A 60,948-nucleotide genomic window follows, 5' to 3' on the forward strand; every position below is an offset into this window, starting at 1 on the left:
CATTTTCTTGTACAAGTGCGCAGTTACCTTCATCCCAACGAATGCATCCACGTGACACCATCTTAGCGAATGTTATGTTTGGGGAATGTTGATCCCCATCAATAATGGGTTGTGGCCTGTTGATGCAGCCCAACTTGGGTTCAAGTTGTTTGATAGTTCAAAATTTAGTAAAACTGAAAATAACCGAACTAAACCACAAAGTTTACGGTTTGGTTTGTTCATAAACCGACGGTATACGGTTTGGTTTTGGTTCAGTCATTTTGAAAACCGAGGAGTTATGTTCAGTTGGCGGTTTTGGCAAAAACCGAACCAAACGGAACTGTGTACAACCCTAGACGGGCAGGAGAGCGAGGGTTAGCCAGGGAAGTGAAACCCTAGAGAGAGACGGAGAGAGGTATGAGAGGAAAGAAATTTTAAAACAAAAAAAAAAATGACCCTTCATCTATTTATAAGCGTCTCAGTCCCAGATGAAACCGTCAACAGTTTGGCTTAAGTCAAGCCAAAAATCTCTGCATCTCATCTCAATGGTCTCTCGGTAGTTCTAACAGTCGATAGTTTTCTGAGATGGCCTGAAACCATCGACGGTTTGGTACTAAACCAAACCATCTCCTTTCTTTTATTGCTTTTCCTTCCCTTTTATTTATTTTCTTTTCTTTTTCTTGGTTTGGGTTCCTACAAATTTGGTTTGGTATAGGACCAAACCGTCGACGATTTGAGGAGTCTTAGGAAAACCGTCAACGATTTTGAGTTACCCAGATCCAATAAGGGTAAAACAGTAAGAAAAGGTTTGGTTTTTCTGTCGATGGTTTCAGGAAAACTGTTGACGATTTTCCCTGGGTCAGCAGCCTATAAAAGGCACTTAAGGTTATTTTTTTTTAGAAATTTTCATCTCTTCACTCTCTCTCTCTCTCTCTCTCTCTCTCTCTCTCTCTCTCTCTCTCTCTCTCTCTCTCTCTCTCTCTCTCTCTCTCTCTCTTAGGGCTGTGAAACCCTCACTCTCTCTCTCTTCAAATTTTACCCCAAAACTGAGCCAGATTGATAAATAAACACCATTTTGGAGTCCTGACTGCAATTCTTAGTTGATTAACCGGGGTGGATTCATAGTTTAGGGATCCTAGACATCACTCCAGGAATCAGGTGAGGGAAATAGATTATGTCAGGTATTTTCATAAATTTAACCGATTAAATTATAATATGTGGTTACAGAAATTATTTATATGTTTTCTAAATATTTTGGTATATGGAAATGGGGATTCTGAATTATAATTGTTATAAGCATATTTTTGGGAAAATGGGTATATTAAATTGATTAAACCCTAGAAGATTATGATCCATTTAATTTTTCAACGAAATGTATATATTTTCCAGACAGTTATTAAAATATAAATTATCACTCAAATTGTGTGGCATGAGTCTATACTAATTTTAGAAAGCGTTGCAAAAATTATGGAATTATGATATGAGTACAGATGGTTGTGTGCTGAATACAGATGGCTGTGTGCCGATTATATATGGTTGTGTGTCGAGATATGATATGATATGATATGATTTTACATAGAATAAATTGTGAATACGACAGATTTTATACAGTATTATGAAAATGAGATTATGATACAGTTATATTATATGAAATGTATTATATGGTAGAAGAACCCTAATGGACTGGTTCAAATTAAGAGTACGGTATCGTAGCTATGATGATAGTCAGTGCAACCACACTACTCAGGAGAGTATTGGTACGGAATTCGATTTTGCCTACGAAGAGATGTTGACCGCCCCTGGGTCCAGACCAGATTGTGATAGGCAAATCGTACTACAGACACGTTAAGTTTGACTTAACCTGGTGGTGGACCAGCCATGGCTAAGTCTCGCCTTTGGGCGCACAACCCGATCATGTGGGGTTATTACATGATGATATATGAACGTTCCATTTAGAGGAAAATTCCTTATGTATATAATATATATATATATATATATATATATATATATATATATATACAAGTGTGAGTTCATATTTACATGATTTACCAGTTAAAGTTAAGTATTTAATGGATGTTTTCTTGCTACACTAAAACTCATGTTGTCAGATATTGATAATAATTTATTCCTTCTTACTGAGAGGTGTCTCACCCCAATAACTTAAATATTTCAGGAAATTCAGGTAGTCGAGTGTAGTGAGCTTCGAGATAGAGAAGGCATAGGTATTGCAGTTCAAGGTAAGTGTTTTGTGATAGGGATATGTTTTGTATATCTCGGGATGTATTAGGGATTTTCGGGGAAATGTGTATGTATTTAGGGTAACATTAGAACTCTGGTACTATATATGAGAGGTATGTATATTATGCTACCGCTAAATTGTTAGTATGTGTTTCTGGACAAGTGTATCCTCCAAACCCCACTTTGGGTTCAAGTCGATATTGATATTGTGGTATTAGAGCATCTTCATATTTATAGTAGTAGAATTTTCAAGTCGCTGCAAAAATAATATGATATTATTATAGATTATTCTTTTTATTCATTCTATAATTTAATTATATTTTATTAATACTTAATAGGTTGTAATGCATAATAAAATAGTATATGATTCATTTTTAATTAATAATTATGTTAACTATTATTTTAATTAATACATACATATTTTTATTAAGAAAAATATATATAATATTATTTGTTTTGTTAACAATAATCTTGTTCTTAGTTTATATTTATATTATATGATTATCATATTAATTTATTTAAAATAATATTATTAATTATATTAGCATTTTTAATTTTAAATACTAATTTAAATTAATAGATATTTCTCCTTCTTCATGCTAGAATTGAACTACATTTCATTTATAATTAATATATTATAATACATAATAAAATAATATATGATTATCTTCTAATGTATTTTATAAATTATAAAATTGCCACTAATTTTTTTTATATTTATAAAATTGATCCATGAACAATGCTACTTATAAGTAGTCAACAAATATCTTAAATTGGTTTCCAAAATTCACTTACATATTTCTCAAAAAAAAAGTGGTTTTGGAAAATCATTTTTTGTAATAAGTGTTTACTTTGGTATAAGTCAAACATTACTTTATATATATATATATATATATATATATATATATATATATATATATATATAAGTGCTTATTTTAAGTGATAAGTGATATGAGTACTTTTTTAAGTGCTCCCAAACTGTGATATGGTGCAATATCATATAAAGATTTTGAATATTTGAATGTGCCACAATTTTTTAAATAATTAAGAAAATTTAACAAAATGAACCTTCAATTTTACTAAAAAATTTTCTATTTCTTGTTTTTGTTCAATGAAAGAATAGACTATCACAACACATTTATTTGTGTTATTAAATTTTTATTTGTATTATTAATTTTTAACTGTTTTTAAAAGTAAAAAATAAATTTTATGTTTTCACTTGTTTCAAAATTATTTTTCGTAAATTAAATCATCTATTTTAAAAAATAAAATGACTATGTGAATTTAAACTATAATTAAAATAAACATATCCATAAAACTTCTAAAATTTTTTAAATAAGTAAAAATATTTTTATCATTTTTAAATTTTCATGTATTTGCATATTGTTCTTCTACTATGAACAATGAGTTTTGAAATATAGTAATTAAATAAATAATTACTATAACTTTTATTATAATATTTCTTAATATATATATTCTTGTATTTTTATTATTTAAATCGTATTCTTCATTTTTATTCAATTCAAGATAAAATGAACAATTTTTCAATTAATTTTTTAATTTTTTTTATTAATTTTAATAAATATTAACCAAACCTAATATTTTTCATTTTTTATTTTTGATTTTTTTATTTTTATTTTTGACTTCTTTTTCACAATTTTTGAAATTATTCACAGATGTTGCTTTTCGCGGGTGAATCGTTCACCGAAGGATCGCGGCCGTGTGTCTCGCGCGTCCTGCGCGCATTTCCCCGCAGCGCCTCCCTCCTTCCCCTGCTCTGCCTCTTTCCTTCAAACATGGGTTCGAATATTCGGAGCCAAGATCTGCAAGCACCACCGCCCATGGACGCAGCGCCGGAATCGCAGAGAGTGAGAGAGCATCGCTTGGGTTGACATTTGCCAAGTTTTGGCCGTAGCTTTTGCTAATTTCTTGCTCGGGTTTCACTCGATCCATCCATCTCCAAATCACCACCCTCCAAGCACCTATATATCTTCTTCAACCCTTTAGTTTGTTCTTCTTCATCAATTTGTTTCCCAGAGTGTTTGATTCTCGGCGTATTTGAGGTAAAGGGGCTGCATTTAATCTTAGGTCTGTGGTCATGGCAAGTGCTCAGTGGAGAGTGCCGGATAATCTCGCGAAAACGGCGTGCTTCAGGAAGCCATCAGTACTGTCGAAGGGCTATTGGTCATCGCTTTCTTGGAAGGAGATTCTGGAGCACCCGGGCACGCTTCTTCAGTTCCAATTGGGAGTCGTCTTCTTCCTCCATTTCCTCCTCTATACGCTTCTCAAGCCCCTAAACCTACCCTCCGTCGTTATCCAAACCTCGGTACTCGTAATTACTCCTTCGCTTTTTAATTTCTACTCTGCCTCTCCTAATTTAACCATCCTTCTGTTTAATTTTCCCTAATTTCAGTTGCTGATCAATTTCTTAATTTCTGCTTCACACACACAACAACACTCTCTCAAGGGGTGTTCCAAATGCCTTATTTTGATTAGGGTTTCTTTTTTTTTTTTGTTTTTTTTTTCCAACTTTAATGGTGGGACAATGCCCCCATGAAACTTGATTTTTGAAAAACAATAATTAATTTAAGCAGTTGGTACTGTATTCTCTGCAAGGCATGCCTAGAACATAGAAATTTATCATTCCATCTTCTGTTTCATGCATGATTTTTTTACATCATCGGCTGTTTCAAAGCATATGAAAGGGAAAGAAGGCTTCTTACGCTGAACTCTTCTTCTGCATAGCTAGTCATCTCAAGGATCTGGTTTGAGTATTTAGTAATGTGAGTGAACATTTTTTGTCAACCAGGCAGGAATAATATTAGGGGCTTGTCTAGGAAAAAATTCTGCGCTCCAACAGCTGATCCTTCCCGATGAATCCGATGATGTAATCACTGTGCTAGTCACCATTGCATACTTATTGTTCATCTTCTCTATTGCGGTGAAGACCGACGTGGGAATGATAAGGAAATCAGGCATAACTGCCTGGGCTATTGGCATTTTATCTGCAGTGATTTCAGTCTCATTCACATGGAGTGCCTCAGAACCTTTAGATGCCCACATGTTGACCCCCTATGGTCTTTCAGTACCACTAGACGCCTTCTCCCTCTTGCAAGCTATAACCCAATTTGCTGTCATAGTTACCTTCTTGATTGATTTGAAAATCCTAAATTCCGAGCTTGGCAGGCTCTCTTCATCCGCAGCACTGATAAATTACTGCATTGGTATTATGGGCCAGTATGTGATGGCTTGCGCCAGGATGTTCAATTCATTCTCAAAACTATATACATTAAAAAGCATTTTTCTTTCTGGGTGTTTACTACTTCTGATTGTGTTTCTTGGTCGGCCAACGATGAAATGGATCATTAAACGGACGCCAGAAGGGGAACCTGTCAGGGAAACTTACAGCAACACCATATTGGCAGTGGCGTTCGTATTGGCAGTGCTTTCTGATGCTCTGGGGCTTGAATACAGGTTTGGGCCTTTTGTGCTTGGCTTGGTTGTGCCAGCCGGGCCTCCATTGGGCTCGACACTGTCAAAGAGGTTGGACACCCTCACTTCAAGGATGTTCATGCCACTCTTGATGACTTATGCTGGATACAGAGCAGGCCTAAATTTGCAGTTTGATGTGAAAATATGTTTTGCTATGTGTTGCATTGTCTTTCTCAACTTTCTCGGGAAATTTGCAGCAATAGTTCTTCCTGCAAGACTCTACAAGATGCCCTACAAAGATGCTTTTGTTGTTTGCCTCATCTTGTGTGCCAAAGGAAACATTGAAATAGCCCTTACAGTTTTCAGCTCCAGAAAGGTACTAATTCTTTTAACTCCTTAAGAAGCAGTCTTTTAATTTTCTAACTAAAAGTGTTGAAAGTTCTATGGGTGTTTTTCTCATAGCTTTTCTAAATGTTAGTAATCATTCCTATATTATGTTGTGGTTATGCATGGCTTACTTAAGCTTGGATTCTGCATGAGCACAAACCTGATTGCGCTCATCCCCGTGCAAATTTGTTTGTACATACACAAGTTCATGAAGGCAGATTGAACAGGTTGCGTATCATGCCTCAATAGGGTAACGAAGCAAATGCATAGTTTTGTGCTAGCAACCATATGCTCAATATCATTTTATTCCTTCATTTTTTCTTTCTAATTATTTCATGAATTGACTACCAGTAACTTGATTTTACATCTTAGACAATGCCTATTCAGTTCAGTAATATAACTTCAATATTCCTTTAAAAAATCGCTTACATTCTTTCCATACTTCCGTTGTCTCTCTCATTGAGTTTCAGCCGTTAATGGGGGGTGCATACTTCACTGTGTCAATCATCTTATATCTGATAATAGCAGTGATCATACCACGTTTTGTGAGGCGCCTTTATGATCCTTCTAGGAGATATGCAAGCTACCAGAGAAGAAATGTTTTGTGCACGCCGAAGGATGCTGAGCTTCGAATACTCACTTGCATTCACAGAAAAGACGATGCCCTGGCCACTATAGGGCTATTAGAAACTTCAAATCCTACCAAAATAAGTCCTATATCGCTTTATGTGCTCCACCTGGTGGAGCTCGTTGGCCGAGCAACCCCTCTTCTCATGGACCACCAGCAACATGAAAAGGTTTCTTCTTCTTATGGGTCAAATGTGCGACATATCATTGACTTCTTTAACTACTACAAGGACCAGCATAAAGAGTCGCTCAATGTGCAAGTCTTCACCGCAGTATCATTTCACAAATTCATGCACGATGACATTTGTTCTCTAGCCTTTGACAAGATCACTCCCCTCATAGTACTTCCTTTCCACAGGAAATGGAATGTTAAAGGCCAAGTGATTTTGGATGATCCTACACTGAGGAGCATAAATTGTCAAGTATTGAAAAAGGCTCCTTGTTCCATAGGTGTTCTCGTTGATCGTTGCAACTCAAATGGTCCATCTTGTGTGTTGTCTTCAAAGCCATTACATCATGTGGCAGTGCTTTTTTTGGGAGGAGAAGATGATCGAGAAGCAGTAGCTCTTGGGAAGCGGATGGCAAGGAGCCCAAAAGTCCAATTGACTATTGTTCGACTCATCCCAATGGATGGTGGATCTGAAGATGACTGGGAGAGAATGCTTAATGCAGAAGCTTTGAAGATTGCCAAGTTTGAAACTTCAACAAGCGGCAATGTGATCTACAAAGAGGAAATGGTGAGAGAAGGGTCCGACACGGTTTCAATAGTGCGATCGATGGAGAGCAAATTTGAGCTTATTATTGTGGGGTGTTGCCACAGACCAAGCGCTATAACTGCAGGTCTCGCGGAATGGAGTGAGTTTCCAGAGTTAGGGCCGGTTGGAGATTTGCTTGCCTCCTCAGACATTGAAAGCACAGTATCGGTCTTGGCAGTGCAACAACAAAAACTAAAAAATAACTAGAAGTGATTTTCTCACTGTGAAGATGCAAGTTGAATTTCGCAGCAGTTTTTTTTGTGCTAGAGAATATTGAAAGGAAGTTCAGCATGGCTATTATTGGAATATGATTTCAGCGTGGAATTTTATTGTTTCCTCCATTCTATGCATCTTCCCTTATTTTTTTCCTTTTGGCTGGGTTTCACTGGTTAATAAAGTAGGGCAATCTTCACAACAGATATTCAACGAGATTTTTTTTTTTTATGCACCTTTTTCCATTGCCTCTGTGGAAACTATTCTGCGCATCATTTCATTTATTTGCCCATTCTTACAAATTTTAGCGAGAGACCGATCTTGTATGCGTCATGCTTGGAAACATGAATCGAGATTGTGTGAATCTGTTCTAAAATTTCATATTAGTATTAGTTTACATTCACATAATTCTAAGCACATGATCTCAAGTTCATGTTTCCAAACGCCACAATAATGAGTTGGGAAGAGCAATCTGGATTTAATTAAGGTGTTGGAGTGGGTTTGATGAGATTGGATTTTAGATTTTATGATTTTACACTCCTCCTTTCTATTAGGTGGGTTGGGTCAAGTCAGGCTAAGCTCAAAATTTAACCAACTGAACCAATTTGATCTAATTTGGTTTGGTTTGATACCCAAGTAGGTTGGTTCTTTAATTTTTTATTTTTTATTTTATCAAAAAGGAGTATGACTGAGGTTAGAATTTAATTAAACATATGCAACATTAACAATGTTACTGTTATTTTTATATTTTGTGCATTGGAGGATTCTTTGGGACTATGCTACATAATGTGAGATAGTCTTTGACTTCATATCCCTTCTCTCTTGCTTCCAACATGAAAATCTAGAACTATAATTATTGAAATGCTTATTAAAAAACAAACATTAGTATCATCAAAGCTCAACATTTATATTATAAGTATTTTGCATTGACAACATATAGAATAGAAGCCTTAGAAACAATTGAACAAGCATGTCTGCACCGGATCTTTTGCTCAGGAGGAATGGAAAAAAGCAGCAGTGGCGTTGGGTGTTAGTTGTATGGCAACGAGTACTTGGAAAGATAGAGTTAATGTCTGATTTAGTTGTGCAAGACAGGCCTCACAATTAGGCATTTTGGTAGGTCTTATACCTAGTCTCATCATCTGGAGACTCTAGACTCGTCGATGTAGAGTCAGGATGGAATCAATTCATGATTCGGTGAGAACTGTGTGGCTGGATATTATATATTGGCTGAGATCCATTTCAGACAAGGTAAATAAATGTGCACCTGCTTCTTGCACGGATATTGCAGTCCTTCGTGCTTTGAACATTCAAGAAAAAATGTGGGGGTTCATCTTCCTCGTGTAGTTAGATGGTGTAAACCTGGGATAAGTTAGGTTAAATTGAATGTGGATGGGAGTTGTAGAGGTAACCCAGGGAATTGTGGTAGTGGAGGCGTGATAAGAAATGAAAAAGGTTTATTTAAAGCAGTTTTTTTCTCATTATTGGGTCATGGAACAAATAACATGGCTAAATTGAATGTGAATATTTTAGGGATTAATCTGTGCAAAGATCTCGGATTTGATCAAGTGGAGATTGCATGTGACTCTGCTTTATTGGTTCAGTGGATAAATTCTGGGAAGTGCTCGGTTTGGAACTTATGGGATTTGTGGGAAGAACTTATGCTAGCATTAAGAGACATACAGTTCAAAGTGGAATATGTTTATAGGGAGGTGAATAAAAGTGCAAATTTCTTTGCCAAACAGGGTGAATCTTGTATTTCTCAATTATATATTTGCCAAGATAATCTTTCTCAGCAAGTTAGTGGAATGATTCGATTGGACTTGTTGGGTTTTCCTTCTTTGCGCTAATGATGTTTTGTGTTATTACACTTTTAGTGGTTTAGTTTTTTTTTTTTTTTTTTTTTTTTTTTTTTTGCTGGTATTTGGTTTTTTGGTTTGGTTTATGTTGGTTAAGTTAGTTTTAGGGTCTTGGAATTTACTTTTGTTGTCCCAAAGTCTCAAAATTGTAACCACGGTTTTCCTCCGCCATAAGTGAGGGGTTTTCTAATAAAGTTAGGAGGTGCCGCCCTCTTTTATCCAAAAAAAAAAAGCATGTCGGCTAGCTAGCATTCGCATTATCATTTACATCAAATCGGCAAATGCAAAAATTGTGAACGAAATGAGAAGTTAGATTGGGAGGTTTGAATTCTTATATTAATACTCATTATGCCTCCCTATATATATATTTTTTAAATTACACTTTTGCTAGTATGTCTGAATTGGATTAGGTCAAATCAGGTTGCATCCCCAACTCATAACCCAATAAAATAAAATAAAGATACAACTATCGTTCGACTGAGACATTGTTCAAAACTATTTCTTTAGATAATTAGGTTTGATCGGTCGAATGAATTAGGTTGGATGTTTAGTTAAACAGTCTTATTTTTCATTATAAAGCACAATAAATAAATATATAATATCATATAATAAAAATTAAAAGAGTAAACTCCTTACCCTTTTGCCCAAAAAAAAAAAAAAAAAAAAGGATTATGAAATTTTAAATTGTGAAATTAGATCGATGTACTTCCAATCCTAAACTCTGATTCCATGTGAAAATTGCTAAGAACTTCTCCAATCTCCATGAGCTTGTCGGTATGAATCTAGTATATTTTATTTAAATTTTTAATAAAAATATATTTTTTATTTCTTAAATTTTTTGCTCATTACTTTAACTTAAGAAAACTACTAATTTGTAAGTGAAAAATTAAGTTGATTAATTTGCATAAGCAAAAGTCAAAACATCACCAAATAAGATCAGGAATTGCTTTATAGTCACAAGCTCGCAAAGCTCGTGACAATCACCACAATCCAAATATGTATTTTCTTTCACTCCAATTGCACGCGTAATTCAACAATTCAAACTTTGTAGATAAATTGTAAATAATTCATGCTTCACATTCATAATCTTTGCATCGTCTGTTGCCTTAGAAGTCGTTTTTCGTAATTAAAAATTTATTATAAGTAATATTCAACTATGCTTTTATTAGTCGTTTAATTAATTGTTGGTTGTTTTATTTCATTTTTTGCCACTAATTAATTAACTAATTAAATGACTAACTAGTTGTTGGTTGTTTAATTAATTTTGTAACAAAAGCCGATAAGTAATTGTATGCATTGTTGTTTGGGAAGAAAAAGGTAGGCCTAGGAGGTATCACAAATAAGTTCTCCATTATATGCTCAAATGGTAAACTAATTAATCATAAACTTGTTTAAACTTATAAGCCCAATTTTGCCCAAAATATGATAATTATTCATAAAGCATAACGCTTATAATTAAAAGGATAATTAGCGATGTTATAAAATCACTTTTAAAAGTTCAGGAAAAATATACTTATAGCATAATAAATAATTCAAGGAGTGCAGGCACATTTTCTCCAAGAAAAAAACGGAAAAAAAAAAATGTTTCGATTTACCAAGAGATTCATTTGACCTCCAACTATGATCTGGAACAATGTAGTCAATGCCCTCGATTTAATCATCAAAACTGGACTTACTTGCAGTGCTATTTTTGTAAAAGTTAATTAGAGGCCTTTTCAGAATAAACATTCTACATTTCCCTTCTCTAACCTAAATTTTTGGATTTCACAACAAAGATTGTCAAATTCGAGCGCGTATAACATTAGAGCGAGAGAGCTATGAATCAAGCTTAATTTACCCAAATACGTAAGTTTGACTCCTTTCGGCCGCCGGAACTCTCTCCTCCGTCCATTTCTCCGGACCAGCCGCTGCTAGCACCTTTATTAGCCCCCAAGTCCATTTTCTTCTCCTTCTAGTTTCCCTGTGCATGCATGCATGCATGCTTCCATCCCCGGCCCGCCACTGTCTTCTTTTCTCATAGCTCGTGATCGTTAAGTCATTCAACTTGATTTGGCATTTCCCCTGCATACAAACGTCGATGGAGGGCGGCGCAACCGGGAACGGCGGCGCCGGCGCCTTGAAGATGCCGGAGATATGGGCAGAGTCAACTTGCTCGCATGAACCTCCCACCATGTCGTCGGAAGGGGTATGGTCGTCGTACCGTCAGTACGGGTCGTCGTTTTGGATTGGGATTCTGCAGCACCCAATCCCCCTCCTCGAGCTCCAGCTCTTCGTCATCTTCTTCCTCCACTATCTCCTCCATTTCCTCCACACCCGCCTCAAATTGCCTTGGCTCTTCATCCACGGCCTGGTATACCATTCAATCTCTCTCTCTCTCTCTCTCTTCACAAGGACCATAAACATTTCCTCTATCTTCTTTGATCACGTTCGTACGCTTCAACTGTATATATATATAGTTAATTTTCATGCATGCTTATGATTTTCTTTTCCACTAGGAGCACGAAGATGCATACACACATGCAAATAAGAAAGAAAAATATGTGAGCAAATTAAAATCAAGGACTAGTTGAATGCATTCCAAGAATGCTAATTTTTTAGTTTGGTAATTTTTTAAAATGAGCTATACATCATTGTATACACGTGCTAATTGCGATATTAATCATCGTTCCACCTACCTAAGTTTTTCTTGGGATTATGGCATAGGTGGGCTTCATTATAGGACAGGTTCTGAGAAGCAACCAAAACCTATCAAAGCTGGCTCTCAATGACGAATCAGAAACCGTGATCACCACCCTAATGTCCATAGGATTTGCACTGTTCATGTTCATAAGCGGGGTGAAGGTCGACCCAAGCATGATGATCAAATCTGGAAAGCAAGCCTTGACAATGGGTACCTTAGCCCTCTTCTTCCCAATCATCCTAACTACCCCCCTCTTTGAATTCATGAAGCGCAGATTTCCCTACAGCCAAATAGGCCTCAGATTCTTTGCCTTCTCCCAATCCCTAACCCCCTTCCCCGTCATTGCCTGCCTACTCACCGACCTCAAAATACTCAACTCTGAGCTTGGCCGCCTCACCTCCTCCTCCTCCCTCATTAGCTACCTCATCAGCTTTGCCCTCATGGCCATGTTCATTTTCTTCCGCGTTTCCTCCGAAATCTCCGTCCTGGTTGGTTTTAAAGTAGTGGTTGTCTGCATGGCTTTCACATGCTCTCTTTGGGTGTTTGTCCGGCCACTGATGTTCTGGATCATCAAGCAGACACCAGAAGGCAAGCCCGTGAGGGAATCCTACATCGTCTTCATCGTAGTCTTGGCCGTACTGTCAGCGGTGATCAGCGACTTTGTGGGGCTGGAGTACATGTTTGGGCCTTTCATCCTGGGGTTGGTCATCCCAGATGGACCGCCGTTGGGTTCGACACTGGCAGAGAGGCTTGACACTGTGATCTCCGGGGTGGTTGTGCCGCTGTTCATGACCTATGGAGGTTACAGGATCACCTTTCAGACGGGATTGAATCATATTTTCATGGCTGGCATATGTGGGATCGTACTTCTAACTGTTCTGGGGAAACTTATAGCCGGAGTCCTCACTGCCTGGCTTTGCAACATTCCTTACAAGGATGCTTTTGTCATCTCCATCATTATGAGTGCCAAAGGCATTGTGGATATCTGCCTCTACATCACCTGCAATGATAAGAAGGTACACTACTAACTACTAGTCATCCATTCTCATTTGCTAAAACTCAATAGCAAACAGCCAAAGACTGAGACTGAACGAGTTCCTTCTTGAATGCATTTATCACATTAATAGAAAACAATTAATACTCCCTTGTTTATGAATAATGCTATGCTAAAACTCTCTCTCTCTCTCTCAAATTACAGCAAATGGAGAACTCATTCCTGTCTCTGCTGATAGTCTCAGTGCTACTAACAGGAACTATCGTGCAGCTTGTGGTGAGCAACATTTATGATCCTTCCAGGAAGTATGCAGGGTACCAAAAAAGAAATATCCTCCACTTGGAAAGGAATGCAGAACTCCGGGTACTAAGCTGTGTCCTAAGACAGGATGATGCCCTAGCTGCCATCAAGCTGTTAGAAGCCTACAATCCTTCTAAAGAAAGCCCTCTCTCGGTTCATGTCCTCCATCTGGAAGAGCTCGTGGGCCGAGCCACCCCTCTCATTATCGACCACCAATTAGGACAGAAGTCTTCATCTAATTCTTCTCCCAGCGGGCTGCGCGCGCAGCACATCATTGATGTTTTTAACTACTACAAGCATCAGAATTTGGGATCAGTCAGTGTACAAGTCTTCACCGCAGTGTCGCCGTTCTTGTTCATGCATGACGATGTCTGCTCACTCGCCTTCGACAAGTCGGCATCCCTAGTATTACTTCCGTTTCATAGGAAATGGAGCGCGAAAGGAAATTTGATTTTGGATGATACTATTTTGAGGAGCATAAACTGCCAAGTATTAGAAAAAGCTCCTTGTTCTGTAGGCATTCTTGTTGACCGTCGTAAGATGTGTGGCAGCTCTAGTGCCTCTAATATATCCATGAGGTCAGTATTTCGTATGGCTATGCTTTTCATGGGAGGCGACGATGACAGGGAGGCACTGGTTCTTAGCAAGCGAATGGCAAGAAGCCCTCTAGTTCACTTAAGCGTTGTAAGATTGGTTTCTAAAGAAGCTAAACTGGAAGATCGATGGGAGAGAATGCTTGATGCAGAAACCTTGAAGGAGGTCCAGATTCGCAGTCCACTCAATGCCAATATAACATACTTGGAGCACAAAGTGAAAGAAGGGCCTGAGACAGCTCAAATAGCTCGGTCAATGGAGAACAAATTTGATCTTATAATTTTGGGGCGTCGCCACAAGATCGATTCACCGTTCACCACAGGTTTAACAGAATGGAGTGAATTTCCAGAATTGGGGCCAATAGGCGACTTGCTTGCCTCCTCAGACATTCAAAGTGGAGTATCAGTCTTGGTGGTGCAGCAACAACAATTGCAGTGCGATTGAAAATGGTCTTCTCATTCAGGAGATGCAAGCTTGAGACTCCTCTAATCCAAAGGTATTTTACAAGTAGCAATTATCATTCATAATTTAAAATATATCTTTCAACATATAGGATAGGGTTTTTGTGTCTGTAACACCTACATCAAACATACATATTATACTTCCAAGGAAATACTTACTTTTCATTAGTAATTAATTTTGCAACACACGTGTTAATATGCGTTCATATTAATTTGTAGGGCATATAACCTGCAAATGTGAAGTTAATTATATTTGCCTCATGAATGGGTGGTTCTCAGGTGCTGGTGCAAGAGGTGGTTATATATGCAGGCCTGATCTGCCCACAGAATAGAGGCAGCTTAATTGCAAAACTTTGGCAGAAGAGAAAGATCATCAAAATGCTGAAGAATGTTCGGAATGATCTTTGGGAGCATCACATTCTCATAATCCATATAAATGATTCATGATATGTTTACTAAAATTCTGATCCCATTCTCATCCCACAAATTTTTGTTTCATTATTATTGTTATTATTTTTTGGGGGTGTTGGGGGGGTGGGAGAATATTACTTTTTTCGCTTACGCAAGCACTCTTTGCTCAGAAGGATCTATAATCTAATTAGAAAATTTTCTTTTTGGTAAGTTCTAATTAGTGATGTTGGTGGCAAAAATAGATTGGTATTATCTGTAGATGCATACAATTTCTGACAAGGTTAAAAATACTGAAATCTACACTATTAAGTGGGGAACATTTCCTGCTATGTCAATAACATAGAAAGAAAGAAAAAAACAAAAGAAGAGCTGAAAAGAAAAGAAAAAAAAACAAACAAACAAACAAAAACAAAAAAACAGAGTTTTGTAATTATACTTCAATGGGCTCAAAAGGACAACCTACAAACTAATTTACAGGAAGATGGTCCAGATCTAGAAAAAAATGTTATATAGGGTAAATCTAGAGATGTGTATTGTAACCAGGCTTCTGGCTTCTGCCTAACTAAAGCTCACATGGAATTTTCAATTTGTTCCTCAGCCTATTCTAATGTCCAGCACAGTATGCTCTCCAAAATTTGAAAAAAAAAAAATATTGAGCAAACAAAATATGCTCATGAATGAGAGAATATACATCAGAAGAGTGGTAACCCGATCTCTTACAATCCTATAATGGAAAAAGAATGACCTAGTATTGACTAGTGTGATTATCACCTCACTGATTCTTGATTTCATCAATGGTGGCATCTTCTGAAGGGTTGCATCCTGCTGCAGCTTGACAAGGAGAATCACTATGGTAAGGCAGTGTCACACTCTTCCTAGTCTGAAGTACAGAGAACCGTGCAAGATCGACCCATTGCTGCAGCAATTAAGAGAGAAAAAGGTATTAAACCATTATAAAATATGCCATTGTTTTTGCCAAGTACGGTCCTAACATTTGGCAAATGATAATTAATTATTTCAATAGCATTGACAATGGCGGCGGTGGTGGTAAAAACAGCAAAAGAAATTGTTTACCTTAAAAGATAAAATGAACTAATTGATGATGGATTATATTGCAATGTGCAAATACCAACACAATGAGACACAAGCAAATTCCATGATCATGAATAAAAACAGTTGCAGAACCATGGCACCAGTTACAGAGACCAGAAAATAAAAGTGCACCAAGTTCCATGCAATTAAGAGTATGCTATACACCAATTTTAGTATGAGTTTTTTTTTTTTTTTTTTCTTTCTTTTTGGCCATCCCATGTATTGTGAAACAAATGCTTTTAGTTGGCCTAGCAAAGAAAAAAAAGTTTAAAAAGAAAAACAAAAACAGACTCCACAAATATTTTATGTGCATGTCTCTCTTTTGCAAGTACATATTCCATGATCACCCTATTAGATTACCACTTCACCTAAAGCTTAAGCTGTTAGGTTATAAGCCAACAGGGATTATCAAGTTTTAACACTTTCTTGCGTGTGCAGCCCAATAGCATGTAGAGAGATAACAAACGATAAATAACACCCGATTACAAGGGATAGAATAATTTTTAAACACCACATGATAAACGTGAGCAACAATACTGGAAACCAAGACCTCCTGGTAACCAACTATGATACCATGTTAGATTACCACTTCACCAAAAGAATCAGTACAGATGTTCCTATTGCACGAGACAAAATTAATATCAATATGGTTGAACATCAACACCACATTCCCCTCACCTCTAAAAAGATTTTGATAAAAACTTGGATCACAAAAGAAAACAAAAATGGCTCTAACCTGAGTTCCCCAATATGAGTTGATTGTCCTTGCAAGAAACGACAACATATTTACAAGCAATGTTTGTGAAGAAAAATGGTCAGAAATTCGATGCTCCACTATTCCAGCAATAACCTGCATTACAGTTTTGTTTAAACATTTACTTTCCCAACAAAAAAGAAGGAGAAATGATATATTAAGGAAGCAAAATTCAGCTCCAGTATTCTTTCAATAATTAAGAAAGCTTATCACCAACTCAAAAGGTTGTAGCATAAGCTTTAAGGAGCATTTTATCACTAAAAATGGATTTTATGGGAAGATAAATATATGTACACCAACATAGACACAGATTATAGGCTCAAAGAGACGTCAAAGAGAAGATAAACTTATGGTGTAAGAGGGCAGAAGAAACTTTTTTAAGGCATTTGAACCATCAGTCAACATAGCCCAAGCTCAGTTTTGCTTCATAATAATGATTTGATAGGCTTAGTCTGATATTTGGCAAATGGATTTTAGAGCCTAGAACAACCATACCACAAGAATCTAACAATTTGTACCCACTATTAAAAACATTTACTATTTAATATGCTCTATGTTACATTGCTAGGCTTCGTTTGATATTTGGAAAATGGACTTTAAAGCTTAGAACAACCATGAGAATCAAACAGTTTGTACCCACTGTTAAAAAACATGTACTCTTTAATATTCTCCATGTTAATAGTCGATAAAATTACAGGCCAATATATTAATCTTGGTGAGCCCTGCCATTCAATGAAAAATAGAAGTATCCTGTTTTTGTTGTTGTTGTTGTTGTTGTGTTCAGTATGTTTATAATGAATATGGACAAAAGCAGAGTAGAAACATCCTTGTATGTGTTTAACCTGCATGTTTCTCACCAAAACATTCAGCACAGTGAACCCTAGCCATTAAACCATGGCCTTAAAATCCATGAAATTTCTGCTATCCACCACCCTTGAAATTAAAATGGCAGTCAATTTCTGCTCACAAAATTTAGATTGAGATTTCCATGAACCATTTGAAATTTATTCAAATCTTGAAATGTTAGCGAAATTTTTCAAAAAAAATTGACTGGAACAAAATTTCTTTGAAATTGAAATTTGAGATTCAAAACCCAGAATTGAAAGTTCTCTTAATAAATCTTCTATTTTATTGGAAATAAAAACTTTTGACATGAATGATAACTTTCGGACTTCTGAAATTTTTTCAAACGTGAACTTAGATATCAGCTACAACATTTTATTTGACCTTCCATGTCAAAAATAGCTAATTTGCATAAGAACTAATACTTAACTAATTTATAAATTTCACTCATACTAACTATGTTTAATATGACTATTGTATTATGGATATTGCACCTCATAGATCGCAGAATTGTCATTGATGTATTTTATTTACCATATTAAGTTCTAAAGCTTGCATAATTATGTGACTGTCAACAGTCGCTAGAGTTCCATTAAAAAAATTCAGACAAGGGGATCCTTTGTGACCCCTTTCTGTTTATCTTGGTGATGGAGGTGTTAAGCCTCATATTGATGAAAGCTATCGAAGGAGTGCTTCTTAAAGGTCTCAAAGTGGGAAAAAATGGAAGGTTCACGAAAGTCTCACATCTTCTCTTCGCAGAAGATATCATCATTTTTTTGAGAAGACTACCCCCTTCATATCCTTAACCTCCGATGCATTTTGGTAAGGTTTGTGGCTGTCTCGGGCTTGAAAGTGAATCTTGGAAAAAGTGAGCTCATTCCAATTAGTGCACAGGGGGAGCTATTCTTGCTGGTATTTTCAGTTGTAAGATGAGAACCTTCCCCATTAGTTACCTCAGACTCCCTCTTGGAGCCAAATTCAAAATATAAAGGAGTTTGGGACCCCATTATAGAGAAGTTCGAAATAAGATTGGCAGGCTGGAGAAGGAAATTATTGTCTAAAGGTGGCAGACTCAAATCTTATCAAGAGTACTTTGACAAACCTTCCCTTCTACTACATTTCCCTCCTTCCCTTATGGGCTTCAGTTGCTAGGAGACTAGAGGGGATTTGACGCAGATTTCTTTGGGGAAGCTGGGGGGTAAGAGTTTAAATTTCACCTCATTAAACAGGGAGTGCTTAAATAACCTTTTCATTTGGGAGGTTTGGGGTTGAAATCCCTCCACACATTCAACAAAGCCTTCTCAGGTAATGGTTGAGGAGGTTCATGAAGGAGAAAGATCACCTCTGGTGGGGAATCATTGCTTCTAAATATGGGCTTGAGGATAACAAATGGATCACTCATACTAATAGAGGATGCTACGGAATGGGAGTTTGGAAATTCATCAAGAAAATCTGGGATGATTTCTTCCCCTATGTCAGATTTCAAGTGGGGAATGGGGACAATATTTACTATTGGCATGATGTCTAGTGCAATAGCACTGATCTTAGAGCTGCATTTCCTTCCATCTAAAGTTTGGCCTGTAACAAAGATGCCCTCATCAGTCATCATCTTCAAATCTCAGATAAGGGGATCTTCTGGAATATCCCCTTTATTAGAAATGTGGCAGATTGGGAACTACATGCTGTCTCTGACTTTTACAGTAATCTCTATAATTTCCGGTACCAAAACATCCCCAACAAACCAAAATGGTCTTTAGACAGTGATGGAGATCTTTCTATACGAAGCTATCTCCAATGGAAACAAATTGCAGCAACCTCCCTTGGATTTATATTTGGATTCAAAGGTCACCTTTCTTTGCTGGGAGGCAACACATGGAGAAATTTGAACCCTGGACATCTTGCAGAAAAGGGGGCTGACAATTACCAATAGGTGTTTTCTTTCTATGGCTGATGCAGAATCAACCACATCCTTCTTCACTGTCCCTGGACAAGAAAGCTGCGGAACATGGCTCTGTCACTGACCGGACATCAGTGGATTACTGCCAATTCTGTGGAAAGGGATCTTTGGGCTTGGAAAGGCATTAGAGCCGCCAAGGAGAAGAGAAATGCTTTGAATTTCATTACTCTTGCCATCTTTTGGTGTGCTTTGAAAGAAAGGAACAGGAGAGCCTTCAAAGATTCACCAACTCCACTTCAGATTTGCGAAGGGTCGCTGATGTTTCCAGCTGGCACAGTGGGCAAATTGTGAATGATCATAATGTAATTCTTGATTTGTGTCACACCTGCAGTGTGGTTGACTGCGTGTATCTGGGGTTGGCATCCCCTTGATGCCCAGCTAATAATGGGATTTTTTTTTTTTTTTGAAAAAAAAAAATCATCATAATTGAAATCAAAATTAACATTCACATTAAAATTTTCATACTTTAGAAGCCTTAGCCAAAATCAAATTTAAAACCTTGCATTCAATAGACAATGCTTCTCTTGACCGTCAGGATCCAAAGATCATTCCACGAAGCATATTCCCTAGAGCCTTTATAGCAGATCCTAGTTCCCACCAACATAGTGGAAGCAGCATGTTCCTTGATTGGTAGCTGGCATTACAATCTACTACTACGTTATGTTTCCGTGCTATAAATAAAACTAAAAAAAACTACACTTGTCATTGAATTACTAATGAACAATATCAAAAGACTAAAAATTCGTAAAAGTGCCAACAATATAATCAACAATTTAGAGCTTCTAGAAGCAAGTACTCTACCTGATACCGAATATTTGCTGATGTTCCAAGAAAGCATCCATATATTAAAGCTGTTTTAAATATCGGGGATCTTTTATTCCTTTGTTTTGTAACAAGCTCTGGATTCAGGAATTTACGTATTGCATACAAAATATTTGATGCTGCCACGGCCCCAATACTGGAAATAAATCCAACAGTAGAAAGTTTTAAACCACCAATAAGCACTGATGCAATTCTGTGACCCAGATTCCAGTCCTTTCCAGTAAGATTCTTTTGAAATGCATTATCAGGGATTGACCCAAGAACTCCCTTCAATCCACCCATGCTGTCAGGTACTCCTACCTCCTCAGCACATGAAAGAAATGACAGCGTAGGGGCAGGAAGCCACACGGTGAAAAAATCAACAACCGACCCCCTGACTGTATCAGTGATTACATAATCAAGCTCTTCAAAAAAATTTTCCTTACGCCTCTCATACTGTGCCAAGAGAGTGGTTGTTATAGATATAGCCTCTTCTATAGCTAATCTATGTAGGAATTTGGGATCTGCCAACAATCTTTCCCTGAAACCCTGCATCAAGATTAACTACTATCAACTTTCTTCAGCTTTAAATAACAAATATCCATTCACAAGAACCATGAAGTTCACAACAATACCAAATTTCCTACAATACATATATAACAAGAATTAATTTTTAAAATAAAAGATGACATGTTCTTGAGCTTCAATACAAAACAAAATAGCAATTTGCAGAAACTGAGCTTACCTGGAAGCTATGCGTGAGTTCTGAAATAAGAGGGTATTGCTCCAGATCAAAAAAATTTTGTAGTACTTCTGGTGACACAAGACCAAGATCAAGTCCTTTTTGAAGGTCCTAAAAAGCATTTCACAATACTGTAATTGTATGAAGAATAAAGGAATATCTCTAGGGAGAATAATTTTTTCATCTATTGATAGTGATTAAATTAACAGGGTACAGAGGGGGTATCAACCCAAGAAAAAACATGGAACAAGACTACACAGACTAAATTAAGGGTAGAGATCAAATTAAGAGGGCACCATGGCGGGGCCAACCCAAGAATACAAACAAGGAACAAGATTAAAATATTGAATATTGAAGAAGTTTATCCAAGAATAGAAATTTGAATAAAAATTTCCAAAACTCCAAAAAAATAAGATATGCATGTAGTATTCTTAAGATTCTGTATAGACATCTCAACACAGTCACAAGCACTTTTATTCCCCTCCCTCCAAAGGCTCCACAACAGAGAGGAGCGATATTCCACTCCTTCATTCAGTTCCTGCAATCCCTTTTGCCTTCTGGTAAATAGAAGATTGCTTTAACCACACTAAGCCGCATGGTATTAAGCTCCACAATTCCCAGGCAACAAGGAAGTCATGCAGTGAGTCATCAGAGCTTTCCTCATTACTATCACACATAAAGCAGTTTCTCTCTTCCCAAGTAGTGTCCTGCACAAAAATAAAATAAAATAACAAGCAGCTTTTGTGGGACCTCTGGTTTTCCAAATGGCTGTTCCAGGGGAAGATGCAATGGTTGTTAGTGTGAATACAGAAATAGAAGTTCCTAACTGAGAATTTAGAGGTTTTCCCCACAAACCATTAAACATTATCTTCCCAATTGACTTTGATTCTGAAACTAAACAATAAGTCCAGCAGATTTTTCACAATCTTCAACCTTCCAATCCTCCAATTTCCTCCAAATTTGACAGTATTCACTACTGGAGATAAAATATCAGCAACCAAAGCACTTTTCCTTCTCGACAAGTTCTATATATCTGGAAACAAGTTTATCAATGCATATCTGCACACTAAGTACCTAGCTTCTCCCACCAACATTACCAACAATAAACCAAAATTGGTAAAACCTCATTCCATTCCCTTCCACAATCCTACTCTGTAGGAGTGCCTTATATCACCTGAGAAGAACCAACTCCCTCCAAGAACCCAAGTTTCTCAGCAATCACCCTCTTCCAAGGCCTTCATGTTCAGTTGCAGACCTCCATAGTCATCAGCCAAGTAAATCCCTATTTTACACCTTTAACTTCTTGAGCCCAAAGCCACCAGAATTCACTGGAGAACAAGCTGTCCTCCAATTTGCCAAATGATTTTTTTTTTTTTTTCACCCCATATATACCTCCACAGAGAAAATTCCTCTGAATTTGCCTGAACCTAGCCACCAAGGTTGGATGGTGAACCAAGATGCACAAAATGTGGGAAAACTAGCCAATGTGCTGTTGATGCAAAGGCTAAAACAGCTTCAAATCACAATAATGCACACCTGAAACACCTAAAGTTATTCCTTCTCATCCCCAAAGAATAAGTGTCATCCACAGAAAGGTGTGACGCCTCACTCCAAACTTGAATTGTCAGTAGTCAAGGTTATATGACCACTTTAGCCAAAAACTTAAGCTGTTATGTGGTGAGCCAACAATGTACATCATGCTATTCAACACTCCCCTTCACATGCAACTGCACCTCACATGTGAAGAGGCAAAATAGGTGAACTTGAACACGTGCATAAAGTCACAAACACAAATGGTACAAAGTGTACTATAAAAAAAAAAATATAAGCTAGATTATTACTTTACCTAAGCTGTTAGGTAGTGGGCCAGCAATGAATATCAAGCTTTAACACTACCATGCATGTGCAGCTCAACACCACGTTGAGAGATAAATACATGATGACTAACAGTCTAACACCCATTAGGGGAATACAATATTTTTTTAAACGCCACACAGTAAACACAGGCAAGGACACTAGAACCTAGGAACTCCTGGTAACCAGCTCTAATACCATGTTAGATTACCACTCTACCCAAAAGCTTAAGCTGTTAGTATAACAAGCTTTAACAGAAGAAAAAGACAGAACAAAACTTGAACTCAAGAAAAGCACTTCTTCCTCTAAAAAAAGACTTCCCAAATTCCAACCAAATTCTGTCTTCCTCATTAATTGTCACAAAAACCATATGATCAAGAAGGGGTCTTCCAGCCATGGTCTTTTCAAAAAAACTTTTGTAGAATTTGATAATACCTCCAGCAACTACCTCTTCTTTGCTGAACCTAACCCCGTTATTAACTTATTACTGACAGAGTTTATGAAAATTTGATCTTCTGAAGGAATTAGCCATCCAGTGGAAGAATTTGGTGTTACTGCCCCCTTCTGAACACCCACAGGGTTGTCTCCAAGACATCTCTTCCTTAATAAGAAGGCTGCCCACATCTCCGTGGAGACTTTCCCTCAAACCAATAAACACACCAAACATATGCCATTTAATACGAATAATTTGATTCATGTTTTGCCAGGGTTCATTGTTTAGTATACTTTTGTAAATTAATACAAACAAACGTTCACTGCCCAAGGAAGACCAAATATGTGGTTCAAAAATGTGACATAATCCTATAAATCAGACCTGTATGATGAACGCTCTCCCTTATTTATTTCTTTATATATTTTTTATAAAACAGATGCTCTACAAATTAGGGCCTCATCAGATCATGGCTAAGGTCTAGCAAGATGAGTCGAGAGTGGACTTATAAATTCAAAAATATCAGAAAAAAACCCCAATAAAAAATTAAATTTGGACTGCGGTTATCAGGCTTACTCATGGTCAAATAGAACCACAATTCGATCAGCATGCTAAGCATGAGATAAAATTTCTTCAATCATGGAGATCAATTTTCACAATCACTTAGGAGTCGTCAAAAAAGGAGTTATTAATAAAGCACGTGCATTATATATACAATCAAATTTCTCAATTAAGATCAACGAAATTTTTTGTAATAAAGCATAAGTAAAAATATTTTTGCACCAATCTTTTTATCAAAATGTTGGCAGGTACCACTTCTGGAAACTTTTTGTGGTAGTTTTCATTGTTGGACCTCTCTTAATTTTCTTGCATGATAAATTAATTATCAGAGAAGATAACCTACTTCGCAGTAAGCTAAGGTCGCCAAAGTGGGTGCAATTATTCATGCATGTTATAAGTAAAAGGAAGGATCAAAGTTTTGGAGTACAAGCACTGGTTAGTATTCCTGTTTCAAGCGGCAAAGCTGAAGTTAGATCATAAATAATAAATATAACGAATTCATAATGATAATTAGAAAGAATATAAACCTCAATTTCAAATCATTGGCAATAAAATTCAATTAAGATCATAAACTCAATTCAACTAACCCTTAGTCCTACCTTAAATTATGTGGCTCAAATTATGATTATAAAATTTTTTTTTAAAAAAAAGTAAACAATAAATATGAATAAAATTACACGTATCTAAAAATCACACAAAGTTGAAGATAAATGCAAAGTTTGTCAAGAAAAAAAAATGGTTAGGATTGTAGCATGTAATGTGCAGAGAGACTCAAACACCCATTTGTAACAACATACATCCATCTATTACCAATCACAATTTTAAAGGTAAGAAACCACACTTGAATTTGAATCTCACACGACAACTTTTAATACTACTGCTTGCAGTTTATGACACAAACCTCAGTTATATGTTAAAACTCTCAGTCATATACTCATATTGCAGAAGCCCTTTGGACAACTAACCTGAGGTAGTGCATCTCGATTCCTGCCAGCTGCATTCATTACACGTGCAATTTCAGCACGGTCAAAGCAATTTCTACTGCAGGGTCTAGCTGCTGAATACCACAAGAAATCAGCAATAGGAACTTCTCCCTCTCTTCGCATTTGTTGCCTTTCTGGATCAAGCAATATAACAACTTGATTTTTCTTTTGCGTCTTCTTTGAAATTCTTGCCGGCAACCCAGTTCCTCTTGACCCATATGTGACATGGCTGGCACCTGTCACGACAACAAGCATACCAGTGCCACCTTCATCCATTATTGCTTGTAAGATAATCTGGGACATTGCATAATCTTCAACTACTCTTGCTTGCGCAGATAGATATGAACTTGGCCCAAAAGGAATAGCATGATTTGAAGAATTTAAATCTATTGATGATCTGCGTGAAACAGAAGTATAGCCTGAGATGAAGCCTGAACCACTTGGGGGAGCATATGTTTTACGGTCAACCTTAGAAAGCCCACGAATACCTTCAGCATGAACAGTTCTCAAGACCTAGTGGTATAATGATATCAACAATTAATAACTGAATGCATAAATAACCCCAAAAATCAGTAGCAGTAAACAACTTTTTGTTCAGTCATTCAATCATCTTTATAGCTGATAAAACTCCAACTTCAACTTTCATAGCACTCCCCTTCAAGATTCAGATACACTTCATATGCTAATTTTCATGACTCAAATTGAAAAAATGAAACCCACAACTTCCAAAATCACACACGCAAAAGACAACAGGGGCAAGTGGCAAATAAGGTGCAAATGGGTCTTAAAGCAAGGCCACACAAACCTACTGCACTTAATACCATACATGAAATTTCAAAATCTGGCAGATGAGAAAGAGAAACTGATCATAGCATGTAGAAGAAGACTACAAGGACCTAACCAATTTCATAGGAAGCCAAGAGGACTGAGACATGGGATGCAATTGCATAAAAAACCTAGAACAAACATTTGGCTCCTGGTTGGATTTGGATATCCAATCCAACTTGCTTCATTTGATCCTAGGCCAGGATTTTTATTTTTTTTGATAAATAGGGCAGTATTTATTTTGTTTTTCCTTTTATTTGTAAACAATATGTCCATCGATTTACAAATAAATGTACTTGTACCTTGAGTGGAGTACCGCAAGCAAGTAAACGAACTCCATTATCACGACAATAACGCAAAAGAGGCTCATACTCTTGCCAGCAATTAGGAGGCCAATGCGATGCATAGGACCTTAATGTTACCCCATCAATCCTACATCAAGTGGAGGCACTCAAATGAGTAATGAAAACGAGAAAATGCACAATAAGGTAAATATATATATAAATATGTGATACCAGTTATTGACTTAAAATAGGTGTTGAAAGGTTGCTCAAAGAATCATGATCCTACCTCCTAGAAATAAATATGTGACTGAACCTCCCGGACAAGTTGTTTTTCTCACAAATAAAGAATGATTGACCTACTTAAATCTCATTAAATATTTAAACATCTTCATATAGAAATGAATTTCAGAATAGTTGAAGGGATCAAGATTTTTCTCAGAGGGTTAGCAATTGATGCTAACATCACATCACAACCCAATGCCAGGGCTACTTTAGACATGACAAGGGAGATCAAATATATTATCAGAACATACGCATAAAATATTTTGAAATTTATATAACTAAATATTATTCATTAAGAGGTTTTTTTTTAATAATGGAGAGTGTGGCAACAAATTACCATTAAACATGCCTTAATTCCTCCATACTCCATTATCCACTAAAAAATTATTAGCAGCACCATTGCTATGGATCTGCTGCCCTTTTTTATACTTCAAATAACAACAAGAAGTATTATATTAGCACAAGTTTCAAACTAATGTTAGCACTAAAATTTTAATTACTGTCACTCATTCCATTATACTTGAATCTGATTGAGGCAGAGTTGTGTTTGACTGCAAGTTCTCCATTTCTAAATAAGGATAATGCAGTACGTGTTAGGAAATTTTAATTTCCTATTGTAGGCTCACATATTTAAGGACAATTATTTTACTGGGCTATTTTAACATCTATTGAGTATGAGCTTTGCAATATGTAGAAGCCCAATATTAAGTTAATTTAGGACTGATGGGCTTCTAAACTTAACCTAATATATAAAGAAAAGATAATAGGGCTATGCTCCCCAAGTCAAATCAAAAACAGTTTTCACGTTCTTGCTTTCCCCATCTAAAGAGATGAACACAAGTGAGGCACTTAGGGATTTGACTGTGGAAGATCGAAATTCTCCGCTAAAAGCTATTGGACAATCAAATCAGACACATCTATGGATCCAGGTATTTATTCTGCATTTAGTATGGATCCAGGTATTTATTTCGCGTTCAATTTTCTTAATTGAATAACATGATGATCTTGGGTTATTTGATTTATGGATTAAAGTTAATTCCAACAAGTGGTTTTAGAGCCAAATCATGTTGTTAATTAAGAAACTGTGCATGATCTTCTGATCTAGGAATGATAAAATTTAAAGAAAACCTAGATTTGATGTGTTGTTGCATGACTATATGGATCCAGCCCTAATTTGGGATTTTGAAGGTTTGGGATCATTTTGGAATAATTTCAATTGAAATAAATAAATAACTGTGGTTGGGAATCTCTTTGTCACTGCCAGATTCCATAATCGCCGGCCTCCGTATAGTTCAATAGAAACTTTTTTATTTCAGTTCACTTCTTCGAAATCGGTGGATGAATGAGTGTATTACCGCTCTTGCTATGAGTCTATGTACAGGGGTCGTGATTTTACTGACTGGTGCTGGAAAAAGCTCACATCTTTTTATATTTTTCTTCAGTGAAGATCTTTTCTTCATTTGTCTTCAGTGAAGATCCTTTTTGTCTTCGCGATTTTTTTGTCTTCACTGTGATTGATGGAGCTAGGCTTCATATTTTAATTTATTTACATGCATAATATATGTAATCAATCTTGACATAATGCTTTCATAGCCCCCAATAAGCAGTTATGGCTTTATGCATGTTGTTGCCTTTAACTAGATAAAGCAGCCAGTGAGCAATTATGGCTTTATTCAGCTACCAAATAAAAAGGTATGTGGAATTGTTTTATTAGTGCGGTAGGTGACGTTTGGTGCCCCAAGATCTAATAAAAAAAAAAAAAATTTGGCAGAGGATCATTCTTGTGGTTCTGTTTGGTTGATTCTGAGGGATATAGAAAGAAGCCTGTATTGGTGTTGAATTATTTTATTCAAATAGAAAATAATGTAATGCTATAGAAACCCGAACCCAGAAAATAAAAAAAATAAATAAGAAAAGAAGAAACGGGATTTAAAAAGAGCAAAGCCGTAGGCTTCGTCGACGAATCCCCTGTTTTCATCGACGAACGCCCTTCTGTGTTTCGTCAACAAAGTTCAGACGTTGTCAACAAAAAAATCCCAAACAATAGGAAATTTCAGGCTTAAAGTTTGTCGACGAACCTCTTCTTTCGTCGACGAAAGTCCTTCTGCAATTCATCAACGAAGGCGCCATTTCGTCGACGAACGTGACCGGGTCAACGGTCTATAAATAGAATTCTAATTACTTCATAGTTAAGAAAACCTAAACCTCTCTCTAAAATCGCGCTTTTCACTCTCTCTCTTTGTTTTTCTTGCCGTTCGTCGCCCGATTGACGATCGGAAGTTACCACGAGGATATTGGGGAAATTCTCTAGAAGTCTAGCAGAGTGGATTTTTGAACAAGGTCTTTCCAGGTATCACTCCAAAGTTGAGGTAAAGATAGAAATGAGCCTTTTTGTCTAGCATTTAACTAGTTAAATGGGGTGTACGGGCCTAGGGATGTTTAATGGTTGCTAATCTAATATTTGAGTTGATTAAACTAGGAAAATGTGTTTTCAAGGTTTTGGGTTCCGTATCGTCATAGGGTGGGCTATAGGAGCGTTGTAAGGACTTTCTCAGTAAACAGGTAAGGGGATTATGTTAAATCAGAATTTTTATTAAATATGAACTGATTAAACTGTAATATGGATATTTGGAGACATTTATGTATAATGGTAATTAGAACTCTGGTAATGTGTTTGGAGAATGTATCACTTATTTCGGCTGCATTTATATTGAATATGGTATCAGGAACACAGACGTCACTTAAGTAGCACCCCAGGCCCCACGTGACGAGTAGGGGCATTACAAATGCCCCGTATTTTTTTGATTTTTTTTCAAAGCAATAATGAGGATGTGATGGCTATTTGTCCTCATGAGGTTATTGGGAACTCTCCTTATGGGAATCAGTATAATTTATGTGTTTCGTGTGGCCCACGATTTTGCTTGACTCAAAAAAATATACATATTTCTTTCTCTTTCTAAGGTAATTTGTGTATGTCTACTGTTTCAATATAAGTATATTGAAGTAATAAATTGTCAAAGTAACCTCTATTATGTAGATGCATTTATATTGAAACATTAGGGATGTATGTGTGTTATTTGTGCGAGTAATGATCAGTCCAAAGGAAGGTCATTGTTAGGCCAAATAACTTGCATACTTGCGGTCATAAATATGTTACAATTGTTGGGTTATACATGTGAATAATAAGTAGGTCCAAAGAATGGCTTGTTGTTTGACAAGACTTATTGCAAGTATTTGATCACTGCATGAAGGATACCACTAACAAATTAATATTTCTATCCAAAGATAGAATATTAATGTTGTACTAAGCATCTTCACAAGATAAATTTTATTTTATCGAATTTTTTTTGGAGTGGAGTAAATGACAAAAGGAAAAGGAATTGGTGTTCCTAGTCTGATATATGTAAGCCTGTTTGTGAGGATGGTTTGGGTGTAATGGATTTGGAGGAGGTGAAAAAATCATTGCATATGAAGTTTGTGTGGAGATTGTTAACTATGGATAATTTGTAGACTCAATTCTTTAAAACCAAGTATTTGTATAAGAAACACCACTTGAGAGAAATGAAACTAGATAAAGGAACCAGATTTTGGAGATCGATTGTTCGTGTGATTCCTGAAGTTTTAGAGCATGTCCGTGTTCGAATTAAAGAAGGGTCGGCTTCTTTCTGGTTTGATCGTTGGTCAGCCTCTGGTCCCCTTTGTGCTAAGGTTCAGGAAATCAGTAACCATAAGCTACGAACTCGAGATTGTTGGGATAGAGATGGGTGGAATGTTGATTTATTAGTGGATCTGTTGGGTAAAGATCAGGCTGAGGAAGTAATGAACTCTGCTATTTCTTGCAAGGAGGGTCCAGATACAGTAATTTGGGAACCTTAAACAGATGGGAAATTCACCACAGCAAGTGCTTGGGAAATTATAGGGGAGCATAAAGAGGAATTCTCAGTTGCAAAATGGATCTAGCATCCTCTTTTGCCAAAAAGGGTGTCAATTTGTATGTGGAAGTCTTGGTTCACTTGTCTTCCGATTGATACTCGTATTAAAAAAGTAGGTGTTCAGATGGCCTCTCGATGTGATTTTTGTTCAAATGCCAAGATTGAATCTCTAGACCATGTGTTTTGCACCGGATCTTTTACTCAGGAGGTATGGAAAAAAGCAGCAGTGGCGTTGGGTTTTAGTTATATGGCAACGAGTACTTGGAAAGGCAAAGTTAATGTCTGGTTTAGTTGTGCAAGACAAGCCTCACAGTTAGGCATTTTGGTAGGTCTTATACCTAGTCTCACCATTAAGAGACTCTGGACTCGTCGATGTAGAGTCAGGATGGAATCAATTCATGATTCGGTGAGAACTATGTGGCTTGATATTAAATATTGGCTGAGATCCATTTCAGGCAAGTTAAATAAACGTGCACCTGCTTCTTGCACGGATATTGCAGTCCTTCATGCTTTAAATATTCAAGTAAAAAATGTGGGAGTTCGTCTTCCTCGTGTAGTCAGATGGTGTAAACCTGGGATAGGGTGGGTTAAGTTGAATGTGGATGGGAGCTGTAGAGGTAATCCAGGTAATTGTGGTGGAGGAGGCGTATAAGAGATGAAAAAGGTTTATTTAAAGCAACTTTATCCTCATTATTGGGTTATGGAACAAATAACATGGCTGAATTGAAGGTGATTATTTTAGGGATTAATCTATGCAAAGATCTCGAATTTGATCAAGTGGAGATTGCATGTGACTCTGCTTTGTTGGTTCAGTGGATAAATTCTGGGAAGTGCTCGGTTTGGAACTTATCGGAATTGTGGGAAGAGCTTATGCTAGTATTGAGAGGCATACAGTTCAAAGTGGAACATGTTTACAGGGAGGCGAATAAAAGTGCAGATTTCTTTACCAAACAGGGTGAATCTGGAATTTCTCGATCATATAGTTGTCAGGATGATCTTCCTCGGCAAGTCAGGGGAATGATTCGATTGGATTTGTTGGGTTTTCCCTCTTTGCACTCATGATGTTTTGTGTTATCTTCTGGAGTTTTGTTTGTTTTCCACTTATAGTTGTTTAGTTCTTAGTTTTTTTGTTTGGTTGCTGGTCTTTGGTTTTTTGGTTTGGTATATGTTGGTTAAGTTAGTTTTAGGGTCTTGGAGTTTGCTTTTGTTGTCCCAAAGTCTCAAGATTGGAACCATAGTATTCTTCCGCCATAAGTGAAGGGTTTTCTAATAAAGCTTGGAGGTGCCACCCTCTTTTACCAAAAAAAAAAAAGCATCTTTAGATGGGCCCACTTTTATTTGTTAATATACTTGTCATGTATATATGGAACTGATTTAGGAATTTAATATGACTTGTATATTATGACTGAGCATGTTGTTTGATTTTTTGTTCTGCATTCAGTTACTGCATCTGCTACTACAATTTCTGCCAACATAAATTCCATTCCGGTGCTTAACGGCTCCAACTTTAAAAGCTGGAAGGAGAACGTCATGATTGTTCTAGGATGTATGGATCTGGATCTTGTGCTACGGATGGAACGGCCTCCCGCCCTTGCGGATACAAGTACCTCTGATATGAAAAGGGACTTGGAAAGGTGGGAGCGTTCTAATCGCATGAGCCTAATGATCATGAAACACTCTGTTCCAGAAGCATTTAGGGACGCAATGTCTGATGAGGATAATGCTAAGGTATTCCTTGAGGAACTACAAAAACGTTTTGCAAAAAACGAAAAGGCTGAAACAAGCAACCTTTTGGCTAGTCTTGTTTCAATGAGGTATAAAGGAAAAGGTTATATCAAGGAATATATTATGGAAATGTTAACATCACTTCAAAGCTAAAGGCACTTAAGTTAGAGCTATCTGATGACTTGCTCGTGCACTTAGTTTTGATTTCCCTTCCTGCACAATACAGTCAGTTGACTATGAGTTATAACACTCAGAAGGATAAATGGACTTTGAATGAGCTCATTGCTCATTGTGTGCAAGAAAAGGAAAGGATTAAGCGAGAGAAGATAGAGAGTACTCACTTAGCAACTTCCTCTAAGGATAACAAAAGGAATAAGGATAAAGATGCTACATTTGGGACATCCCAAGGAAAATTGCAAAAGAAATCAGACCAAGAATTTGGTTGTTACTTCTGCAGGAAGGGAGGACACCTCAAGAGGGACTGTCCCAATTACGCCGCTTGGCGGGAAAAAAAAGGTACACTTCTAACTTTAGTTTGTTCTGAAGTTAATTTGGCTGTAGTACCTTTACATACTTGGTGGGTAGATCAGGTGCTACTACTCACATGAGTGTATCAATGCAGGGCTGCCTAAGAAGCTGAAAACCGATTGATGCTGAAAGATTCATCTACATAGGCGACGGCAATAAAGTTGAGGTTGAGGCAATTAGGACATTTAGATTGTTATTTAAATCCGGTTGTATTTTGGATTTGGAAGAGACATATGTTGTACTGTCTTTTAGACGGAATTTGGTTTCAATTTCTGTATTGGACAAATTTAATTATTCTTGTTCTTTCGGAAATAATAAATTTTGTATTTTTCAATATTCAAATATGGTTGCAACAGGATCTTTGGTTAAAAATTTATATATGTTGGATACTATTGCCTCTAATAATGAGTCCTTGCATGTTAGTTCACGAGGTACTAAAAGCAAATTAACTGAGGAGTATTCCGTCACCTTATGGCACAAGCGGTTAGAACATATCTCTAAATAGAGAATGGAAAGGCTTGTGTCAGACGGAATCCTGGGACCCCTTAACTTAACGGACTTTAAAGTTTGTGTGGAATGTATTAAGGGGAAACTGAAAAACAAAAGAAATTTAGGTGCCAATAGAGCCTCAAGTGTCTAGGAATTGATACAAACTGATATATGTGGTCCATTCCCTACGGCTTCTTGAAATGGACAACAGTTTTTTATCACATTCATAGACGATTACTCGAGCTATGGGTACCTTTATTTGATACATGAGAAGTCACAATCTCTGGATGTGTTCAAGGCTTTCAAAGCCAAAGTTGAGAACCAACTAGGCAAGAAAATTAAGGCCGTCAAATCTAACCGTGGTGGTGAATACTATGGTAGATATGACGGATCAGGAGAATAACGTCCAGAACCCTTTGTTAAATTCCTAGAGGAATGCGGTATTGTCCCACAGTACACCATGCCTGGGAAACCTAGCATGAATGGTGTTGTTGAGAGACGAAACAGGACGCTTAAGGACATGGTAAGAAGTATGATTAGTCATTCTTCTTTACCAGAATCTCTCTAGGGAGAAGCACTAAAGACTGCAGCATATATATTGAATAGGGTGCCAAGTCAGGCAATAGCTAAAACTCCTTATGAACTTTGGATTGGCAAAAAGCCAAGTATTAGGCATTTACACATTTGGGGTTGTCTGGCTAAGGCTAGGCCTTATAGGCCTAATGAAAAGAAACTGAACCTAAATACAATTAGCTGCTACTTTGTTGGGTACGCTGAAAGGTCAAGGGGTTATAAATTTTATGATTCCTCGACAAGGACCTTCTTTGAGACGGGAAACGCCGTTTCTTGAGGAAGTTGAGTTTGTGGGAGGAGTTAAGGTTAGGGATATTGTCTTTGAGGAGGAATTTATTTCTCTTCCTAGTATTGCTATTGAACCTGTTCAAGAAACAATACAAGACAATATCATTGTATTCCCTACACAAAATGAGGATATTGCTCCAGAAGAGCAAACTCAACAACCTCAAGAAGTGATGTCATTAAGGAGATCCACTAGAGAAAGGAGAAGTGCAATTTCGGATGATTATATAGTCTTTCTCCAAGAACATGAGTTTGACATAGGTGTGGTGGAAGATAATCCAATCAACTTCCATCAAGTCAAACAAAGTTCTAATTCTCAGAAGTGGATTGATGCCATGAATGATGAGACGAATTCCATGAAAGCAAATGACGTTTGGGATCTCGTCAAATTACCTAAAGGTGTGAAGCCCATTGGTTGCAAATGAATATTTAAGACCAAGAGGGATTCAAGGGGTAATATTGAGAGATATAAGGCATGTCTAGTTGCTAAGGGATTCACTCAGAAGGAAGGGATTGATTATAAAGAGACTTTCTGTCCAGTTTCATCAAAAGACTCTTTCAGGATTATAATGGCATTGGTGGCTCATTTGGACTTAGAGCTTCATCAGATTGATGTAAAGACAGCATTTCTCAATAGTGACATTGATGAAACGATTTATATGGTGCAGCCTGAAAATTTTATTTCTGGAAATCCAAAAAATATAGTCTGCAAATTAAAGAAATTCATTTATGGGCTCAAGCAGGCTTCCTGTCAACAATATCACAAGTTTCATCAAGTAATCATCTCATATGATTTTAAGGTAAATTCAGTTGATTATTATGTATACCATAAGGTCAGTGAGAGTAAGGTTATATTCTTGGTTTTGTATGTCAATGACATATTGCTGGCGAGTAATTATATAGGCTTATTGCCCGAAACCAAGAGATTTCTGACCAAAAATTTTGAGATGAAAGATCTTGGGGACGCCTCTTTTGTATTAGGAATTCAGATACATCAAGATCGCTCTCGAGATATAATTGGGTTATCACAAAAGAGCTATATCGAAAGGGTACTTACTAGATTTGGCATGAAAGACTGTCACCCAGGGGATAAAAGGGAGAAAGGTTCAATCTCAGTCAATGACCCAAGACTAAGGTTGAAAAGAAGGAAATGCAGAAGATTCCTTATGCGTCAGCTATAGGGAGTCTTATGTATGCTTAGGTATGTACGCGTTTGGATTTGGCGTACATAGTTGGAATTTTAAGCAGATATTTGAGTAACCCAGGATTGGATCATTGGAAGGCAGCTAAAAGGGTTATGAGGTATCTTCAGAGAACAAAAGACTACATGCTCACCTACAAGAAATCAGATAAACTTGAGATCATTGGGTATTCTGATTCTGATTTCGCTGGATGCCAAGACAGCAAGAGATCCACTTCGAGCTATATCTATCTGCTGGCTGGAGGTTCTATTTCTTGGAAGAGTGTTAAGCAGACTCTCATAGCTCCTTCGACCATGGCAACAGAATTTATAGCATGCTACGAGGCATCTAATCAAGGAATTTGGTTGCAGAATTTTGTCACGGGGCTACATATCTTGGACAGGGTTGAAAAACCACTCAAGATATATTGTGACAATAAGTCTGCGGTATTGTATTCAAACAACAACAGAAGCTCCACCAAGTCAAAGCATATTGACATCATGTTTCTGGTGGTTAAGGAAAAGGTTCAAAGTCGTCAAGTGTCGATAGAATATATTGGGACAAACTTCATGATTGCAGATCCACTCACCAAGGGTGTTTCATGAGCACACTACTCGTATAGGTGTCGTCTTATTTGACGATGTTGCGGTTTAGTGGGAGTTTGTATTTGTTTTTTGATATTCCTTCTTGTAGACACTTGTTTCAGATTATTTTCTGCAAAAATAAAGTAATAAAGGAATACATTTTCTTTTTTTATGTATTTGTGACTCTGAATGTTATCTTCCTTTTGGAAGAGCTAAGGACTAAGGTACTAAGGTTGATCTCATAAGGAATAAGACAGGACCATAGTTTTAAATCGCGGTAGCGGGTAGCGTAACGTAATAGTAATGGGTGTAACAAGAAGCGGGAGTAGCAGATGTTACATAATGGGAAGCAAGTGTAACGGCCGTGGATTTTTTTGAAGCACGCACAACCTTGTGCATATTAGCGTACTTGCGTGTTTTAAGCTTTTAGCCCTTCTTAGAAAGAGTTTGAGTGTATTTTGGATCGTTTAGTTCGTGTAACTAAATTATTTGGTAAGGGCAACAAGTTTACATTTGTTTTAAACCACCATTGATAAAAAAATTATGTGTGTGCACGTATTTACACTTTTCATTGTTCTTCTTTGTGACAAATTCTTATGTGTGCTAAATTAATTAATAAAACAAAATACATTATACACTACATTAATTTATTAGACACATAAGACATACGAATAATACAAATAAGAAATAGTTAGAAAAGAAAGAAGGTTGAAGTTGAAAAATATAGAACATAAATATCACATTACTAATATTATCAAAATAAAATATTTTTCTAACAAGTTAGTATTTTCAAATTGCTAATTAATGCATCTATTATTAGTATTTAAAGAAATAGTAAATTTTATATCATTTTCATCCTCATTATAATCTTTTCCCCCTCTTGCCACTAGGTATATTGAGAATGATATATAAAAGAGAGGAAAAAAGTGAGAACAACAAGTAAAAAATAAAATAATTTTTTGGTGTAACAGTCCTATAGCAGTTACGTAATGGACGTAGCGGCCTTTACGTAACGGTTGCGGTCCGTAACGGCTGCTACGGCTGTGATTTTTCTGCCTACCGATTTCACGGTGTGTAACGGTATCAACAAAACAACAACAACAAAACCAAGCCTTAGTCCCACTAAGTGGGGTCGGCTATATGAATCCTTTTCCGCCAATTTATGCGATCATGGACCATTTCTTTTGATAGATTCAAAGATATTAAATCCTTACTCACTATCTCCTCCCAAGTTATTTTAGGTCTACCCCTACCCCTTCTACTGCCCCCCACAGTAACTAAGTCACTCTTCCTCACAGGTGCACTATAAGGCCTACGTTGCAAGTGTCCATACCATTTGAGTCGTCCTTCCCTTATCTTATCTTCTATAGAAGCTACACCTAACTTACCACGAATATGTTCATTCCTTAATTTATCTTTCAATGTTATACCACTCATCCATCTAAGCATCCTCATCTCGGCAACTTTTACTTTTTGGATATTATGTTTCTTCGTCGCCCAACATTCTGATCCATATAGCATAGCTGGTCTTATAGCTGTCCTATAAAACTTCCCTTTCAATTTTAAGGGTATTCTACGATCACATAGAACACTTGAAGAACTTCTCCATTTTACCCAACCTGCTTTAACTCTATGCATTACATCATCTTCAATTTCTCCTTCAACTTGCATAATAGATCCAAGGTATCGAAATCTACAAGTGCTATTTATTTCTTCATCATCAAGTTTAACTTTGTCTCCAATATTCCTCCTATCATTACTAAAATTACATTTCATATATTCTGTTTTATTTCTACTTATCTTAAAGCCTCTAGATTCCAAAGCTTCTCTCCATAATTCTAACTCAGCCTCTACTCCATCCCTAGTTTCGTCAATTAATACAATATCATCTGCAAACAACATACACCATGGAATCTCCTTTTGAATACTCTTAGTCAATTGGTCCATCACTAAAGCAAAAAGATAAGGACTCAAAGCAGATCCTTGATGTACACCTATGGTAATTGGAAATTCTCTAGTTTCTCCATCTATAGTCTTTACACTAGTCATTACTCCATCGTACATATCCTTAATGACATCGGTATACCTACAACACACACCCTTTTTTTCTAAAACCCACCATAGAACTTCCCTAGGTATCCTATCATATGCTTTCTCAAGGTCAATAAATATCATATGCAAGTCCCTCTTCTTTTCCCTAAACTTTTCCATTAATCTTCTTAAAAGATAAATAGCTTCTGTAGTAGATCTCTCAGGCATAAAACCAAATTGATTTTCTGAAATCTTCATTTCTAACCTTAATCTTTGCTCAACTACTCTTTCCCATAGTTTCATCGTATGACTCATAAGTTTAATTCCACGATAGTTATTACAATTTTGAATATCTCCTTTATTTTTGTATATAGGTATTAAAATGCTTTTCCTCCATTCATCTGGCATTTTCTTAGTTTTTACAATTGTATTAAATAAATTAGTTAACCATATAATTCCGTGATCACCCAAGCATTTCCAAACTTCAATTGGGATGTTATCTGGTTCCATAGCTTTCCCATTTTTCATCTTTTTTAGTGCAAACTTAACTTCGTTAACTCTAATTTTTCGAATAAATCTTATATTTTTAGTCTTTTCCTCATTTGACAATTCTAAATTTAAGCCTTCTATTTGGTTTTCATTAAACAACTTACTAAAGTAACTTCGCCATCTTTCTTTAATATCTTCGTCCTTAACCAAGACAATATCATCCTCACTTTTTATACATTTTACATTTCCTAAGTCCTTGTTCTTCCTTTCTCTAGCTTTAGCAAGTTTAAATATATCTTTTTCCCCTTCTTTTGTACCTAATCTATTATACAAACTATTAAATGATCTATATTTAGCTTCACTAACGGCCCTTTTTGCATCTTTTCTTGCCTCCTTATATTTTTCAAAGTTATCGCTGTTTCTACATTTTTGCCACGTTTTATACCAAATTCTTTTTGTCTTTATGATTTTTTGTACATCTTTATCCCACCACCAACTTTCTTTGCTATTTGAGAATCTTCCCCTTGATTCGCCTAAAATCTCTTTTGCTATCTTTTTAATAGAGCTAGCTAATCTATTCCAAAGAGTATTTGAATCTATCCCATCTTCTAAGGTCCAATCCCCATCTTTGATCATTTTATCTTTAAATTTTATTATATTTTCTCCTTTTAGGTTCCACCATCTAGTTCTCCTACACTGGTTTATTTTATCCTTTTTCTTCCATTTTTTAATGCATATATCTAACACTAAGACTCTATGTTGTGTGGTTAGACTTTCACCTGGAATAACTTTACAATCCTTGCATGATACACGATCTACCCTCCTAGTTAAAAAAAAAATCTATTTGACTTCTATTTTGTCCACTTTTAAAGGTTATTAAGTGTTCTTCTCTCTTCTTAAAGCAAGTATTCATTATACTAAAATCAAATGACATAGCAAAGTCTAAGATCATCTCCCCAGACTCATTTTTGTCTCCATATCCATATCCTCTATGTATCCTTTCATAATTTTTATTATCTCTTCCAACGTGTCCATTCAGATCTCCTCCTATAAATATTTTCTCAGTCCCTGGTATGCCTTGTATAATACTATCCATATCTTCCCAAAATTGTCTCTTATGATTTTCTGCTAAGCCAACTTGAGGAGCATAAGCACTAATGATATTTATTATTTCTTGTCCTAATACCATTTTGATTTTTATAATTCTATCCCTTACTCTAGTTACATCCACAACGCTATCTTTTAAGTTTTTGTCTATAATAATGCCTACTCCATTCTTATGTTTTTCTTTTCCAGTGTACCAAAGTTTAAAACCTGATTTATCAATTTCTCTAGCTTTCTCCCCCACCCACTTAGTTTCTTGAAGGCAAATTATATTAATTCTTCTTCTAATCATTGTACCCACAATTTCCATACTTTTACCCGTAAGTGTCCCTATATTCCAAGTTGCTAATCTAATCCTAGTTTCCTGAACTAACGTCTTTACCTGCTCACGTCCAGAATGATGCAGGAACCCTCGCATATTTGACACCGTACCCGGGCGCCGACACGGCGCGTCGCTTCGGGGCGACGACCTAGCCCACCCTCGCCCACTTTTCGCTACACCCGGGTGGTTCAAGTGCAACGCGTCGCTCGTAGGGGACGCCCCAGCAAATATTCGGTAAGGATTCATATCATAGTAATCTGACAAATTTTACGCTGACTGTCAGCTACCTAACGCAACCCTCCTCCTTAACCCGGGCTTGGGACCGGCTGTGTGTGAAAAAATTAGGACATTTAAGGGCATCACAGGCGGAGTTGGTGTGTAACGGTATCAGTAACCCAAAAAACTGTTATGTAACGGCGTTACGTAACGGTCGCAACCTTTATTTAAAACCATGGACAGGACCAGTTGGGATATGCATGTTAAGATTAAGGAGCATGCATATTACCATGCTACACATCCATACTCGATCTATGTCATTGAGTATATTAGTGTGGTGACCATTGATGGGTTTAGTTACGAATACGAGTGTAACGGATGCCACTTTGATCCCATGCTAGTATATGAGATGAACAAGATTGAATTAAGGAGATGTTATGAGGATAATAGCCATATTGTGCATGCTTAAGGTTTGGGTAATATAATTATTTTCGATATTTATGTGTCGCTCAAGTGGGAGATTGTTAGGAAATTTTAATTTCCTATTGTGGGCTCACATATTTAAGAACATTTATTTTCCTAGGTTATTTTAACATCTATCGAGTATGGGCTTTGCAATGTGTAGAAGTCCAATACTAAGTTAATGTAGGACTGATGGACTTCTAAACTTAACCTAGTATATAAAGAAAAGATAATAGGGCTATGGTCCCCAAGTCAAATCAGAAACGGTTTTCACGTTCTTACTTTCCCCATCTAAAGAGAAGAACACAAGTGAGGCACTTAGAGATTTGACTGTGGAAAATCAAAACTCTCCGCTAAAAACTGTTGGACAATCAAATCAAACATATCTATGGATCCAGCTATTTATTCCGCATTTAGTATGGATCCAGGTATTTATTCCGCATTCAATTTTTTTAATTGAATAACATGATGATCTTGGGTTATTTGATTTATGGATTAAAGTTAATTCCAATAGTACACACACTTCTCATATCAACCAAAGTCCAAATGCATAAAAATGGTACGTCATTAACTAGCTATGAGGCCATCAACTGGCATAATCAATTCTAAGTATGAAAATTAAGAAATAATGAATGTACAACAACAGCAATTGGTATATGTCCCAACAGAGCACAGTTGCATGATGAAGTTCAAACATATAGAGCTTGATAAAAACAAAACACCATTCCAGTCAATCACAAATATAACTCCTCTGACCTTAAATTTATTACTAATACTTCTTCTGTAACAGTGAGCTTGAGAGCGTGGATTTGGTGACCGGTGACCCCCATTTAGAATTGTGTAGATTTTGACAAAATCCAATACAAAATTGAATTCAGTTTAATCAAAAATTTGCACAATTCCAAACCCATGGATTTAACTGTACGCACCCAAACGCAGCAAAATAAAAATAGGAAAGCCATGCTTCTCATTAGAAGGAATCACTTTCAAGCCATTGCATCGTTCAAATCAGAACTCATTCTAAAATCATTAGATTGGTTGCTACTCGAAAGCGTCGGAGATTAAAGAAAAAGAGTGTCACTCAAACAAACCTTTTATCCATGTACTGATTGAGCTGCTCCTGTAGATCGCAAGGAAACGCTTCCAGAGCCAAAGAGATCGGCCGTTCAGCTTGCACACACCTCTTTCTCAAATTCTTGACAATTTCGAGCTCCAATTCCTTATCGTCGGGGATCGGAACTTGCTCAGCTTCACCTAAATACACAACCCGAGCACTCATCAACTTCTCCCACACCTTCCACTTATCCTTCCCGACCGCCAGAGGCTCTCCCATAACCGTCGCGTCGTATATTCTAGAAATTATCACCTCCTCCATTTCCTCCTCCACCTTCAACGCCGGCGGCGGCACCGCAGTCTCCGGCGCCTTCTCCTCCCCTCTAGCTGCCGCCGATCGCAGAAAACAAGCGCCGAGCACAAGAAACGGCGTAACCAACACGTCTCGCCTCCTCCCCACAGGAATCTGGCGAATTCGGCCCGAGCTTTCATTCCGGCAACAACGGACTGAGAAGCTAAGGCGGCAGTGATCTCGGCTTGGAATCGGCCGGAAAACATGGCCTCCCGAGGAGAACTTCTGGTTGCAAAGCTGCTCCAGGAGGGGACGGCGGCGATGGCGAGGAGAGCTTATATTTATCGGTCTACCGACAAAGCTACTGTGAGCGTGGGGCTTCATTTCGTATCGGCGAGGGACAAGTAGGGAGAGGGAGAGAACTGTTTAGCCGTTTTAAGTTCATGTTCATTTTCATTCTCATTTAGTCATTTTCAATTTCAATTTTCCGGCGGTCGGACCAGGCAATTCGTTTCAGCCTCAAAACAAGCGTTGGTGGTTCGACCTTTAGTTATTTTCATGCGTGGCGCTGAGTTGGATGCTTGGATAGACTGATACACACAAATATTTGAGTGGCTCAAGCTTGTTTTGTATGCCGTTATTGTTTTGTGAGAATGAATAGGAACGAAATTGAATATTGAATTTGAATGGTCGCGGAGGAATATTTTTGAGTTTTTTTTTTTTTATGTCGAAGTTTTATGTTTAAATCTTTGAAAATATAATAAGAATTGTTTATCCGGTCATTGTGTGGCTCCAACCTAGTTGAACATAACTAGAAAAAAAAAAATTAGAACTAAATTGATTAACATTAGATGGGATGGGATATTACATGTCATGTGGAAGTTAGTAGAAAAATATTTTTTACACAATTGAACCTAAAATCTATTATCATTAAAAAAATTATAATTTATTTTTATCAACTTAAGCCGATAAGATGCATACATACTTCTTAATTTCTACTTTATTTTTGTGTTATGAAAATCTAATGATTTTTGGATTGTTAAAAGGTAAGGTAAACAATGCTAAAATTTATTATATATTATGTTGACATTTATTTATTAAATTTTAAACCGAGTTTAAATTTGAGTAGAGCTATAATTGAGTTTGAACAAAATTATTTGATAAATTTATTAGACATATATATATATATATAATTTTTCTGTTAAATGAAAATTATAAATGTAAATAATTTATAAAAACTAAGAACATCATATTGCAAGATTACAAGTAAAAAAATCAACCAAGTTAAGAAATCTAATGAATTTACCAAATAAGCATTAAAAAAATGATCACATGCATAATTTAAATCAAAATCATGTAAATTTTTATATGATGAGTGAAGAAGAGATTCATAACAATGCACATTCGTCAAATAAATTCTCACTTAAAAAGATGTTTAATTTTTTATGTACCCCTAATTACTACAATCAAAGTGACTTGAAATCTCAACAATGACGTCCCGATTTTCGTATCAATTTTTTTCAATAAATAATAATAAATATTCACACATCATCAACAACATTCACAAATCGGTCACGTCAACAATCCTGTTACCACTCATATGACCCGACCCCCATTGAGTACCGAGTAAATAGTCATTTCATTTTTACAACCTAACAGCGGAAGACAGTATATACATAAAAACTAGAATACAATACCCAAAGTATCAACATACATATATATACATTACAATCTTATACCCAAAAATAACATAACCTTAGGGGAAATATACCTCCCTAATCCAAAAACTCACCCTGTATATCGGGGTCTTAGCTCCTTACTGTCTCGGAGCTCTATCACCTGACCTATCTCTGTTTCTTGAAAAATTTAGATAATTTGGATGAAACACATCTCAGTAAGAAGGAATAAATTATTTACAGTGTGCGACAATATGAGTTCAGTTATAACATACTTTACTTTTCAAATCATCATTTCATCTGAGAAAATACACTAATATACATATTCTCATAATCGTATAGATATACAACACAAACTTTTATAAGTTTTAAAACCATTTCTCAAGTTCATTCATTTTCAACACATATTTACCCGCAAAGTTCCTGAGAATAGGAAAGATTACCCGCTTATACGGGTAGTTTCCCTCTGCCCTAACACGTTATGCAGTCAGATATGACCACATTTGATACCTATCAGAGCACTCACCTTACTCAGTAAGCCCTCAAGCGGAGAGTTTCACTTCGCCTCAATTATTTATATTATTAATTCACACGAATTCATTTCTCAATTTTATCATTCTCTATTTTTCATTTTTCGTTATTTCTTTCATTTCTCATTTTAACTCATTTTTATCTTTCTTTTACTTTTCATTTCCATTTCCATTTCACTTTCCAACTCATGAGTATCTTTGATATCTAGTACCAACATCGCATTTGTAACTCATGGCTACTCTGAGAATCTTTCTTTCCACGCCATGCTTCCTCCCATGGTCAAGGTTGTGCGCGTCTATAGTACGACTGGCCGGCCTATAGCCCTGATCTAGACTCAGGGAGCACAACAACTCTACTAAACAGCTTAGTTGACTGTCACGCCATACGCTCCATGAGTCTGTGTGGTTGCACTAACACCACTAACAATGGTACTATGCTAAATATCACAACCCATCATTAGGGTTTCCATAACCATCCATCAGGGTTATCATTACCACATACCTGCAATCATTATGCAGTATTGACATTTCATCAATCATATTTCAATGATCCTATTGCAACTGTAACGCCCCGAACCCTTAAATCTGGGTCTAGCACGTTATACCTGATAAAATCCCTGATAATCCATAATTCATAATATACGCAACGAAAAACATAACCATAATCTCCATATAACATAATACTAGAGTTTACTAATTCTAACATAATAAATTAATCTTCACTAGTATTCAAATATATACATATCTCCAAAACATTATCTACTAATACCAATATGTTTCACAACCATCCATATCTTATAAAACTTAAAACATAAATTATACATATCAAAATTAACATAAAAATCTACAATTTTCTCTTTCTATTTACCAAAAATGTTATAAAATCTCGAGCTCTCTAAGTTCGATCTTGAGGAAATCCTAAAAAAAATAATTTCATATTTGGGCGAGACACATTTCAGTAAGGAAAGAAATAATATATTAAACTCAGCGTGTGGCCATCATGAGATTATACATATCATTTTATAATATTTGCAAATCATTAACATAATTTCCTAAAACCATTTTCTAATCCTAATCAAACACATGCAAATGTTTAACCCACGAGATTACCCAAGGATAGAGGTGATTACCCACCCATACAAATAACACCCCTCTGCTCTAATACTTAGGTAACCCTAAGGTCACAATTAAAACTTACCAAAGCACTCACCTTACTCAGAAAACCCTCAAATGTAAAATTAATCTCGTACTCACACAGTTCAACAATAGTTTATCGGCAAAGGCCCTAAGGATAGGGAATTCTACCTGCCCATACAAGTAGGTTCCCTCTGCCCTAATACGTTATGCGGCTACTGTCACATCTGTAGCTTAGTGCACTTGCCTTACTTAGTAAGCAATCGGGCGAAAGGTACTCCTCACCCAATTGTAACATGTTCTACATACATACATACTTTTAATATCATAATACATCATTCTTTTCTGTCATTATACATTCATGCACATTCATTCATGTTCATAACTTAACTTTGCATTTCGTTTCACTTTAAGTGACTCTTTCCCATTTGTATCATTCACATTTCACGTTTCATTTCATTACATTGTCATTCTTTGTCATTTCATTTCATAACATTTTCATTTCATTCATTTATACTACAGCCGCTCTTTAACCGTCATTTGTTAATCCACATAGAAATGCGTTAGAATCTGCTAACGCAACTCCTTTTAGCAGTCATCAGTTAGTCCATATAGAAATGCGCTAGAATCTGCTAACCCGGCTTTCAGCTATCATACTGTTACATGGTTGCATTTAATATACACAGGCAATATTATTCATATCATATTTTATTCTCATTGTTTTACTTACTTAGCCTGCATCTCATACATTTAACATATACTTGGCACAGATTCTCATGTCACACAATTTAACAGTAAAATTCATACATTGCCTGTAAAATAAGTCAACCAACATTTAATGTTTATAAATTGAAAATACCTTTCATTTCTTACATAATTATCCTGAAAATATTTTTCCACTTTTACCAGCTCATTTTCACACATACATATCTAATAAACAATCATAAACTCGAAAAAAATATAATTTAAACAGTTGACATTTTACCCATACTGAAACATGTATATACACATACATATAACACAATTTATTTTTTCATTAAATTCATAAAAATTTTGATTTAAATATATTTTTCTCCTTACCTGGTTTCTTGAACTACGCCAACAGGGACTCCGAAAAATACATGCGGCGCTCACCCGGACCCTGAATAAAAAATTCCTAACTCTAATAAATTATTCCTGAATAAAATATTATTTAAATATTTCTTAAAGTCATAATTCCTAAATAAATAGATATACCCTTAAATTTAGCCAAATTGTCAAATTCTCAAATCCCACTATTGTTTTGGAGTAGGGCCTAAAAAACCCCAATTGAAAAATTACCTACGCCAAAATGACGATATCAACGACTAGGATCCGGTGGTGGTATCTGATCGTCGATTTAACAGCAGATTTAACCAGAAATTGAGAAATTAGGAAAAATATACCTTTTCCTATGAATGATGCCTATGCTACTTCCACGACAAATCCGCTCAAGTAGAATGTCAGTGGTGGAACTAGGAACCCAACGGTACCTTCCATTTCCCGATCGGTTGAGTATTCGTCGAGAAATGAGGGAAGAGAGAGAGACGGAGACGGAGAGGCGGCGAAGGCTAAGAGAGCTGCTGAGAGAGATTCAGAGAGAGAGGTGAGAAGGCTTTCATCTTCTTCTTTTTTTCTTTTTTTTCTTTTACTTACTTACTTTTATATAACTTTTATATATATAAATATATATATATATATATATATATATCACACTTTAACTTTTATGTATACATATATTAAACTTACATATATATATATATATATATATATATATCTTTATTCCTTTTTTTTAACTATTTTTGTTTATTTATTTATATATATATATCTTTATTCCTTTTTTTTAACTATTTTTGTTTATTTATTTATTTATTTTAATAAGGTTTAATTAATTCATTAATTAATTAATAATTACTCTTTTTTTTCATACTATTTATTTTTGCTTGTTTATTTAATACATTAATTGAATAATGTTTAATTAATTGATTGATTAATAATTTTAATTAATTAATTTTTTTTTAATAATTTTTTTTCAGGTTATTACAACAGCTGTCCCACTTTGCAATGTTCACATTTTCCTAGTATTCACAGTCAGTATATACGTTTCAGAATTTACGTTTCAATATTTTCATATCAATATACATCATTAATCTCATATCAGTAGATCTCAATTCATTTCAATAAAAATATTCTCATCATTTTATGTGCACATTTCATCACCTCATAATAGTATATATCGTGTTTCACGTATTTTACCATTTCTCAAAATACCCATATCGGTAATTTACACAATCTCATTTTCATAGAAATCATTTATATTCGCATATAAATATCACATTTCATTATTTTCTACCAACATATCAATAATTCTCATTTCATTATTTTCTTAAAAATTACTCATCATTATATTTCCCATTTTTCAATATGCGTCATATGCCACACAGTTTTCATCTAATATTCATAATATATTAATTTCACAAGGAAAAACACCATAACTTTATTTTTCACATATTTATTTAATCAATGATATCAAAATAGTGCTATAATTTATTCCCCTTAAGTAACTTACTGAGAGTCTCGTTAAAACCCATATCCTACGCCCTCGGCGTCCGAAACACAAATCCTGCAATTCGCTTTTTTCCTAAATTAATTAACTCATTTCTCAAAATAATACCCATATAACCTTTCATAGGTTCCATACACTCCAAATTAACATTTAAACTTATATTTAACACCCTTATCTGGTTTCCTGAACTATATTAGCAGGGTCTCGAAATTACACCAACGACGCTCACCTGGACCCTGAATTCAATAACCTAAATTCAACCTCAAAATGCCCAGTATTCTAACATCTATAAATCTAAATTAATTAAATAATAATTAGCCCCTTAATAACCCCTTTATCCAAATTTTGGGGTTGTGCCTACGACGACCCCACGAGAAATTTATTTCGTTATACTTGTAGAGAATTATTCTTATATTCGCGTGGTAGTGTCCGATCATCAATTAGGTTTAAGATTTACGAGAAATTGAGATAAGAGTGAGAATTTAACTTACCCCATGAGATATGTTGTAACGTCCATCAATTTCTTAACATAAAATATCACATAATAAATAAAATGGTCAACCCGAACCCGTGGGTAGCAGGAACACCTGTCAAACACAGTGGAAAACCTAGCAGCAGTAAATATAAAATCTCAAACATCCAATCATAAAACATAATACCAGAGCATTCTATACATCCTCACATACATCAAAATATCTCTAGGGTAAAACATAAAACAACTCTGACCCTATTACAAAATCTTACCTTTCTCACAGGGTAATCTCACTAGCTCAATGGCGGCCCTGACCCGCCGGTCTCTCAGGAGCTCCTGAAAAATTAATTAAGTTTGGGGGTGAGACACTTCTCAATAAGGGAAAATAAACTAAATACAGTTGTGTGACAACATGAATATTTAATACATTTATACGTATATAGTACATTTCATAATTCTATAAACATCATCATATCGTACTAGGTAAACATATATTTTCACATCTGTTAATAAATCATAACATACATAAAATCATCTGTTATAATTGTAGTACTGAAAATAAATCCAGGATGAATAGTTAGCTGATGTCATATATTACCCCCCATGACGGGTTGTGCAGCCCAAAGACGGGACTTGACAATAGCTGGCCGACCACTGCCGAATCAAATATGTCTGTAAGTACGATGAGTCCGTCACACTCTGGTCCGAACTGCCAGGTGGACGTCCACACTTTACTGAAAGCCACATCGACTATCCATCTCCCATCCCCTCATGGGATGGTTAGCACTAATCTGACGTAGATATCTGATCTACACATATAGTTACGGTATCGAGCCCCTGAACTGAACTAAACTAACATCCTGATGGTGATAACATATAATACATGATCGTACATATAGCATCATTACGGCCTCGTGCCAAAAATATAGTAATTACGGCCTCATGCCGAAAACATAAATACATGGCCTCGCGGCAAAAACATAAATACGACCTCGTACCGATAACATAAATACGGCCTCGTGCCGATAACATAAATACATGGCCTTGCGCCAATAACATAAATACGGCCTCGTGCCGATAACATAAATATATGGCTTCGCGTCAAAATTGTTTCAGGTATATATATTCTGAAAATACATCATTTATCACATAATCATCAAAACCATCACAACATAACTCATATTTTCATAATACTTGAAATCATGCTTTGTTCGTAAAATCTTTCACATCATAATACATTTCACATAAAATAATATTCCATGCCACACATATGCTGTTAAAAGTCATACTTCATATTCTAAAATCGTGAATTTCTTACATCTCATACATACATATACATTTTAATCATTATAACAATATTTTCCTAATCGTACATTTCATTCGTAATACACAATATAACATATGCTTTTCTAGAAAATAAATTTACTCATAATCAATAATAATTTGTATGGAAAATTACTGTTTTAGTTTATTCCCTTACCTGGTTACTGATAAATTCGTTAGGACCCAAAATTTCACGCCCTTGGCGCTCGAAATTCAACTCCTAAAATTTACATTTTCACCGTATTAATTAATCTATTTTTCTAAAATAATACTCATCTAGCATTCCCTAGGCTCCATATACCTCAAATTAATATTTAAACTATTATTTAACATTCCTACTTAATTTTCCAAATTTTGTCTGCGGGTCCCAAAATCACACCCGCGGCGCTCACCCGGATCCTAAATTTCAGAAATCCAACTTCAATCCCAGATGCTTAATATTTTAGCATTTCTAAATTAATGTTAATTAATTAAAAATAAGCCCCTTAATAATTGCCGCACCCCAAATTTGAGGTTTTGACCCGACATTCCCACAAGAATTCCATTCTACTAAACTTGTAGAGAATCATCCCTAAATTCTTGTGGTGGTGTCCGTTCGTCAATTGGGCTTATATTTTGCAAGAAATTAAAGAAAAAGAGAAAAATAGCTTACCCCAGAGAATATACCTTCGCCGCTCTTACCACCGATCCGTTCCAGTAGAAATGACGGTAGCGGCGAATGGAGTTCAGTGGTATTTTCGGATTTTTGATCGGGCGAAAATCCATCACGAAATCGAGGAGAGAGGGAGAGAGAGAGTTTACGTTGCAGAAGAATAAGAAAAAAAAAAGAAAAGAATGAAGAAGAAGAAGAAGAAGAAGAAAATGGGGGGGTGCAGGAGAACTTTTAATAAAAAGTTTCATCCTGAAGCTTCAAGATGTTAATAATAATAATAATAATAATAATAATAATAATAATATATTTAATTAATATAATAATATATTTTATTAATAAAAATAAAAATAAATTTTAATTAAATTTTTTTTCTTTTTTCTTTTAAACCCGATTAATTAATTAGTTAATTAATTAAAATTTTAATTAATTATTTTTTTTATTTTTATTTTTTTGAAATCAATCTACTAATTTTTTTTTATATCTCTGTTTTTTGGGTTTTTACATATGTCTACTCCGCTCCTACGATCAATCCGCTTTAGTAGAAATGATGGTGATGGAAAATGGAGTCCAGCAGTATTTTGTGGGAGAGAGAGACGGAGGTGAGCGAGCGAGCCAGAGGGGAGGTTTCTGTGCGTGAGTTACAAAAATAAAAGGGGGGGAAGTTTTGTTTACTTCCTTAAGGATCTTTATGTATATATATAATATTATAATTTATATTATATTATATTACTATATTAATATATTATATTATTTAATTAATAATATTTGTTTATTTATTATTTTAATTAATTAAATTAACTATTTTATTTTATTTTATTTTATTTTATTTTTAAGATCACTATACCTCAATATTATTGGGGTCATTACATCAACCCACTAACAAGCTTTTAAATGAGTTTAAATTAGTTAAACTTATAGCTACACTCAAAAGGCTTGTTTAAGAGTCTAAATGTTTAAGTATGTGACTCATTTTGAGTGAAACATGTACAGAGTAAGCAAGCTGATGTTGGAAATGGAACGGAGCGGACCGACTACATATGCTTTTTGGGCTTGTAATTTATTGTTTTATTGGCTAAGACAATTAATAAGTTATGCCCCCGCGATACGGTACATGAGTATTGGAGAAATTTTTCTAATACTTTTGTATGGTTATGGTTAGTATAAATACATATGATGTAACCCTACTTTATATATAGTGAAATTCAATCGCCGTTCGTTCATGTGAATGTAAGCATATTGTCGAATCACGTAAAATCTATTTATTTTTATTGCTCTATCTATCTCTTTGTTTTTCGTACTATTCATTACAATTGATGCATGTTTTACAACACTAAACAAACTAAATTTAGGCTAATTATTTTATCAAAATCGATTCATTTAACAAATGGAATTACATTGCCCTAACTGCAATTTTTTAGTTTATTTACAAATTAAACTGCCAAAATACTCTTATATCCTCTTTTACATATTAAAAAATAAAACATGCCATTAAACTACACTAAATTGAATTGACATTTAAAAATTTATATTCTAATTTTTAGTGATGACATTCACAGACCAACAAATTAGCAAAGTTTGGCAAGTCTATGCATTGCATGATGTCCCTTTAATCATTTGATCTAAATTTCATTGTTTAATTATTTCAATTTGAGTGAAATCCACTAATATTGCTTGCGAGTATTGAAAATAATATTACACACTTATTTTGAAAATTTTCATAAAACCTCTTAAAGCGCCTTTTGAGAAAAGAAAATGTAATAAGCTATAAAATATCGAACAATTTTACTCTTTCATGGATAATGTCGTACACTTTACATGGGGAATTGATCGCAAACAAACATTATTTAAAGAAAAATATTTTTATCATATGCACATTTTATGTGATAAAATTTTTCTTTTAATCTTCATACATTGTTCCTTAAAATTTTTCTTTTAATCTTCATACATCGTTCCTTAGTTAGCTTCCACAAAAAAAAAAAAAAAAAAAAAGTATTTTTTTATGTTCATCGGTCATTGAATGAGTGCTACTATGTAATAATTTAATGTATGCTTATAATTTCCTACCATTACTAAGTCTTGTGCAACTAATTGTATTAGAAAGTCAGCGACTAAGGCTTAACATCGGGTTAGGTTTATATTGAACAAAACATTCTCAAAATTGATTTCACTTTTTCATATTCAGCTATTGCAAATTTCTATTAAAAAAAACTAAATTAAAAATAATAAATTGTAAAATTCAGAATCATAATTTATAAATAAATCAAATGAAAATTAAAAATAAATTGTAAAAGTCGGAATCATAAATTATAAATAAATCAAATGAAAATTAAAATTATGAATTAAAGTATTATAAAACTTTTAGTTGTATTATAGTAACACCAATTTAACCATTGACCTATTAGTTGGATTGGTAAAATAGTGACTCAGTCATTTATTTTTTTAAGGTTGATGTCCATATTAGGTCTAATACTATTATTTATCTGCAATTATGTTTTAATTTATTACAATAATAAAATGCTTACTTTAGTAATAATTTTTTTCTTAAATGTAGAAGTAAGAGATGATGAAGGAGAGGAATTTTTATCTATATAAGTATAAAAAAGCAGGGTTACGTATTAAATAATTAATTATCACAAAAGCTTTTGTTTACTTGATTAATGAAGGCCTCACAAGCCTAACCTATAAAGCCTGAATTAACTCATATTTCTTGTTATCTCTATCAAAGTTTTAATTTGATATCACGAGCATAAAAATTATAAATTTTAGTTGTGTATATATATATATATATATATATATATATATATTTAGGAGATACTCTTCAATATGATCCATGTTTACTTGAAATTACATTTCCCTAATTTGCAAGTTCGAAGTTTGGCTTTAAACTATATGAGGATGAGAGGGTAATCCATGTGCACTATGCATGTATTCCGGATGAAATCCGGTAGTTACCGTACATAAATAGAATATATATTTTATTTTAATGATGCGGGTACTAACCATCCAAGACTCCGTGGCCCAATGGATAAGGCGCTGGTCTACGGAACCAGAGATTCTGGGTTCGATCCCCAGCGGAGTCGATATTTTTTTATGTTTTATGCTGGACGTCATTACTGCCGAGTTGTTTTCGTAAAGTCAAATTATAAATTTATCCCTAAAATGAAGACCTTTTTCCAAATCGAAATAAAACAAAATTAAAGACCCTTCATTGCTCCAAACAGTGTGGTGTCACGATTTTTCTCATGATAATATGATATAGGTGAGTTGGAAACTTTAGTTATTAAAAAAAAAAAAAAAAGCAAAAATGTTTCCACATTTAAGATAAAATAGGTAAGTGTATTATCATGATAACTTTATCTATTATATAGATAGTCATTCATTTTATTGTTTAGAATAATTTGTATTTATTGTGCTACCTTTGTTAATCACTTTTATACTGTAGATTACAAATTTATATTTTGAGGAACAAAAAAATATATTAAATGGAAGATAATATTAGTTTCAATAGAACAAAAAAAAAAAAAAACACTTCTGTATGTATAATCAAAAGAATAAAAGAAATGCATTGGCATGTCTTTGAGAATTTTCTTTCTTTTAGTGGTCTGAATGAATCTATTTGATCAATCAAATGGATATGCCACCACGTCACTTTACTTTTAATGTATTAAAATTTTTCAATGGATAACTCTTGTACTGATGTAAACCTCAAGAGGATATTTTATGATTTTTCTCCCTAACTACAAGATAAAAACACAGTTAGGGAGAAAAATAAAAAATTACTATATGGATAGAGGCTACTATGTAGACAATTGTCCACCTCCTTTTTACTAACTCTTTTTATTCTCTTAAATTCAAGTGCTCGTCCCAGTCATTTTATATATATATATATATATATATATATATATATATATATATATATATTTTATACTTTAGTTTAAACTTCTAATTTATTATAATTTCAACCACGACACAAAATGTTGAAAATTATGAAGAAAAATCATAAACTATTTTAGTGCCATGTTTGGGGACCAAATATGTAGAGACCTGAAGAAATTATAGAATTAAATAATAATAGAGGGAGAAAAAGGAAAATTCAAAAAAGTGGAAAATGCAGGGTTCATCAACAAACCCTCCGGTTTCGTCAACGAACACCCTATTGGATTCGTCGCACGCTACGTGTCTCATCGACGAAAGATTACCGAGGGGGGTAACTTCAGGGCCTGAAATTCGTTGACGAAGGTTTTAAGTTCGTCGACGAACACCCTTCTTGGCCTTGTCGACGAAGCAACGTGTCTCGTCAACGAAGGCAGGTGTATAAGAATGTCAAACTCGGATTTTCAACGCAAAAAATTGCATGCAGCCTCTTCCTCTCTTTAGAATCCATCCCCTCTACCTTCTCTCTAAGTTTTCGGCTCAGCTTTTTGTCGGTTCAATGATCCGAAATCGCCACGCTACTCTTGGGAAGATTCTCTTCATATCTGCTGGTGTAGATCGTTGGTTAGGCTAACTTGGGAACCATCCCAAAATTTGGGTAAGTTAGTTAATTTCAATTTTATTGGGTATTTGGAGTTTCTAGACTGAGGAGAATATGTTAGGCAAAATAATACTGAAGTTTTGTTGGGGAAAATGTTAATTTCAAGGTGTTGTGCTGGGAACACTGCAAGTGTAGGATCGGGAGTTTTTAAGGCTTCTCAGTAAGCCGGGTAAGGGGATAAACTAAGTCAGAAATTTTTATGAAATTATTTATTATTTTACAACATTAAATTTTAGGAAAATATGTATATTATAGAATTATGTTTGAGAAATTCAACTATGAACAAGGATATGATTTAAAAGTGATTTGTCATAAATTGTGACTTTAGAACAAATTTTTCATTCAAAATGTTACCCATTTCTGTGTGGTAAGAGTTTAAATTTCCATGTAATTATATATAGAATAATATGTTTTCTAACAACCCTGACCTGCCACGTGGGCCCAGAGTACTACTTTAGTGACGTCTATGTACCTAATACCTTGTTTATCATATATAAAATACATATATGCAGCGAAAATAAAATACAAAATCTTCAAATAACATAACCAGAGTTCTAACTATCTTTATACACAAATATCTTCATTTTCACATAATTACATCCCATAAGCTATACAAAAATAAAATCTCTGTCCATACACACCACTTACATAAATTTACACCCCTAGCCCGACACCTCTAGCTTGCTAGACTCGATCTTTAGGATTTCCTGAAAAGATAGTTTGTAAAGTAGGGGTGAGACACAGCTCAGTAAAGGAAAGACTAAATTAATGTCAGTGTGTGGCCAGCATGCTTTTAATGTACAGAAAATAACCATTACACTAAGTAAATAAATACATTTATGAAAACAATCTTATTTTATACTCATACACACGATTAGTCGAGGATAGGGAAGATTACTTGTCCATACAAGTAGCTTCCCTCTGCTTTAATACCATTACTGCTACTAGGGCACTCGCCTTTCTCGGCAAGCTCTCAAAATTATCTTATTAATTATTTGTATTCACATAAATTAACAGATATGCATATAATACAATCCCTGAAACAAACACGCCATTTACTTGCCTCATGGCACGGGTTGTGTGACCTGAAAGTTGGACCATTGTCTTGGGGGATCGACCCAAACAATAGTCATTTGTATTCTCCGCTAACATACTCCGCAAGTCTATGCAGCTCCAACTACTGGTCTGATTGCCCTTATCCAGGGGGGTACATTCACCTCGCATAGGCAAATCAGATAAGGCCACCCTACACCTCTCAGCACAGGTGTGGGCGCACACAGCCACATAACAAATCTCTAACAATGATATCGTGCTCACAATACACTGGTCCTCAGGGTTCCTCAAGCATATCATGCAATTTAAATAATATAAATTACTATTTAAAACATCAATTCACATATATTTCCTGTTATTCCAAAAAACACAAAATACAACCCGGCGTACAGCCATCAATTAAAACACGGCCCTCGGCCGTGACACAAAATTCCTGCATTATTCACAAGTTGTAACAACCCGGGATTTATGCACAGGGTTCGTCGACGAGCGCATAAAGGATTTCGTCGATGAAGCCACGTCTCGTCGACGAGAAAATACCGAGAGAGGTTTTGGGGCAGCCTGAAATTTGTCGACGAGAGTGGAAATTCATCGACGAAATTATTGAAGAACTCGTCGACGAGGTGACGTGTCTCGTCAACGAATCTGGCCCTATAAATAGTGAAAAACTCATATTTTTATCTAATTTCAGGATTCCTCTCTCTCTCTCCTCTCTCTTTTTATGTCCCTCTCTCACTTCTCTTCGTTTTTGGGCCTGTTTCTCGCCGGATCGAAGATCTGAGGCTACCACGACGCTCCTGGCGAAGTTCTTTACAAGTCTGCCGGAGCTGATCGTTGGAGAAGTTTGTTTGGATTTCGTCCCAATCTCAAGGTAAGACATTTTATTCAGTATTTGTCTTTCCCTCAGTTATAAGAAATATTGTAGGTAAGAAAATACTGATATTTTGTTATGGGGGATTGTGTTTTCTGGATGTTGAGTTAGAAACCCTGCAGGTATAAAGCCAAAATTATATAGGGGCTTTGCAGAATTAAGGTAAGGGAAATATGCTATGCTAGGAGTTTTCATAATGCTATCAAAGATTTCATAGTCATATATTTATATCAGTTTATTATACAGTATTTATAGAATATGAGTTTAAATGCTTGTGTGGCCTGAGTAGATTTTCATGAGATGAAGAAATTTATATAGTTTTTATAATGTATCATACTATACTAAATACACGAATATAGATAGTATATACAGTTTATATAGTTTTTCCCAGTATATGGAGTTATACAAAATATAGAGAAATAGATACATATTCACAGATATTATACAGAGAAATTTACATGCATATATAGCTTTTATACAAATAGTTTCATGAAACAGATATATATATACATATACATGTATACAGTTTTACTCAGATCAGTATATATATTACAGCTTTATATAGAACAGTATAACCAGTGTTATAGCATGCCATGTTTCCTATTATCATAACATACAGAATATACAGACAGAGTATACAGACAGATATACAGAGGTAGCATCAAGATGCTACAGATACAGTATACAGAGATTACACAGTACAAAAAGATAGCATTATGGTAATTTTGGAAACATGATGAAAACAGTAAAAGAGTATATATGTGTATATATATATATAGTATCAGATCCATGTGTAAAGATTACAGACAGATACAGTACACATATAGATTATAGAGCACGATACCATTGCTATTTACAAATAGAGTGCAACCACATATCTCAGATAGTGTGGGGGTACCGTTAGCTGTGCTCGGAGAGTATGCAGCTCCCCAATTCACTGGGAGGAGGGGGCTGGTTTGACAAGGTAGTAGCCAGTTCCGAGCCTAAGAGTGGATGCAGTTTGGGCGGGCTGAGGTAGTGTAGAGTATATTAACTTATCTGGAGGGCCGATCAAATGAAGTCCCGCCTACGGGCCGCACAACCCTGTCATGAGGGGTCAAATCATGACACATAGAGTCCGAGGGATAAAGCACAAAGCATAGTTATGTATATGTATACAATTTTACAGTATATGATGAGTATAATATGATATTATTAGTATGAAAAGTAGAAAATACAGACGATACAGTATATTTTAAATTGTGAAAGAAATATATGCTTTACAGATTATTTATTGCATTACAGTTCAGTTACTATTTAAAAGTACTCGTTAACTTAGTTGTCACACACTAGTAATAGCATATTTCCACTTACTGAGTATCGACTCACCCCATTACTTTAACATTTTTCAGGTGAGCCAGTTAGCCGAGCTGATCAGGCTCGCGAATAGAGAGAGTTTTGATTACCCTGGTTATAGGGTGAGTTTTTGACAGAGTTGTATATATTTTTGGGTAGATGATGCTGGAAGGGTTAGTCTTGTATGGCTATGGTTAATATAAACTGGATTTTGGTATTGCATAGTATATATGTAAATGGTTGTATGATTTATGTTCCCGCTGCTTAGGTATGGATGTAGATACATATATATATATATATATATATATATATATAAAATGGTAAGAATTTTGAGGATGTTACACAAGCAGTTCCAATATTTTTCGCAACAATTCCAGTATTTCACAAACAGTTCCAGTATTTTGCAAATAGTCTCAAATCCAGTTAAACAATAAATCCTACCAAATAATTATCGGCCACACAATTTTAACATTTAAATATAACCATATAAACAACCAAACTTTCCACCGTTCGTTTCTATTCAAAATACCATACCATATATCGTAAGTTCATAAAATCCATTTCGAACAGTTGATTTTCGAAATAACCTTCAAATTCTTATATATATATATATATATATATATATATATATATATTAATTTAATCGATTCAAATTAAATAAAACTCCTATATATATATATATATATTAATTTAATCGATTCAAATTAAATAAAACTCCTGACTTAACTTAATCCCCTTACCTAATTCCTGAAAATCCCGATAACACCTTAGCCTACGCCCCATGGCGTTCAAAACCTCTGAACCTTGAAATTCAAACTTAACCACATTATTCATCACAATCCTCAGAGTAACTTTCCCTGAAATTCCTCTAAGTTCTGAACACCCTAAATAGCCTATAAAAGTCTAAATTATTAAACTTACCTCAATTTAGGATTGGTGCTTCGAAACTCCAATTTGAAAACCCGCTCCGACTAGATTGTAGAGAATCTCCCCACGAATCTCCTAACAATTTCCGTTCGTCAATTGGGCTTAAAATTGAAGAAAAACTGAGGTAAGAGTGAAAATTGACCTTACCCCAAGAGATATGCCTACGCCGCTCCTACGACAATTCTGCTCCAGCAGAATTGTCGATGGCGGTCATAGGAACCTAACGGTATCTTCATATTTTCGATTGACCTAATATTGGAGAAGAGATTGAGGAGAGTGGGAGGGAGGAGACGAGGGAGACGGAGGGGGGCGCTGCTCTGTATATTCAATCTAGAGATTGATCTCAGGATTGAATCTTATCCTATTATATATAATATATATATATATATTATATTATATTATATTAATTATTATTATTTTAAAATTAAAAATTAATTAAATTTTAAAAAAATTTTATTTTATTTATTTAGGATCACTACCTTCCCAGATTAAGCATGATATGACAGTTTTCAGGGCATTTATAAAACAATACGGGAACCATGATTTTACGATATTAAGATTAAACAGTACAGAGAAATTATGTTTAGTATTATGATATGCCGTCGCAGATGCCGTGATTCATGTCGGTGGAGATGCCCTAATTCATGTTGGCGCAGAAGCTATAATCATGTATGATAAGACAAAATTCATAAAATATTGTCATATCAGATATTATTATGAAATACAAAATAACTATGCTCAGTATATGAAACTTATTATATGATATTAGAACTAGGATGGTATGGTTTGGTTCAGTTTCAAGAGCACGGTACCGTAGCTATATGTTCAGAATTATGATAGTACTACCACACGACCAGTAGTGTGGGAGATAGCAGTCGATGTGGCTTCAGTGTAGAGTGGAGTTGTCCCCCTAGCAGTCTGGGACCAAGTGGGGCAAACCCATCGTACTTACAAACTTATGATTGATCTAGCATGGTCACCCAACCATTGTTAGGTCTCGCCTTCGGGCTGCACAACCTAGTCATGTAGGGGTAAGACATGACATCATCTAGTTATCCATCCTGGGTGTTATTTCAGTATTGTACAGTTATATAAGATGATTTTCATGTATAGAAATCTATTATGCTTTATATTATATGACAATCATGTTTTACTTAGTTTCGTTACAGACAGTTTTTACAAAATATGCTTATTATACTATTTATATGTATAACACAATAATGCTCATATCACCACACATTGATATTAGTTTATTTCCCTTATTGAGAGGCGTCTCACCCCAGCTATATAAACATTTCAGGAAATCCAGGTAGAGGAGCAGATAGAGCTCCGCGACAGTAGAGTCCGACTGAGCTATCCTGTCAGAAAGGTGAGTTGTAGAGCCAGGGTTGGATTTTGTTGCAGGATAAAATAGGTGATGACCAATAGGAATGCTCCCAAATCTCCAGGGACCTGAAAAGGATAGAAAACAGAAAGGCTTGGAGGACTTGGGGTGTACTCCGGGGGATCATTCCGATGCCTAAGTAAGAGGGATGCTCTAGAGAAGCTGACCCCTGTTGATTCATCTTTATTGCACGAGAGTGTGAATCGCTCCCAGGTCATAAAATGTTTGCGCCCATCACTCGACTATTTAAGTCACTGGCATGGATTTCTCCTCCTCTTTATTGAGTTGGAGTTAATTGCTCTGGTCAGGAGGTTTGACCCAAGGCTACTTTTGGACTTTTGTGGATGTTTGTATATATAACAGTTTTAGTAAGACTCTGGTATTGTGGTTGGTTATATGGTATGTTGTAATTTACGTTTCCTACTGCTTAGGTATCAGAGTTGTATTTTGAATATATCCCTGATACCAATGGGTTCAGGTTGATGATGTTATTCAGTTAAACAGGATATCAGAATTATTATATTAAATTTTATTATAAAAAAATGGATAAATTAGGTGGGTCGTTACAAAACATAATTACACTGATTATTGGTATCTTGATACAGGCTGTAGTAATCACATGTACAGTGAGAAGGCAATTTTTTCAGACGTGGATGAGTCATTTTGTTTTAAGGTAGAATTCGGCAATAACTCCACAGCACCAGTTACTGGTATGGGAAAAATGTCTATTCTTTGGAAAGATGATTGTGCAATTTTATTTTTAATGTATTTTATGTCTCGGCCTACATACAAATTTATTGAGTGCGGGACAATTGTCAAAAAAAGGATATGACATGCGGATCCATAATAGAGTTTGCATTATTAATGAT

The 60,948-nt window shown here is 35.4% G+C and overlaps 4 protein-coding genes and 1 non-coding gene across 5 annotated transcripts; 4 read left to right on the forward strand and 1 right to left on the reverse strand.

The window, feature by feature from the left end:
- Window positions 1–3,917: 3,917 nt before the first annotated feature.
- On the forward strand, window positions 3,918–7,856 carry LOC131166474 (cation/H(+) antiporter 15-like). The gene is made up of 3 exons (XM_058125075.1): window positions 3,918–4,543; window positions 5,027–6,025; window positions 6,507–7,856. The coding sequence occupies exons 1-3, from the start codon at window positions 4,316–4,318 to the stop codon at window positions 7,623–7,625; spliced, it is 2,346 nt and encodes a 781-aa protein (XP_057981058.1). The 5' UTR covers window positions 3,918–4,315; the 3' UTR covers window positions 7,626–7,856.
- Window positions 7,857–11,567: 3,711 nt separating this feature from the next.
- On the forward strand, window positions 11,568–13,198 carry LOC131165920 (cation/H(+) antiporter 8-like). The gene is made up of 2 exons (XM_058124099.1): window positions 11,568–11,840; window positions 12,194–13,198. The coding sequence occupies exons 1-2, from the start codon at window positions 11,568–11,570 to the stop codon at window positions 13,196–13,198; spliced, it is 1,278 nt and encodes a 425-aa protein (XP_057980082.1).
- A 173-nt stretch (window positions 13,199–13,371) lies between these two features.
- LOC131165921 (cation/H(+) antiporter 4-like) lies at window positions 13,372–14,502 on the forward strand. The gene has a single exon (XM_058124100.1). It carries the CDS (start codon window positions 13,372–13,374, stop codon window positions 14,500–14,502), a length of 1,131 nt encoding a protein of 376 aa, XP_057980083.1.
- Window positions 14,503–15,335: 833 nt separating this feature from the next.
- Window positions 15,336–42,171, reverse strand: LOC131166807 (protein RETICULATA-RELATED 5, chloroplastic-like). The gene is made up of 7 exons (XM_058125393.1): window positions 41,351–42,171; window positions 26,075–26,204; window positions 24,930–25,460; window positions 21,123–21,230; window positions 20,378–20,926; window positions 16,759–16,872; window positions 15,336–15,846 (listed from the first exon to the last, which is right to left on the reverse strand). The coding sequence occupies exons 1-7, from the start codon at window positions 41,986–41,988 to the stop codon at window positions 15,703–15,705; spliced, it is 2,214 nt and encodes a 737-aa protein (XP_057981376.1). The 5' UTR covers window positions 41,989–42,171; the 3' UTR covers window positions 15,336–15,702.
- Window positions 42,172–52,982: 10,811 nt separating this feature from the next.
- TRNAR-ACG (transfer RNA arginine (anticodon ACG)) lies at window positions 52,983–53,055 on the forward strand. The gene has a single exon. It is a non-coding gene; the product is annotated as a tRNA-Arg (tRNA).
- The last annotated feature ends 7,893 nt before the right edge of the window (window positions 53,056–60,948 follow it).

This window comes from Malania oleifera, chromosome 10 (genome assembly GCF_029873635.1).
Source record: "Malania oleifera isolate guangnan ecotype guangnan chromosome 10, ASM2987363v1, whole genome shotgun sequence".
Lineage (NCBI taxonomy): Eukaryota > Viridiplantae > Streptophyta > Magnoliopsida > Santalales > Ximeniaceae > Malania > Malania oleifera.

Bases quoted from the DNA above. Each gene is read 5' to 3' on its own strand.
- LOC131165921 (XM_058124100.1), top strand. From the start codon at position 13,372: ATGGAGAACTCATTCCTGTCTCTGCTGATAGTCTCAGTGCTACTAACA.
- LOC131166474 (XM_058125075.1), top strand. From the start codon at position 4,316: ATGGCAAGTGCTCAGTGGAGAGTGCCGGATAATCTCGCGAAAACGGCG. The intron at 4,544-5,026 runs GTACTCGTAATT...TTTGTCAACCAG, and splicing joins CCGTCGTTATCCAAACCTCG to GCAGGAATAATATTAGGGGC. The intron at 6,026-6,506 runs GTACTAATTCTT...ATTGAGTTTCAG, and splicing joins CAGTTTTCAGCTCCAGAAAG to CCGTTAATGGGGGGTGCATA.
- LOC131165920 (XM_058124099.1), top strand. From the start codon at position 11,568: ATGGAGGGCGGCGCAACCGGGAACGGCGGCGCCGGCGCCTTGAAGATG. The intron at 11,841-12,193 runs GTATACCATTCA...ATTATGGCATAG, and splicing joins GGCTCTTCATCCACGGCCTG to GTGGGCTTCATTATAGGACA.
- LOC131166807 (XM_058125393.1), bottom strand. From the start codon at position 41,988: ATGAAGCCCCACGCTCACAGTAGCTTTGTCGGTAGACCGATAAATATA. The intron at 20,927-21,122 runs GTAAGCTCAGTT...ATCTTGATGCAG, and splicing joins AACTCACGCATAGCTTCCAG to GGTTTCAGGGAAAGATTGTT. The intron at 16,873-20,377 runs GTAGAGTACTTG...ACTGTAATGCAG, and splicing joins CAGCAAATATTCGGTATCAG to GTTATTGCTGGAATAGTGGA.